The 72,089-nt window shown below is 36.2% G+C and overlaps 1 protein-coding gene and 1 long non-coding RNA gene across 2 annotated transcripts; one reads left to right on the forward strand and one right to left on the reverse strand.

Annotated features, from left to right (window-relative positions):
• Positions 1–12,452: 12,452 nt before the first annotated feature.
• On the forward strand, positions 12,453–32,340 carry LOC118764298. Its single transcript, XR_005000106.1, has 3 exons — positions 12,453–12,464; positions 23,062–23,066; positions 32,216–32,340. It is a non-coding gene; the product is annotated as an uncharacterized LOC118764298 (long non-coding RNA).
• LOC115214037 (histone acetyltransferase KAT8) lies at positions 14,850–56,060 on the reverse strand. The gene is made up of 10 exons (XM_029783060.2): positions 55,849–56,060; positions 53,731–53,805; positions 51,022–51,203; positions 44,295–44,348; positions 43,503–43,667; positions 43,315–43,404; positions 43,025–43,165; positions 22,823–22,916; positions 16,599–16,749; positions 14,850–15,841 (listed from the first exon to the last, which is right to left on the reverse strand). The coding sequence occupies exons 1-10, from the start codon at positions 56,045–56,047 to the stop codon at positions 15,625–15,627; spliced, it is 1,368 nt and encodes a 455-aa protein (XP_029638920.1). The 5' UTR covers positions 56,048–56,060; the 3' UTR covers positions 14,850–15,624.
• Between the last annotated feature and the right edge of the window lie 16,029 nt (positions 56,061–72,089).

Raw genomic sequence — 72,089 nt, forward strand, 5'->3', positions numbered from 1 at the left:
GATAGTGGAACATTGTTTCATTTTCGAGCGTAAACTCATGTGGAATCCAAATTCCCTCTTTGCATGTATTCACAATTTGCTTGAGATGTTCATGGATATTGGAACATGACACATTAAATTTTTGCACCAAATTTCTGGTGCGTTGGTGTAGATCTGATGCAATAGTCTCATTCAAAAGGTCATCATTCAGAGTAGGTCATCTTCCAGCATGAGGCTTGTTGGATATGTCAAAATCACCATCTTTAAACCTTTTAAACCACAGCTGGCATATATGAGCTTTCACTGCAACCAGCTTTCACTGTAAATAAATAAATATATAAACAGATAGATACATATATCTGTCACATACCTGTGATAAATGTAAGACAGAGATAGACAAAATAAATAAAACTATATAAAGGGCATGGATACATATGAAGCGAACCCATACACACACACATGAAACTTCATGGATGGTCATAACAATGTTAACAACAAAACTAACACGGCCAGCAGCAGCAGTGCCAGTGATGGCAATAACAACAACAAATACCATGATGACAACTTTGTGGACAAACACACATACACAGAGGAATACAGGAACTCTACCATTTTTTTTATTCAGGTCTTAGAACAGCAGCAGCACAATGGGGTGAAAGGATGGGGCTGAGGGGAAGGCCACACACACACACACACACACACAAACAAGGACACAAACACATGCACACATAAGGATACACATCTAAGAAGAACAGAATGGAATAAATGGAGCAAGAACACACATGGAAACGAAAAGTGTCACTGAAGATGTCACAGATATGTGACGAAAGATTTCCGGACAATGGACATGATTGAAAATAATAAAATAAGAATAGTATTAAACGAGTGAAGAAAAAATTATATAGTGTGTGTTTCATTTGGCAAAAAAATAAAAAAATCCCGAAATGCAACAATAATATACATTATGTACATTATTTACATTTGACGGATATTTGTCCTCATCTTGTTTGTTGCTAACACAACGTTTCGGATGATATACCCTCCAGCTTTCATCAGGTGTCTTGGGGAAATTTCAAACCTGGGTTTTCATTCCTAAGGTATTTTTCGATGTTGTTATTATTATTATTATTATTATTATTATTATTCAGGTCACTGCCTGGAATTGAACTTGGAATCTTGGGGTTTATACCTGTGGGCAATTATGGAAGTGAATTTTCAGGGCTTATAAATCTAATATTTTCGAAATTTCCCCAAGACACCTGATGAAGGCTGGAGAGTATATCAGCTGAAACGTTGTGTTAACAACAAACAAGATGAAGACAGATATCCGTCAAATGTAAATAATGTACATAATTCCTCATCTCTTAAATATAGAACTGTAGGACAATAATATAGTTGGCTAGTTAGCAAAAAAACCAAAAGGCGAATATATAAATAAGGAAGAGAAAGTAGGAGACAGCAAGGTCTGGAGGGGTATTGCCAAGAAGTTGGTGGAGGTGGGGAATGCTATGATTGGTGAGAATCTAGGTATATAGAGGGTGAGGGGTGGGGGAAGCAATGACATAGTGAGAAGGGGAGTGAGGACTGGAGTGGGGAGTGTATGAAAAGGAAATGTGAGGAAGAGAAGAGAAATAGTTTGGGAAAGGGGTATGTAGTTTGGTTTGTTGGGTAGGGTGTGTGAAAATGTTATGTGTGGGTGGAACACAATGCTTCTAGAACTCAGGTTCACTCTCATGGGCAGGTCTTCTCTAGATGCAGAATAAACAACCCACCTTCTTACTTCCCATTCTTACCTATTAGATGTTCTATCTACAATAGTTTCATCTTCATCTCATCAAAATTACATCACCAAACTAACAAGATATTGGCTTGTTGGGATATGACTGAAAACTACTCAGAATTTCTTCTCCAATTTTGCTACAGATTCTGCAATAAGAGTGAGGTCTTCAGCATATAGTGGTTCCCATGGGCCCCAGTTTTGAATTCCTCTGTTATGGCCTGGAGGACTATGATGAATACGAGTAGTGATGAATAACCCTAGTGAACCCCTACCTGTATGCTAAATAATGACAAAAAGTCATATCCCAACAAGACAATATCTTGTTAGTTTGATGATGTAATTTTGAGATAAAAATGTAAGTATTATAGATAGAGCATCTAATAGGTAAGAATGGGAAGTAAGAAGGAGGGTTGTTTATTCTGCGGGGACCAAATGGTTTTTATATTTGTATAAACAGCAGACACACTTGTAATAGACATGACAGTACAGTTGTGGAATGGATACATGTGAAGGAAGAAGCAAAATAAAAGATTCCATTGAATGTGCAACATTAACTTATAATTCAATTTCATGTAAGAGAGATGGTGAACCTGTAATATAAATGAATGAGGAAGTGTTGTGTGCCAAGCAATACATGAGAAGTGGCAAAATCACATTTAAGAATTTTGATTTCAAAAAATGAGATGACACAGGATTAATACAAGTAATAATGTACTTTATTGCATTGTTGTTGTTGTTGATGATGATGAGGAGGAGGAGGAGGGAAGAGTTTGTCTTTGCAAAAAGTAAGTAAAATAGTTTGTTTCTTTATAGTTGAGTATTGGTAGATAATGAACAAAACACTGAAGAAACATGTCATTCCAAATATTGGAAGAATTCAGAGAGTGAGTGTAGGAAGATGATATTAGTTAACTTTGTACCCCTGACCCCACTTCTCCTCCTCTTTGTTAATCATCTTCCCACTTCCATCCATTCCCCCATTCACTTCAGCCATCTCTTCCTTCTGTCACCTATACTCCTCCATTTCTTACCTCCCCATTATCCACAAAGCTCATGAACTATGAATGGTTGCCCCACATACCACTCTACCTCCTCCATCCTCAACCAAGCCTATGCATGAGACTTTATTGCTCCATCCTCATCGCTCAACCTGGGCCAATCATCCCTTCTCGATCTAGCTTCCCACTCACTTCAATCATCACACTCTCATCACCTGTGATGCTTGTTCTTCCACTGCTGCTCATCACTCTCTATCTGCCTCTTTTTCTCTGTCTTCTTCCCACACCTTCTCTGCCATCTCAACACCCTCTCTGTCATCTCAATACTCTCTCTCACCTCTCCTTCTCTTTCTTCAGTGATTCTTATGGATTCACACGACCATCATCTATTTTCTTGTTTTCATGTACTCTTTCCCTCACACTTTCTGCCCATACTCACCCTTACAATATGGAGTAACTCTCGACCCTCACAACCTATTTCATCATTGTTAGCACTGTCCACTCTTTCTCACTTATCAGTGACATTAATCCTCTCTCTTTCTTTCCATACTCCTTCCCCTTTAGTGACTACAATTGCTCTTCCTACAGCCACCCTCTCACAACCACAATAAATCTATTCCTCTCCTCATATTTCACACTCTCTCATCACCTAGCCTTAAATCTTCACAAAATATTCAGTATACTCTGTGGTGGCATGCATGAGGAAGGGTATTCAACTATAGAAACCATGCCAAAGTAGACATAAGAGCACAATGCTGCTATTCAGCTCACTGGACCCTCTCAAATCATCCAACTCATACCACCATGGAGAGCAGATATTAAAATGATGAGGGAGAAGGAGAGGGAGGACAGGTGAAGGACTGACATATAATAAAAGAGTACAGTGAGAAATGGTTAGTGCGGTCACTAATTTATAGTGTGAAAGTTGGTAAAAGGAAACTTATCAGAAGGCAATTTTTATACAAAAATATTCTTTATTAATGAGAGCTGACAAGTAGTAAGAGTGTAGCCTGTATGTATGCATGAGTCAAGGAAAGCTTTATAATTTACGTTTGAAAAATAGATTTTGTTGGAAGTCATTATAAGCTAATAAGAACGGAGCTAGCATAAACAAAAATATACCACTCATAACATGACCAGAGTAGTGATCTGATGTCATCCAGAATTTTGTGGAGTGAAGTTGGCATAAATGAAATAGGCTGTTCATGATGTAACAAGTCAAGAGCTGATATAATTCAGAGTTAGCTGCACAAAATTGGTATGAAAAACAAAGAGGTTGTTCCCATACTGTGGCAAGTTGAGAGCTGGTATAATTCAGCGCTAGCAGCATGAAGTTGGTGTGAAAAACAAAGCAGCTGTTCCATGTTGAAAGGGAGTTGTTGCTTGTCTGCTGTCTATCTGCTAACTGATTAAAACTTCTGCTTCACTTTATGGGCAGAAAACTGCCTTTGGTATTCATATGCAAACAGCCCTGTGGTCAGTATATATACTGAAGTTCCTTCCTTCAAAGTTGTACCGGATCTGCTTCACAGAAAGGTAAATCGCCAGCAATTCATGACTGAACATGCTGCAATGCATTTCAGCTGAGAGAAAAGGGCAAGCAGTTGCAAGTGTTGCTGATGAAATTGCTGATAAAATTGCACTTTGTCTGGTAGAGGTCAAATGCTACCTTAGTCAATGGTGTGACCACGGTGGCAAGCAGGAAAAATAGAATCCTAATTGAGACAAGGCATGCATTCTAGGTACCATCATGCATGCACAAGGCACCCCGAGGTTAAGCAGGGAAATGAAAAGTCAACAAGAAGGGTAGCCACCTTGAAAACCAAATGCACCCACATGGTTGTAAGAGAAATTCAAAACAGGCACAAAAGAAATGTTTTCCATCTGAACTTAAATAGCAATCACAACATGATAGCTCAAAATATAATAGACAGATTTTACAAGTTAGCTTCACTCATTTTCGTAGTTTTTGTTTGCTCTGTACTGTTCAATATCATTTTTAAGTGTGTGTAGTTGTATCAGTGTGTAAAGGATGTCACAAGTTGTTCAAATTTCTCTTTTTATTATAATTTGGAAATAGTTCACAAAGAAATAGGTGTAGGTGGTTGCTAATTTATAGTATGAAAGTTAGTAAAAGGAAACTTATCAGAAGGCAGTTTTTATACAAAAATATTCTTTATTAATGAGAGCTGACAAGTAGTAAGAACATAGCCTGTGTGTATGCATAAGTCAGGGAAAGTTTTATAACTTACATTTGAAAAACAGATTTTGTTGGAAGTCATTATAAGCTAATAGGAGTGGAACTAACACAAACAAAAATATACCGCTCATAACATGACCAGAGTAGTGGGCTGATGTCATCCAGAATTTAGCAGAGTGAGGTTGGCATAAATAAATGTGATAAGTCAAGAGCTGATATAATTCAGAAATAGCTGCATGAAGTTGGTGTGAAATACAAAGAGGCTGTTCCCATGCTATGGCAGGTTGAGAGCTGGTATAATTCAGAGCTAGTGGCACAAAATTAGTGTGAAAAACAAAGAGGTTGTTCCATGTTGAAAGAGAGATGTTGCTTGTCTGCCATCTATCTGCAAACTGATTAAAACTCCTGCTTCACTTCTTGGGCAGATAACTGCTTTTGGTATTCATATGTACCCAGCTCTGATTGGCTGGAGAATGCCATAGCACAACTGTGCTATGATGCAATCACTAAAATAACTTTTCTGACATGCTATGGTGGTAATGCAACATGTATGATGAGAGAGTGATAATTTGAAGTCAATAAGTTCTAAGAATTAACATTTACTGTAGCAGCAATAATAGCAAGTCGGAGTAGCACACAACCAAATGAGAGGTTTGTATCCAATCACAGACACTTAACTCTTAAAATGCTATAGTATTATAAATAGGTAGAAGCTACTTGTTGTAGATAATGGAAACACTGTAAAATTGATAAATATTTTATCAACCTGCTTTAGTGCTGAGCCTCAGTTTAAAGTCTATTGTTTCAGTCTGCTGTATCACTGGATCCAGGATCTGGTTGTGAACATGTGCAGTGATAAGCAACTCAAACTTGCTACAAAAGACAACCATGAGCAGTTAATGGTCTTAATGAACAGTTTTACTGCTGTAAATTGGTAAACCAGTTTCGTTTCTGTTTGTAATCATTTCATTTATTAGTTGCAGTTGACCAAGTGGATAGAGGGTTGAGAAAACAATGATCCCCATCCTGTTAATGTTATCATACTTACAATCTAGCTTACCAAACTGTAAATAGATTCTACTTTAACCAATTTCAGTACTGTGTAATTGCACATAAATCCCTGAGCAAATGAACATAGTAACTTCTTATTTCTCACTTTTATATATCTAAAGTATTTTACCTTTGCAAAAAATCTGAACTACAAAGACAAAACACATGACTCTCGTACTGAGTTGATAGTAAGCTAAAGGCTAAAAATTATATTTATCTAGGTTTCAAGACTGATTTTAACTACTGATGAAGCAATTGTAAGGATCTTTTGTATCACCCACAGTTACTATGCAGGATATGTAAAGATGCAAGATAGGAAATTATATATTCACCATTTAAAATATAGTAAATTATATATTCACTGTATGAAATGTACAGAGGATGCACAAAAAGAAATTATATATTTCATCAAATGAATCATATGATATATACTAAATATGCAAACATGATTTCAAGGTTGCAGGTGAATACCATGACTTAAAAATTTATTCTCAGAGAGCATTAAGCATACAACTTAGGTTTCATTTACCAGTTGGGAAGGATTCAGAGACATTGCTAATTCTTTTAGAAAATTTATTAACTTCAAACCATCCTGAAAATCTCAAGGATCACACAAACTAGGAGTTTTTGAATTGTAATATTTACAGCTTATCTTGAGAGTGTTATTATGAGGTAGATGTAAAAATGCTTCCATAAGAAAAACTCTTCACAAAACATACACCAGTCTGTGTGCATGTACAAGTGTGAGAAGCTACTCTTGAGTGCTGCTGCTAACATGTAACTCAGTACATTGTGTTGCATGATTGGGTTGTTGGGGATGAAGCTGACATTACCAAGCCTGTATGGTAAGTAAGGTGGCTTTTGAACACCCTGTGGGATGAAAGACAAGACCTGTCAAAGGGCAGATGAACTTAGGAGAGTCAACAGTCATCCAATTAAAATCACCAGGAGTGACTTGTAACTGTTGTCACAGAATCCTTCTAGGAGAAGGAAACACAGCTGCAAAACCTAGTTTAATGCAATTACTGATCATCTTGCTTTGCTCTGTCACTGCACTGAGTCCTAATCAGAGACTCAGTCAGCAGTGCTCATTTTGTGCAAGCATTTATCACTTTAATCCAATGACGTACAGATGTCTCTTTATGGTGACCTCATTTGTCATTTGACATTCCATCTATTGGAAATCCTATGGTGATGGAAGGTGGTGATGTGTGGAACCTAACCAGTTGGAAGTGCAGGTACAAATCTGTACATAGATAACAAGTTTTATCTTAACATTGTTGCTGTGTCTTCCTGCGATGAGGACCAAGTCCTGTGGACCTTCTTGTGACTGAGCAGCCTTCTTTTTTAAGAAGGTGCTAGAAAAGATGCACTAAACACTGCCTGTCACATTGATGCTGGTTAGCTTCCTGCGATTAGAGGTAGTTCATTTAAGCAGGAACAGGAAAAATGTAAAACATACTAAAGTATTTGCAAAAGACTCAGTTAAACTCAATATTTATTCCTGGAATGTTAGATCCACCTGGACCAAATGTCATCTAATTTTCCTGAATGAAGATCAGTAATTACACATAGATATTGCAGCTTTGTCTGAAAAATGTCTCTCCAAGAAAGATTAGCTTACTGAAATATCATCATTCTTCTGGGTTGGCAAATCAAAAAGCAAACAGAGAGTGTGGTGTCAGTTCTGTGATCAGAATAACTTTTGTAGAACATTTAAAGTGTCCTTTTAGAATCACTGGTTGCATAATAAAGCTTTGCTTTTCTTTTTCCTATAGACAGTGTGTGACAATTTTGTCAGTTTATGCTCCAACTCTCCAAGCCAATGAAGAAATTATCTTGACTTAGTACAAAATCTTCATACTACTATTATATCCACACTGGTTGATGAAAAACTGATCATTCTTGGCAGTTTCAATGAATGAGCTCATAGAGTTTATAAAACATGGGATATATCTGGCCATCATGGTGTCATTAAAGTGAATGCTAATGGTTTAAAGTTACTTAGACTTTGTCGTTTGCATAAAAAAACTTCATCAAAAATTTTAGCACATGGACTTAACTGAGATCTAGGAATGGCCACATAATTCTTGTTATCATTCACGAATGTGACCATAGCAATCCGTGTAATGTGCAAATGATGCAAGACACAAAACGTGACACAGATCACAGGATAGTGTGAAGAAAGTTTAAATATGAATCTGTAAAAAGATTCATATTAGTGGGGTGCAGACTTCAAAGTACATGGATATTACAAAATTGAAACTGATAGAGATGTATGTGAAACCTTAAACAAAAAACTAGTTAGTCTTGACTTTGATAGAATATGCAAGAACTTTAAAAGTCAAGTGTACAGGATGGTATCAAAAAGTCCCTGGACTAATTATGTTTCATAAAAAATAACTTATTTACCTGAATTTTAACATCATCTCCTTCAAAACAGTCACCTTGTGCAGCAATACACTGGTCATGGCTTTCTTGCCACTTTTGGAATCCAACCTGGAAGTCGTTTTCTGTAAGTGTATCATGGACCTTCTGCAATTCACTCTTCATCTCAATAATGGTGTTAAAACAGTGACCTTTGAGCTGCATTTTTTCATCTTGAGGAAGAGAGGGAAGTCCACAGGTACTAAATCTGGCAAATAGGGCAGGTGCAGAAGCGATACCATATTGTTTTTGGCGAGAAACCCATGAGTGAAGAGAGCTCACTAACAAGGTATTTTGTTGTTGTAAAGAATCCAATTCTTCATGCTCAACAGATCTGGTTGCTTTCGCTAAATGTCTTCTGTTGAACACTTCAAAATGTTGCAGTAGAACTCTCAATTGATGGTCTGGCCCTGCACAATACCATGGATGTTGAAAAAAAAAATGATGATCGTGCTCTTGATCGAGCTGCAGCTCTGTTGTGCCTTCTTCGGTCATGGAGATGAAGGGCTCTTCCATTGTGACAATTGCTGTTTCATCTCAGGGTTGTACCTGTAGATCCAACTCTTGTCACTGTTGATAATTTTTGATATAAAGGATGGGTCGTCAGTGACACACTGACAGAGATCTAGACAGACTTTGATGTGATGTTCTTTCTACTCAATGGGCTAGAGGTGGGGGACAAACTTATTTTTTAATTAACCTTTTATTTCCAGTTTTCCCTGTTATAATATGAAACAGCACGGCCAGGGGACCATGAAGTTTTGTATAAAACAAATGGAGAACAGGACTCTTTTATTTTTGTAAGAGAACGAAACAAAAAATAAACTTATAAATAAAATTTTAAAAAAACAAATAAAGAGAAGAGAGAGAACAGGATGAATAAAAAATAAATAAATAGAAGAAAATAAAATAGACTACACACTTAATTGTCAATCACTCATAAAATCATAATACAGTTCTACAAGAAGTAACACTAGAGGACTACCATGTGTATACAAACTCAAAGTAGAGCCTTCATTTTCTATAAAATTCATCTCGCTTGTTTTCCTTAAATGATCTGTTTTTTCAATTAGATATCTGTCGTGCACAAAGTTTCTAAAATGTTTGAAGTTGAGAGTGTTTTTTGCTATTTTGCTTTTGTATATAAAAAATTTTGCTAATAATATTAGCAAGTCAAAGATGCCATCAGTATATGTGTTTTTTCTCAATCCGAATAGAATGAGCTGTGGGTCAAGTTTCATGTATGCACTTTTCATACAGCAAATCTAAGAAGCATTGCCAGAAGACTCGTACACATTCACAATACCAGAAAAGGTGTGACACCATCTCCACATCATGTTGACAAAAAGTGCACAGGTTGCTTTTGGCAAGTTTAATCTTGAATAATAGAGAATTAGTTGCTAAAATATTGTGTATAATTCTAAACTGGAACCATTGTAACTTAGTATCTGTTGTTGTCTTTATAGGTAGTAAAAATATTTTTCCCATTCCAGTTCAGCAAGTATACACTCTTCCCATTTGTGTTCGAATATTAAATAAGTCTCAACATTATTTAAAACATAGAAGTATCATTTGGCTCCTTTCCTAACAGACATGAGCTTTTGGATAGCTGTATTATCCTTTAAATGTTGGAAAGCAGTAGGTTTGCTTATTTTAAACTTTTTTTGGTAGCTTTTAATCGCTCTGATAAGCCCATTATACTGGAGAAAATTTGTATCTAGTTTAAATAAATTCTGGAATTCTTCCAGGGTATAGTAAGATCCATCTAAATTGATAAAGTCACAAATCTTGCTAACACTTCTCTCAAACCATGCAGGAAAGAAGATTGCCTCTTTACCGACCCTTAAGTTTTTATTAAAGTAAATTGGTTCTGAATTCATCAAATGAATTAGGCTCCATCTTATTTGTAAACTTGTCAAAGACAGAAAATACAATCATGCGAAAAATAATTCCCAATAGTGTTAGCTAGTTTACTCAGGAAAATGTTACCAAATACAGCTAAATTTTTTAGTTTTGTGGAGGAAGCATGGCATAAGAGTTTCCATTTGGATTCATAGTGAATGTCCATCAACTTTCTCATCCAGGATAGTTTTAAAGAGTTGACGTAAGCAAAAGCTTCTACCATACCAAGTCCACCTTTAACAAGCTTACAAGCAACAGCTCTCTTAATTTTTTTCTGGTTTCCCACTCCAGAGAAATTTAAATAATATTTTGTTTAGTTCCTGAAGAAATTTACCCAGTGGATTTGGTAGAGTAAGGAAGAGGTAGTTCAATTTTGAAATGAGTAGTGATTTTATAACTGCAATTCTACCCATTGGTGTAATTATTCGTTTCATCCATCTATTAATTATTACCTGAATTTCAAATAATTTATTTTCAAAATTCTTTTTGGCTATGTCCTTTAAATCTATTGAGAGTATTACAACTACAATCTTGAAGTGACTTGGGTTCCATTTTATATTTAAATTAGGTAAGTATCTGACTACACTACTCCTTCTTGAACCTATCCATATCCCCTGAGACTTATAGTTAATTTTAAGTCCGGATATATCAGCAAAGAAATTCAAGGTGTCTACTGTAGCCAGGACCTCAACACATAGGATAAAAATATATGGAGAGAGAGTATTACTCTGTCTACATCCCCGCTCAACAGGGAAACAAGGAGACAATGTACCATTAATTAATAGGCAAGATTTAGCTCCATTGTACAGAATATCAAACCATTTACGGATGTCATCACCAAAGCCAAAAAAAGCTAGTGTCTTGTTTATAAATGACCATGAAACAGAATCAAATGCCTTCTCAAAATCTATTAAAAACAACATTCCCGATATGTCATTTGATTCTGTGTAATTCATTAGATCGTATATCAATCTTACATTATCCCCAATGTATCTGTTAGACATGAATCCTGTTTGATCAGTACTAACCAACTTTGGGAGAATACTTTTAAACCTCCCAGCAATAACAGATGAAAGTAGTTTGTAAACAGTATTGAGAAGTGAAATAGGTCTCCAGTTCTTCAAAAAACACTTGGGCTTATCTCCTTTTGGAATACAGGTAATAATACCTTGCTTCTATGTCATTGACAGATAACCTTTAGCAAAGCTATAGTTGAATGACCTTAACAAAAACAGAAATAAATCCTTCCAAAAGAATTTATAAAAATCATAGGTGAACCCATCCGAACCTGGACTTTTATTGTTCTTTGTCTTTTTCAAACATTTCAAAAGTTCATCATGAGTTACTGGGCCTTCCAATGAGTTAGAATCTCCTTTACTAAGCCTATATATGTCCCCTTCAGAAAAAGTTCATCAAGATCACAATCTTATAACACATGCTCCTTAGAAGAATACAATCTTTCATAAAATGATGTTACTTCAAGAACAATATCCTTTGTATTTTCTATAGTAGATCCATTATCTAACTCTAATTGGGCCATGCCTTTACTTACAAAATTCTTATTTTCTAAATTGCAAAAACAACGGCTAACCTTCTACCCTTCATCTATCCACTTGGCCTTTAAGCGAATAATACCCTCCATTTTGGCTTTACGAATCTCTTCTATCTTTTTTCAAGCTTCTCAGTTTCTACCAAATTGGTTTCCAGTTGCTTAATATCATCTAGTAGATCTTGTTCTTTTACTCTAAATTTTTTAAACAATGAGGCATATGAAATAGTTTGAATAGTATTAAAGATATGAAAATGATAAACTGACCTTATTCTTAAGAAAAATATAATAAATGACAGTTCCCAAGTTCAAAACTTCCTTTCCAAAAGAGATGTGCATCAATAATGTACGTTTTATCTAGGGAGGTTTTTTCTGGGTGTTGTGCCTTGTGAGGTATTTCTATTGAAATAAGTATAGAGATGTTTCGTAAAAGTTCTCTGTAATGGTCTTATGTCATTTGGATGTTTTTCTTTTAAATCTATGTATATAAATTTTATATTTTCCAGTGTTTGGGAGTGTTGGGGCTTCGTATGGAGATATGTTTTCGTTTTTGTTTATCATTTGTACTAAGTTAGTGTTGTTTGTATTGAATGTGATTATGTTTATAACTGTATCTGTGGGTAGTGGGTTGGGCCTTTGAATTTTGTGTGTGTGGGTGTGCATGTAGGTGTTTCAATACTTTGCGTGGTAGAGTGTGAGGGGGAGTTGTTCATCCTCTTGCGTCTTCTTTTAACCTCCCTCCATTCATTCTCCACTTCTTCAGATGTTGTTGAAGTTATTTTCTCAGGGATGTCTCCTTTTGGTTGTTTTATCTCTTCTAGCACTATTATTGGTGTGTGTTGTTTTATTACAGTATTGATCGTCTTCTTCAGTTTGTGGGGGATCACTGTTTGTAAGGGATTCTGTTGGAACTGTATCTTGTGTGCATTTAGTTTTGATATGTACTTTCATGCCGCACAGGTAGCATCTTGGCCTTCGCCCATCCACTAATACTTTTAGAGCAGTTTCATCTGGCAGTTCTTCTAAATCTTGCTGAGTGGCCTGAATTATGAGTTCTAGACCCTGGCCCCACCGGTTCTGCTGGCACAGCTTGGTAGCTTGAAGGATGGTAATTTTATCCTTCAAATTTATTAATATAGCTACCATCAGTCACGTCATGTCAATTTCCAGCAGTACCTTCCCTATTTTTACTTTTGACGTTCTCTTGCCTAAATATGTTGGCAGCAGCACTAATTCAGTTGATTTTAAGGGAGATGTTGAATGCATCTTCGCTTCATCCTCAGAAGCGAATCTTACTTTGACAGTTCTAGAGTGCTTTCCTCTGTTTAAGTACGTTGTTTTATTCCATATTGGCTGTAGGCATTTTTCTATTGACTCCTTAGTAGCTTTATCAATTTTTTTTGTTTTAAGAGACCAAGTTTTGTATACAATTGTTTGTTTCTTCGTAATGTGAATTACATCACCAGGTGGGTTGAGACTTACATTTGTTCCTTCCTTTTTGATTATACACATATATTTTTCCAGAACGTCTGGGCTGACCTGCAGAATTTCACATGTAACACTGGCCACAGATGCAAAGTTAGCATCATTATTATTACTTTCCGAGTTGGCTTCTTTTTGCATTTCTTGTTCATGTATATTCTTCCTTTCCTTCACTACACAACCTGGGAGAGACAGGGAACATTTCCAGATATAGCTTGTCTGCCTGCATCTTGTTCAGTATCCATTTGTAAAAAAAAAAAACCTCCCTTTAACAGGGAAAAAACACAACCCTGCTTACTCAGGTAGTATGTCAAAAAAGACACTGAGAACAGTAAATAATGGTAACAAATCAACAATTCTTAACAGAGCAGCAGAAAAACACATCCAATAGTATAGCCATCGGGTCCATGTTCCGGTGGGGGGGGGGGGCAAACTTGGCAGACACACCGCATGTTCACTTCAAACATTAGGATTGCCTGCCTGGACCCATATATGACAAGACCAACAACATCAGCAATGTTGTTGATTGTTCTTCAATAATCTTCATGCACAAGCTGGTGAAGTTTCTCCACTTTTCGCTCATCTTCCAGGGATGTTCTTCTGCTTTTGAAGTGCCTGTGCCACTCAAAACATTGCGTACAGCCTCACTGCTGTAAGCTTGAAGCATGCTCAATGTCTCTGTAGCAGATTTCCTATGTTTAGCACAAAATTGCATGTTGATTCTTTGTTCCAACTTTCTGTCCATGATAAAAATCACAGACTACAGCATACAACAAATTTCACAACTTGTGTGAAGTAATCACAGCAATGCCACTCGGCACACTGCCTCATGAAGGTGACTGCTAGCTCTCACTGCACACACAACTGTGTGCTGCCATCTGTTGGCATGCTACAGAACTAGTCCGGGAATGTTTTGATATCACCTTGTACTTGATATTAGAATAAAGGAGCATAAGGACTGGTTTGATGATTATGATGTGACTATCTACCAGCTACACCAAACAAGCTCTTCAAGAAAAGATTATGAAACAGTGCCCTTTGGTACAGCCTATTACAGAGAGGACTTTAAGGAGAACAAACCAATGATACAATGGGAGCTAAGAAGAGCTAAAAATGAGTGGTGCTCAAAGTCCTTTTCAGAGATTCAAACAGTCTATCATGCAAAGGATTTGAAACTGTTCTATGGTGTTCTACATGAAGTGTTTGGTCCATCAATTTCTATTGTAGTACCTTTGAAGTTCAAGGACAACACTACTTTCATCAAAGAACAAGCAATAATCCTGCATGAACACTTCACTGATTTAGACAATGCATCAGTAGTCAATGATAATGTTATAGATGCAGAAATACATCAACGGATTTAGAAAGCTTCTGTAGCCTTTGGCCAAGACCAAACTAAGCATTTACAAGACTTCCATACTAATGGCCCAATTATAATAGCAGAATGAAGTGAAAAGAAAGATAAAAGAAAAACGAGAAAAGTTTGATTATTTGAACATGAAGATTTGATGTAAGATGAAACTTTATTTACCAATAAAGTAAAAATGAAAAGATGTAATCATAAAAAACAGCTGGTTTTTTTTTTCCATGATAGGTAAACTGGAAAATAATTTCTTTATCCTGTTTCCTTTCCGTTATTTTGAGTTCTTCAACACAAAGACTTTACAAACAGTAAGAATCTACATGTAGTGTTTAGGTAATCCCATAGGAAGATTCAGTGGCTTCAGTATCAAACATTAAACTGTTTCCTTCAAGGGGCTGCAAAAACAAAGAAGCCCCAGGGTTCAGCTTGTATATGCTAAATTTACAGCCAAAGTTGAAAATTTTATCACAGAATTTAAACAAATTGAAGAAATGTTGTGTAGTTGGAAATAACATTTTCTTGTTGCTAAAATATTTTTTTTTTAAATATAAATTTCTTCTTAGCATCTTTCTTTTTAGGTATCGGGCCTCTTGAAATATCAGCAACTTAATATATGCAATGGACTTTATCAAACTGAGGTGCCATAAAAGTAAATGGAAAGTACATCTCAGAATAAACAAAGAATGTTCCTTAAGCAGTAAAACTTTTTGTGGAGCTGTCAACAGATGTCATATATTTCTATGTAATATCAAGTTAGTCTGTAAATGCTGAGTTTGAGTTCTTACCACCCCCCTTCTGCTCATAAAGTTTAAAAAGCGAGTCTCGATATATTGACTAATTATGACAATAATATCTTAGTTTCCAAATTCCTGACTAATAAAAGATGTTGATAATTCATTTCTTAGTTGTTTTTGGCATTTTCCGAGGAGGCTCCCATCTCAGACAAGAAGGATCAACCATCAACACAGGTTTACGATACTGTGCACTTTTCAAATGTTCCTCAACTAATTTAGGAGTGACACAAATCACATGCTGCCCTTTCCAATATTTCACCATGTTTAATGACTGTAAAGTACTGATTATATCATTCTGTGTTATACTTGTCATTTGACTGCAATAGAAACAAAAAAAAAAACATTATACAACAAAGACAAAGAAGAGATAATATATTGAAGGTAAAGGCTTAAGTGAGAGAAATCAAGAAAACATTCTTCTAGTTCTTATCCATATTATCAGATTCATAGACAGTAATAATAACTTTCTAAGAGTTTTTCCACTGTTGTTACTGACATTTAAAATTCTATAGTGTCCATTTTCTTGCCATTTTTGTGAAAGAACAAATGAAGATGGTTTTACTGCATCAATTATTTTCTACGCCCAGATGTCTTTTCTTTTTCTTAATTATTCAATCACAGCCTTTTACAGATGGAACTTATTACTAGTTCTTGCTCTACATGATCTAAGTTTGAACATGAAAATTTACATTGAAAATATTAAAAATTCCTTGTCGAACTTACTCAACAAAGCAGCAAGACGATATTGAAAAAAAAACCCATAGAAATCAATATTCAGACTGCATCCTTCATGTTTCTGTTTTGATTGATAAATCTTTTCCTATCTTCACATTTCCTTTCATTGCTTTTAATGAAAAGTTTCTATATTTTTAAACATAGCACTTCCATTCTATGAAATTAGAAATAAATATTCTGATTTCAAACCTAGCTTAGGGAATTGTATATAAGTAGGTTGCTTGAGATTGGACTGATTAGAAGCCAAAAACAAGTAAAGGTTAACAAATTTTAGAAATATTATTAATATTTTAATTATAGAATGAGCTTTATTTTTTCAACAATCACATTAAATTTTACCTGAGATCTTTAATTGATAAAGTCCCACGAAAATCTCGTAAGTTTTCAAGAAGGACCCATGACCAGTAACTTCGATAACTCAGTTTTCCAAGGTCTGATAATGGTTTTTCAGGTGATCCAACTGTCATCTCAAGCTTGGATAATTCATAACCTAGAAAACAAAGAGTAATTTTAAAAACTTAGCAATATTCAACACAGCTTGAATTGTTAGCTACCTATGCATTCCAACTAACACTGTGATTTCACTGCAGGTTAAGTATGTGGTAGATAGGTAAGTTAAACTGAATCAGTAGATGCATGTAAAAAGGGAAGACCCTGTGTACTTGTTTGGCATGTTACCATTAGCAGTCAAATCTCTCTCAAATAATACCTAATCATTTAAAAAAACACTGACACATTGGAGAATATTCCTAGATACACTATGAGTGAAAACCACACAGGATAGTCATGGCCAGAGTGCCTTCAATCTTATATTTGCTCTATCAAGGCTGATCAGACATTAAAGAACACGTTACAGGGACCTACTCTGCAGTTGCTTGACAGGGCAGAAATATAGAGACAAAGGGTCCACTCTGTTGGCTTGTTTCATTATATTTTATATAAGCATATACTCATATAAAATACTTACCATATTATATATCATGTATAGTATTATATCATGTCATATCATCATACACTTAAATGCTGTTTATATCAGGAATAAGTACTTATCCATTACCACAACATAAATTCAACTTACAATTTGTTTTTGAACTGTTTGGAATCCTTTCCTTTAACCACATATTTTCAACAATCAGCATCCTCCTTTCCAACATAGTTTCTATTTTATTCTATCTCTAAAGTCACTATCTTACATTCTGAAATAGTTTGTCTTTGCTGATTCTTTATAAAGCAACTATTGCAGCACTTACATCCATCCACTACTTCATTCTTTTTATTTCCTTCCTTTACCTCTTCTTCCATTTACTGTCTCTTATTCTTTCTATTTCCTTTCTGCTGTCTTTTTATTATTTGCTGATTTGTCAAAAAACAAAGCCAAACTCCTGTTTTCATTGTTGCATGTCAACATAATGCTATTTATTTTCATTGCTTTATACATTAACAACGAAATGTGCTAAACTAAACTGTACTGAAGTACCATATGTTTTAAGTCATAAATCTTAATTCAACAAACCTCACAATTACATGAAACAGTTTCTACATACAGCTGCCCATTAAATACTTCATTCAATTAACTCCCTTCATGCAAAAAGTGTGCAAACAAAGAGTTTATCAGTGCAATCCCTAAAACAGAGTCTCTCATAATTTAGAAATAAGGACATCCTAAATAATGTAATTCTATATACATTATGCCAGAAAAATAATTCAGGATTATACATCTACTTAATCAGAGATCACTGAAGTCCAATATTTCCTCAAAATTTTACAAACCACTAAGTGGAACTTTAGATGCTTTGAAGAAAAATATTCCAAATTGAAACTAGTGCCCAGCATCTCAAACTTTAACACAGCTTATTAAAAACTTGTTTGTAAATTCAATTTGAGTGGCAACATTCTGATGCATGTGATACCAATACAGCAACTGTACAACTGCACAGCTTAGAGGCAAAGTTACGAAGCTCAAAGCAATAACCACTGCTCAAGTTATAACAGTTAACTGTTAGATATCAGTTATCTCATCTAAACTCATTAAAACTTCAAGACAGTTTCTGTAAACAGCCTGTCATTGACCCTGTATTCAATTTATTTTAAGTCTTTCAGTTTTTTTCTTTATGACACCATCACTGGATCACCAACAAAAACTAGAACAGATGTTTCTTTAATAAGTCATTGCAATGAAAACAATTATTGATTTTATATCACTGAATGATATAGATCAAACAACTGACAGATGTAGTTTGGCAAACAGGTGATAAATGTAGCACAGTACTATAAAGATTGACAAATTTTTCTCCTCAATGGCCAATCTAAAGAATATTTCAGTGTAATATATTAAGTATATTTTTATGCTATCTTTCAGTGATTGCAGTTTTCTTTTTGCCTGATTGAGTTATTTTTGTTGTTGTTGCTGAAAAGACTAGATTTCTAAAGTGGATACTTTTTTTTACTGTTAAATGTCCATCTATGAAGCAGAAACATTTTTGTCAGTCAGGCAAAATGAGTGAAGTTATTACTTGGTCAAAAAAGATACAACAGCTGGAGTACTATTTGACCTTAGGACCATCAGATTAATAATTCACTCAAAATACCTCATAATACATTAAATGGTTTTAAATTTGTGAACACACACACGCAGAGTGTTTAAAGTTGCAAGCAAGACAAAGTGTATGCAATAAACATGGTAGTTATTTGTATGGAGTTGATTTACTTGCAAGCTACTCAGGGTTTCTCAGATGTTTGGTCAGACCAAAGAAAAGTAGTCTTCAAATTTCAAGTAATGTTACCTTGTCACAAGCACAAAAGCTGAAATACAGCAGGTAGTCAATGTTTTACACTAGGTTTAATGGTTTTAAATTTTTGGCAGGACTTATTTAGATATATGACAGACAGGTCTGTTCAGTTAACAAGATTGCTTCAAAATCGTGTACTTTCAGATTTGATCATATTGTGTAATGTTTGTTGCAAATATCTTCCATTATAAGCTTGGGTTGATCAATCACCATCATTTTTTATTATCATTTAACATCTGTTTTCTATGATGGCATGGGCTGCCGTATGTATATTACCATTATCATCCTAATTTTAATGTTCACTTTTCCATATTTGCATGCTTTAGATGGAATTCGTTGAGACAGATTTTCTACAGCTGGCAACACTTCCTGTCACCAAACCTCAAGTTTTCTTCAGTTTCAGTCTACCAAATCTATTCACAAGGCTTTGATTGGCTTGGGGTTATAGTAGAATACATATACCCAAGGTGCCACACAGTGGGACTGAATTTGAGACCTTGTGGTTGGGAAGTAAGCTTCTTAACCACACACACACAAAAACAGCAAAAATAATAAACAAGTAAAAAATACAAAAGAGGAAAAAAGAAAAAATACTAAACACATAAAAGTATACATATGCCTACAAACATGACTGTAAACACAAAAAATACATAAAATGGACATATCGAAAAACATGTATATATGTATATATATGCTTGCACATACATATATCTACACGCACATTGTGTATACATGCACACACACACACACACATATATATATATATATATATATACATGCTTGCACATACATATATCTACAAGCACATTGTGTATACATGCATATATATATATAATATACACACACACACACACACATGTATACATACATATGCATGTGTGTCAGTGAAAACCCAAACACTGAAATAGCATAAAAAGATATCCAAATATATTACAAGGGGGGCATAGGCCCTCTAAGTCGAACAACTCAAAAAGTTCAGTGTACCCGTGGAGAAAGGCAGTCTGATGTAAATAGGTATAAAGTTCTGGGAGTGGTACAGAAATAGACAGGAGGAAAAGAAGTCAGTTGGAGTCAACCAGGATTCATATCAGCTCCTTTGTAGATGCAGTTTAGCTCATAATATAACCTTTCTGTAGATGCAATGTGACACATATCCCATATATGAAACTACATTAACAAAGAACAGTAACCCAAGAGGTAACCATTAACATAGTATAACAAGAGGGAAAGGTATAAATGTAGACATTCACAGGAAGTGAAAGAGATAGAGAAGGGGCCCCAGAGGGTATATAGGTAGTGAAATCCCCCAGTTGCGAAAAGCAAGTTCAATAGCGCACTACCACTCATCACCATGGATTGGGTTCTTTCTTGATCAGTAGCATTAGAACATCCTGGTCTTTCAGTGGATACAGTAAGATACCTATTTTGTTATGTTTATTAAGGATGCGCTCGACATTGGTCAAAATAATTTCTAATCCTTCCCTTGTGCATAAACCACACAGTTGCCTACCACCCTGGTATGGTACTGCATGCCCACATACTGACCAAAACAAGGTACAACTAACTGTACTATCTTTTAGTTCATGGACAAATATGTTCATTAATGAGGTAAAATGCCTAAGTCTTGGGTTGGAGAAGGAGTGTTTATACATCGAAGTGCATTGCTTGGCATGGTTGATAATGGCCCCTAAGTAGAACCCATTACTATTATGCATAACCACTTTACATTTGTATACTATGTCAGAGCATATTCACTGCCCTCATAGAGGGCAGGGTTAATTTGACCAGCAGTTACAACCAGGCAAAGGGGGCAGGGGTTCAGTAGTCCATTGTGGAGCAGTTGTGATGATGAGACTTGGTTCCACCTTCACTTATGTTTGGGTTTTCATGGCTGCACGCACATGTATATATATTTATGCACACACATGCATTTGTGTGTGTGTACAACCAAGTATGTGTGTATATATATATATATTTTTATGTATTCTTTGTGTGTGTAGTCCTGTTTGTGTAGGCATGTACATATGTACACCTTAATGTATTTTGTATTTTTGTCTTCTTTCCTTTTACATTGTATATTTTACTCATTTATTTATTCTTTTAACCATTTTTGTGCATATATGTGTGTGTGTGTGCATATATGTATATGCACACCCATATATATATATATATATATATATATATTAATCAAAGGACATACTGAGTATGTCTACCTGTTGGAAATAACAATCAAAACTCTTATTTAAACCTCCTATATTATTAATTCTGTTATCAATTTAATTATTTTATCTTAGATAATGATAGAGTTAATGGTAACTTTACAAATATTTTCTACTGAATTATTTGCTCCCTATTGAAAATATATATATATACATATATATATATATATGCGTGTGTATATTTGTTAGTAAATAAATATATGGCTGTGTATATATCAGTACATAGGTGTATATATGTGCATATGTGTGTATGTGTATGTATACACACACACACACAAAATGGGACAGAACGCAAAACATCCGGACAACTGGGTGATACAAAAAGGGGACAACAAAACATCCAGATAGACAATACAAAGAAAACATGGACAGGTCATTCGAAGTTTTCTATCGTCAGTCAAGAACCAGATTATCCTCGCAATTTCGGCTATATATATATATATACACACACACATACATATACACATACATACATATATATATATATATATATATATAAGTAGGCGAGTATGTGTGTGTGCATACTTGCATGTGTGTCTATATGGTTTACGTCCTTTGTATTGGACATGTATTTATGCCTAACTGGCTACCTCTGTCTAGTTCATGGCCTAATGACCTCTCCCTATCAGACCCTTGGCCATGACAATTTACTAGATCCTCTGTCTTTTTTATTCTTGTCTCTTTTTTTCCTTCTCTATTTCTCTCTTACTTCCTGGCTTTGACACAAGCATGGCATCATTCTGACTTCCTTGAAATGATACTTTATCTATTTATGTGACCTGCAAGGTTTGACCATTTGCATAACGGAGAGAAGTATATATATTCAGAGATTCAATATATTTGACAGGATACTGATGAGGTGAAATGCATGATTACATAATGCCTCTACTTGTATGTAATTATTACCACATTTGACTGAAAAGTGTGTATGTTCTATAGAGCTTTGAATATCACACAGGTTTTCTGCTTATTTCTTTCTATATATATGCATAAGTATTCTTAAAAAAAGACTCCGCCGGTTACGACGACGAGGGTCCCAGCTGATACGATCAACGGAACAGCTTGCTCGTGAAATTAACGTGCAAATGGCTGAGCATTCCACAGACACGTGTACCCTTAACGTAGTTCTCAGGGATAATCAGCGTGACACAGAGAGTGACAAGGCTGACCCTTTGAAATACAAGTACAACTCATTTTTGCCAGCTGAGTGGACTGGAGCAACGTGAAATAAAGTGTCTTGTTCAAGGACACAACGCGTCGCTGGGAATCGAACTCACAACCTTACGATCATGAGCCGAATGCCCTAACCACTAAGCCACGCGCCCTCTGCATAAGTATACATACATGTTCATATAGTGATGAGGAAATGTATTTCTATGGTGATTTAACCAAAGAAACTATAAAAAGAGAATCAGTTTGGTAGATGTAGTAGACTGAATACAACTACAAATGTGTCATCTACCAACACTGAATAGAAGTGTTGGGCAGACCCACTATAAACAACCTTAGATCAAACATGATAAAATAGTGTAAAAGCTTAAAAAGAAGAAATTACTGAATGCTATTAAGAATTTGCCATAGCCTTTCCGTTGAAATGGTGGTAATGTCAAGATGCAAGCTACATTGTTTCCATCAGGGCTCTCTTTTTCCTGTAAGAACAAAAAATAATTCAATCAATTAATAAACAAATTCTATTCAATAAAATCATCATCATTATTCAACATCCTTGTTCCATGCTGGCATGGAAAATCAAATACCAGACACCTAAACTGGGATAAAGTTCCTGTATTAAAGAGAAGGTTGCATATGGTTTTCGGTTCAGTCCCATTACATGACACTCTTCGCAAGTATCATCTATAGCCCTGGATTGTATGTGGATTTGGTAGACAGAAACAAAAAAAAATAAGCCCATCATATATATGTGTGTGTGTGTGTTGTCTTGACATTGAGTGATAGTTGTAAATGAGTGTCACTATCATACAAGCAGTGTCATTCATTTCCAAAAGTCTTCAAAAACATGTCTTGTGATGGGAAAATATTACCTTGCTTGGAAAAAGGTAAGAGCTGGCAATATAGGAAGGGGCAGCCAGCCATAGAAAATTTGCCTCAACAAACTCCAACTGACTCAGGAAAGCATGGAAAAGTGTGGAAACTGGTGATATGATGATGATTTCCTAAACTTTCAGTTGTAGTATCCTTTAGAGTAATACAGGAATGTTTGTTTACTCATGTCATGGAATGACTGCCAGCAGCAGTAGCAGATTTGACAAATTTTATAAATGTCAAATCACTTTCATTTATATCTCATTTTAGCTGGTCTATTTTTGATAGAAATTTATTGAGCTCTCACTTTATACATATTTAGTTACTTGAATTATTTGACCAATCTTTAGGGCACATGGGACTGATATTTGATTCTGTTTTTTATAGCATTAAAACACTCAACAGATGAATCAAAAACTAATTTGATTGTTTTAGATATTAAGAGTATAAAGCCCTCATATCCAAACCAATTTCATGTTAAGAGAATAACATTCTCATATCTAAAACAATCAAAAAACAGTATTTTATTATTCTATATTATATGATATAAAGTAACTGTTATGATATTGAGTAACTCTCTTAAGTGTTCTGGCAACTATTCTCAAAAAAAAAAATGTAAATTGAAGCAAATAGAATAAAGTGTCATGACCAGAAATACTTTGAAGAAAATAAGGTAAATAAGAACTCACAAAAAATAATCATGTGCCCCGCCACACACACAATATATCCAGTCAGTTATTTTGGTTTTAGATATATCAGAAAATCTATGTACAATCACTTACAACTAAATGCAGAAGGATTAATAATTTGTTTGTCTTCTGACTCTAGATTAATATATTCCATGCCACAGCTACTTGTTTTGAACCCTTATTCCTTCAGTTAATCTGGCTGAAAATAGTATTTTTAATTACACACTTAAGTTGCAACTTATATACATCTATAATTCAAATTACATTCAACCCTGAATATCTAAACCAATCAATTCTAACTCAGAAAAACAAAAAGGATGTGATTGAAGTTATCTCAAAACACATTTACGAGGGACGTTCAATACGTAATTCCCCTGACCCACTTGCAGTTGTTTGATCTAGCTGAAATTTTGCATGTGCAATTATTTATATCTCTATAGATGACGTAGCAAATAACATCTTTGAACTAATTGCGGTTTCTGATTTACAGGTGTTTGAACTGAGTCAAGTGTGAAATGGAGCCTGTTGAGTGTCGAGCAGTGATTCGGTTTTTGTATTTGAAAGGACGCACACCACGGGAGACTTTTGATGAAATGAAAGTAACTTATAGTGATGATGCCTCATCATATGACCTTGTAAAACGCTAGCATCGTGAATTCAAACATGGTCGGAACTCTGTGGAAACAGCTCCCAGATCTGGTGGCCCAGCTTCTGCCATTGATGAGGCATCTGTCTGTCAAGTTGAGGCTGCCATTTTGGAAGATCGACGCATAACTATTCGCGAAATAGCCCATGAGGTCAAGATTAGTACCGGGTCTGTGGAAACTATCATTCATAACCATTTGCATATGCAAAAGGTGTCTGCCAGATGAATTCCCAGGCTGTTCACACCCTTCCAGAAGCAAGAATGCGTCGAATGCTCGAGGGTGAATTTGGAGATGTGCCAAGAAGATGAGTCAAAATTTTTCAAAAGATTGATTACACAGGATGAAACCTGGGTCCATCACTATGATCCAGAGACCAAATCCCAGTCAATGCAGTGGAAGCACCATGACTCACCTCCTCCAAAGAAGGCAAGGGTGCAGCCCTCCGCTGGTAAGGTCATGCTCACAGTCTTCTGGGACCAGGATGGAGTAGTGATGACAGATTTCCTGGCAACGGGTACCACAATTACAGGAGCCTATTGTGCTTCACTTTTGAGGAAATTAAGAGAAGCTATCAAAATCAAGAGGTGGGGCAAGATTAGCAAAAGCAGCCTCTTCCTGTAGGACAACGCTCCGGTCCATAACTCGCTTGTCGCCAGATCAGAAGCACGGGTGTGCGGCTATGAACTCCTCCCCCATCCCCCCTACTCTCCTGACCTTGCACCCTCTGATTTTCACCTCTTCCCAGCCATGAAGTTGTTTTTGAAAGGAAGACGTTTCCCAGATGATGCAGCCCTGATTTCTGAAGTCACGTCGTGGTTGGATGACCAAGCTGGGGTCTTCTAAAAAAACGGTCTCCAAAGCTGCATCAAACGATGGGAGAATTGCGTAACATGGGTGGTTCCTATGTAGAAAAAGACTAATAACTGTGCCAAGTTTCGTTGCTCTACTGCTATGGGAAGTGGGTCAGGGGCATTACTTATTGAACGCCCCTCGTACATGCAATGTTCCTGAAAAATATTAGTACACTCTTTGTTAACTAAATGAAACTGTCACTTCTTCATTAAATGTCCACTTTCCATGCTTGCATGTGTCAGATAGAATTTGTTGAGGCAGATTTTCTGAAGCCAAATGTCCTCCATCACCAACTCTCATCTGTTTTCAAGCAAGATAATATCTCCCCAAGGCCAGGCATGTTTTCCTCAGAAGACTTCTGATATTCTGAGCAAGATAGGGGCTTCAGATTACTGATGTCAGTTTTAAGGGTGGACATACCATAGCCACATCATCATCATCATCGTTTAGCGTCCGTTTTCCATGCTAGCATGGGTTGGACGGTTCTACTGGGGTCTGTGAAGCCAGAAGGCTTCATCAGGCCCAGTCAAATCTGGCAGTGTTTCTACGGCTGGATGCCCTTCCTAACGCCAACCACTCTGTGAGTGTAGTGGGTGCTTTTTACGTGCCACCCGCACAGGTGCCAGACAGAGGTGGCAAACGGCCATGAACAGATGGTGCTTTTTATGTGCCACCGGCACGAGGGCCAGGCGAGGCTGGCAACGGACACGAACGGATGGTGCTTTTTACGTGCCATCAGCACGAGGCCAGTCGGGGCGGTGCTGGCAACGGTCGCGAAACGGAAGGTTCTCTTACATGCCACCGGCACTGGTAACACATCTGCAATTTCCATTGATCGATTTCGATTCTGATCCTCACTTGCCTCAACAGGTCTTCACAAGTAGAGTTTCGACATGCCACCGGCACTGGTAACACATTTGCAATTTCCATTGATCGATTTCGATTCTGATCCTCACTTGCCTCAACAGGTCTTCACAAGTAGAGTTTTGTGTCCCAAGAAGGGAAGGTATGCATACATAGGCTGGCTCCATCCCATGTAGAAGGCCACAGGTTATGGACTCACTTGTCCTGCCGGGTCTTCTCACGCACAGCACACTTCCAGAGGTCTCGGTCTCTAGTCATTTCCTCAGTGTGACCTAAAGTTCGAAGGTCGTGCTTCACCACCTCGCCCCAGGTTTTCCTGGGTCTGCCTCTTCCGCAGGTTCCCTCAACAGCTAGGGTGTGGCACTTTTTCACACAACTATCTTCATCCATTCTCGCCACATGACCATACCAGCGCAAATGTCTCTCTTGCACACCACAACTGATGCTTCTTAGGTCCAGCTTTCCTCTCAAGGTACTTACACTCTGCCGAGTAAGAGTACTGACATTACACATCCATCGGAGCATACTGGCTTCATTTCTTGCGAGCTTACGCATATCCTCAGCAGTCACGGCCCATGTTTCACTGCCATGTAGCATGGCTGTTCGTACACACGCATCATACAGTCTGCCTTTCACTCTGTGCGAGAGGCCTTTTGTCACCAGCAGAGGTAAGAGCTCTCTGAACTTTGCCCAAGCTATTCTTACTCTAGCAGTTACACTTTCAGCACACCCGCCCCCGCTGCTGACTTGGTCACCTAGGTAACGGAAACTATCAACTATTTCTAGTTTTTCTCCCTGGAAAGTGACGGAAGTTGGTCTCAGAGCATTTTCAGTGTTTATTGTTCCTGAGCATCTGTCACGTACAAAAACCATCTTCCTAGTTAGCCTTCCTTTGACATTGCTGCACCTCTTATGTGTCCATAGCTTACACTTGGTGCATCTTATAGAGTTTCTACCTACACCTTTTCTACAGATCGAGCAGGGCCATCTACCTGAAGGCGTTTGTGATTTGTCTACCTTCCTACTGATTACGACTTTGGTTTTAGCTAGATTGACTCTGAGGCCCTTCGATTCTAATCCTTGTTTCCACACCTGAAACTTCTCCAGTTCTGATAGCGACTCAGCAATTAGAGCAAGGTCATCAGCATAGAGGAGCTCCCAAGGGCATCTTATCTTGAATTCCTCCGTTATTGCCTGGAGGACTATGATAAATAGGAGGGGGCTGAGGACTGAGCCTTGGTGGACCCCTACCTCTACCCGGAATTCTTTCCAATCCTCACCTTACTAGCAGCGTCCCTATACATGGCCCGCTCTCACTAACCATTCATCTATCCCTAGTTTCCTCATTGACCACCAGATAAGGGATCGGGAGACCCTGTCGAAGGCTTTCTCCATGTCAACAAAAGCCAGGTACAGGGGCTTATCTTTGGCTTGGTATTTCTCCTGCAGCTGCCTTACCAGGAATATAGCATCAGTAGTACTTTTCCCTAGCACAAACCCAAACTGCATCTCATCTAAACTAACTCTCTCTCTAATTAGTTGGGCTATGACCCTCTCCGTAACCTTCATCACCTGATCCAACAGCTTGATACCTCTGTAGTTATTTGTATCTAGGGCGTCACCTTTACCTTTGTAGCAATTGACTATTATGCTGCTACACCAGTCATTGGGTATGACTCCTTTGTGTATCACTTGATTAACTATACGGGTGACTAGGCTATAGCCGACACTACCAGACATTTTGAGCATCTCTGCAGTGATTCCTAATGGGCCTGGGGCTTTCGCTGTCTTCATGCTTCTAATTGCCTTAGCTACCATGGAACTATCAACTCGGATAGCTGGTCCCTCTGTTGGGTCAACATTCGGCAGACTCTCTTTATCCCATTCATTTTCTTTATTCAGCAACCTTTCATGGTGGCATCTCCAAACCTCTCTCTTTGCATCCTCATTTAGCGCAAGTGAACCATCTTCCATGCGAACACACTTCTCTCCTACCACATCACGATTCTCTCTCACACACTGTCTTGCAACGCGAAACACCTCCAGTCTTTGGTCCTCACGGCGCAGAACATTGGCAAATTTTTTCTTATCTGCTTCCCCTCTGGCTAAATAAACCTGTCCCCTAGCTTCTCTTTTGGCAGTCTGATACAATTCCCTGCTACCCCCATTTTTCCAGACCTTCCAAGCCTGTCTCTTTTCTCTAATAGCCCTGTCTACAATATTGTTCCACCACCACGTTATTCTAGGTCTTAAGGGGACTTTGCACCAGCCACAGATCTGGTCAGTGGCTCTCAGCAGGTTGTCCCTTAGAAACGTCCAGTTGTCTTCTACCCCCTGTGATGCTCTATCCCCTTCTACTTCGTCAAAGGCTTCAAGTAATATGTCCCTAAATCTCTGTCCATTTGCAGGATCTTTACGCTTCCAGATCCTTCTTCTCCATATTGGTCGTCTTCTGGTTGTCCTCCTAGTCCTGATCCTAAAGTCACTAACTACCAGTCTATGTTGTGGGGTACATTCTTCACCTGGGAAGGTTTTGGCATTTATAAGCAGCCATCTCTCCCTTTGCCTTGCAAGGATGTAGTCAATTTGGCTGGTATGTTGGCCCGATCGGTAAGTGACTAGATGGCTGGTAGGTTTCCTGAAGTTAGTGTTGCAAATCATAAGATTATTTGCATCGCAGAACTCCAGCAGCCTGGTTCCCTCCTCGTTGCGGGAGCCATAGCCATAGCCTCCATGTACGCCATGGAAGCCCCCAGCATGTCGTCCAATGTGACCATTGAAGTCACCAGCCACAAAGATAAGGTCTCTGTCGTTCGTCAACGAGGTAGTCTGCAGTAGAGTGTCATAGAATCGGTCTTTCTGTCCATCGGGTAGCCCCGACTGAGGAGCATAGGCTGATATAATGGTTGCTAAACTATGATGAAGCACTAATCTAATCTTAAGTATTCTGTCACATACTCTGATTACCTCAATTACTTTATCTACCCATTTCTCAATGATAAGTATACCCACGCCACCAACCCCGTCAGTGTTCCCTGCCCAGAAAATCTTGTACCTGCGTTCCTTGCCTGTGAGGAACCTAGTTGATCCTCCTCTCCATCTTATTTCTTGCATGCAACATATATCCACACATCTCCATTCAAGCATCTCGACTATCTCACCAGACCTACCATTCAGTGTGCCAACGTTGAGGGTGCCAACCCTGAGGGTGTGGGAGACATGGGCTCTAGAGACCCTGGGACGGTGGACAGTAGCTTTGTGTACCTGAAAAGAAAGCTCACATTTGGCAGAATTCATGTGCAAGTAATGAAGTAGTAAAGTAGCCTTAAGTACAACCTGCATAACACTAGCCTTTCATATTTTGCACTGTATGAACATTACCTTACATAGGTCGAGACTAGGGGTAGGGAGGGGTAGGGATGGTGAAAGAGCATTTGCAGTCTTCATGGCAAGCAACCCCGGAATGGCAAAGAATAGGAACTTCCGGCATGTGTGGAGGGGGTGGGAGGGCGGGTGCACCGCAAGGAACAATACAATGAGATGGTAATTGAAGAATAGTGAAAGAATAAAGATGATAAGTGCAAAGATAGAAGGTAGTTGTAGCGAGGCTGAACGAGTCACTTAGCTTTAGCCATTCATGATCTGTGCGTATTTCTTCTTTAGATATTTTGAAGCGAGTGGGGTTAACGATAATGCGATCGCTCCTTTATATATGGCGATGATGGTTATGGAAAGGGGGGGACATAGAGAAACATAGGGAGAGAGATATGGCGATGATGGTTATGGGAAGGGGGGGGGGACATAGAGAAACATAGGGAGAAAGATAGGGTTAGTTAGAGAGAGAGGTCAAGGAACACGTGGGAATAAAGCGGTGTGAGGAAATTTGACTGGAGACGGCATTGTCGATAATAAACATTATTGATAAATAGGTTTGAAAATCAAAGACGTTCTGTTAATCGTGTGAGCTAGAAAATAGGTTTGAAAAATCAGAGGGAATAATCATTATTGATAACTAATATTAACACCGCAGCTTAGTAAGAGGTTCTGTTAATCATATGAGCTAGCAAATGGGTTTGAGAAATCAGAGGGAATAATCATTATTGATAACTAATATTAACACCGTAGATTAGTAAGAGGTTCTGTTAATCGTATGAGCTAGCAAATGGGTTTGAGAAATCAGAGGGAATAATCATTATTGATAACTAATATTAACACCGTAGCTTAGTAAGAGGTTCTGTTAATCGTATGAGCTAGCAAATGGGTTTGAAAAATCAGAGTGGCTATGAACCGGGAGACAAGACTAAACAAAAAAAATGTTTGTGCTAGACAGGGTAATGAGGGAATATTGAAAGAATGAGGAACAATACAATGAGATGGTAATTGAAGAATAGTGAAAGAATAAAGATGATAAGTGCAAAGATAGAAGGTAGTTGTAGCGAGGCTGAACGAGTCACTTAGCTTTAGCCATTCATGATCTGTGCGTATTTCTTCTTTAGATATTTTGAAGCAAGTGGGGTTAACGATAATGCGATCGCTCTTTTATATATGGTGATGATGGTTATGGAAAGGGGGGGGGACATAGAGAAACATAGGGAGAGAGTTATGGCGATGATGGTTATGGGAAGGGTGGTGCATAGAGAAACATAGGGAGAAAGATAGGGTTAGTTAGAGAGGGAGGTCAAGGAACACGTGGGAATAAAGCGGTGTGAGGAAATTTGACTGGGGACGGCATTGTCAATAATAAACATTATTGATAAATAGGTTTGAAAATCAAAGACGTTCTGTTAATCGTGTGAGCTAGAAAATAGGTTTGAAAAATCAGAGGGAATAATCATTATTGATAACTAATATTAACACCGTAGCTTAGTAAGAGGTTCTGTTAATCGTGTGAGCTAGCAAATGGGTTTGAAAAATCAGAGGGAATAATCATTATTGATAACTAATATTAACACCGTAGATTAGTAAGAGGTTCTGTTAATCGTATGAGCTAGCAAATGGGTTTGAAAAATCAGAGAGAATAATCATTATTGATAACTAATATTAACACCGTAGCTTAGTAAGAGGTTCTGTTAATCGTATGAGCTAGCAAATGGGTTTGAAAAATCAGAGGGAATAATCATTATTGATAACTAATATTAACACCGTAGCTAGTAAGAGGTTCTGTTAATCGTATGAGCTAGCAAATGGGTTTGAAAAATCAGAGTGGCTATGAACCGGGAGACAAGACTAAACGAAAAAAATGTTTGTGCTAGACAGGGTAATGAGGGAATACTGAAAGAATGAGGAACAATACAATGAGATGGTAATTGAAGAATAGTGAAAGAATAAAGATGATAAGTGCAAAGATAGAAGGTAGTTGTAGCGAGGCTGAACGAGTCACTTAGCTTTAGCCATTCATGATCTGTGCGTATTTCTTCTTTAGATATTTTGAAGCGAGTGGGGTTAACGATAATGCGATCGCTCTTGTACTTATTCTTAGTGCATGCTTTGAAAAGTGCAGTTTGATTTTAACAGTTATTTTTCCAAAGCTATAATAGAAGTGACAAACGAGCTATTCAGCATATTTTTCTTTATGAGTTCAATAACAGTAACAACGCAATGGAAAGTGTGAGGAATATTAATGCAGTAGATGGGGATTGGACAATAAGCATAAGCCAGTATCAATGGTGGTTCCAGAAATTCCGAACCGGAAACTACAGCCTAGAAGATGAGCCTTGTTTTGGAAGATCTGTAGAGCTCTACAAGGATGTCCTGCAAACCCTGGTGGAACAAAATCCCATCATAACTGCTGAGGAAATAACAGAGAAGCTTGGATTTGGTCATTCAGCGATTCATCGACACCTGCACTTGAAGAAAAATGACCATCGTTGGCTTCAAGATAATGCTCAGCCACATACAGTGAGGATGACATTCCAAAGGGCTAGAGGAGTTCGATGGGAAACAATGCCCCACCCACCATATGCGCTGGACATTGCCCCGTCTGATAATCATTTTTGATAGCAGTCTTAAAAATCATTTGGACGAAAAAAATATGAATTCTGTAGACACGGTCAGACCAGTGCTGGAGGAATATTTTTCGTCACGGACAAGTGAACTTTGGAAGAGGGACCTTGCAAGTCTACCAGAGAGATGGCATTGTAGAAAATCAAGGAGCATTATTTTAGATTAAAAAAGAACTTTGTTTATCTTAATTTTGAAAAATAAAAGAAGTATAAAAAAACTGCATTATTTATGGGATAACCCAATAGAGCATAACTTTAGGGTCCTTCTTACACATCTTACCAATGTAAAATAACATCTTATCTTATAAGACATCCAATAATATGTAATTAGTAAACAATTGATGCTAAATGAAGGCTCCTAGAATATTTAAATATTTATCAGGTAAAATGTAAACGAAAAAGACTATGATAAAACAGTAAACGAAAAAGACTATTTCACACCATAAATAGCTTTACTCTTAGCCTTAGCTAATGATGGTAGTTTGTGTTAAGTTGTTTATGGTGTGAAATAATTTTTTTGTTAACTGTTTTATGGTGGTCGCCATTTTACTTGACAAATATTTAAATTCGTTTAGTGTTAATTGTTTCACTAGTATTAGGGCAGTTATAAGAGAAGTTGTCATTTTACATAGGTAAGACACATAAGAAGGACCCTAAAGTTAAATTCTTGTACTCTTTTCTTTATATGTAATTTCAGTAGCTATACTCTTACTCTCAGCTTTAGCTAATGATGGTAGTTTGTGTTAAGTTATTTATGGTGTGAAGTAGTTTTTTGTTTACTGTTTGATGGTGGTCACCATTGTACTTGATAAATATTTAAATATTCTAGGAATCTTCATTTAGTGTCAACTGTTTATTAATCACATATTTTTAGGACAGTTATAAGATAAGTTGTTATTTTATTTCCATTTCCACCCCCATTCACCACCTCCTCAATGATGGCTTTGCCTCTTTTTATATAAAGATTTTGTGTACATGTCTATATATGTTGTACATATGTGTGAGATGGATATATACACATCTATATACATACCTATATAGGAAATGCATGTATAAATGTGTATTTGTGTATGTCTGCATGTTTATATATAGATAGCAATGGTGGTATCGGTGTGTACAAATTATTTGTTGGTCATAGGTCATATATGGGGATGCATGCATATATGCCCGCATATGTCATACACCCACCATTGACGCTCTTAGCAGGATTGAAGGAAATGTGTATGTTATTGAGGTTTTCATAAAATATGTTAAAACTTATTAACTGATCAAAGGCACTTATAAACATCTTACCAGAAGTTTAAACCATTATTCCAAATAACCCCTCACTCTTCCAAAGTCTGCTTCCTCAGGGCTGCTAAATTCAATGGTAACACAATGAAAGGCTGGTCAAGTGAGATTGTTGAAATATTAGATTGCAGGCATGTAGATGTGTGCTATATACAAAAGATGAAAGAACCTCTACAAGACACCTCATGGTCAAGAAACAGAGGTAAACTTTTCTGGGTAGGTAGTAGTAAAGGTAGGGATGGTGGGAGATTTAGCAGAGAAATAGTTAGATAAAGTGATTGGAGTAGTCAAAGTGTGTGATAGGATTAAGATAAGATTAGTATTAGATTATACAACAGTAACATTTATCTCAGCATATGCCTCACAAATTGGACTGATGGATGAACTGAAGAATCATTTCCATGATTCCATTCTGAAGATTACCTCAACAGACAACAAAGACTTTATTATTGTGGCTGGTGATTTCAACAAACATATTGGGCAGTACTCCAATGGATTTCTCAATGTAGATGGAGGTTATAGCTTTTATTCTAGAAATGAGGTGGGAACAAGGCTGCTGGGATTCCATGATACTAATGACCTGTTAATCTACAACATCAACTTCAGAAAACCTATCAGCCACTTGATCACCTATGAATCTGGTCAACACAAAAGTCAGAGTGACTACATTCTCACTAGAAAACAGAATAGACAGATGCTTCTGAATGCAAATTCCTTCCCTGGTAAAGAATCTACTCCCCAACATAGGGTCATAAGTGACTTAAGCTAGAAGGTTTCAGAAATGCAAACCAATCTGGAAAAGGAAGACCTGGAACCTTAGAGATCCTTCAAACATAGATTTAGAGATGTATTAATTAGAGCATTTGATGAAAAGGAGAAGAGGATATATAACAGAGAGGACAAATGGAAATTCTTACTAGATAATCTACTGAAAGCAAATCTGTGGTTTCAGCAAAATTCCAGCCAGATCAAAAGTGATGTGATGGTGGAACAGAAAAGTAGACTGAGCAATAAAAGAGAAGAAGCAGACTTGGACAGTTTGGAAGAGTGAGAGCAACAGAGAAATTTAACAGGTAGCTAGGAGGTAGGTCTATTTAGCAAGGGGAAGGACAGAAAAGAAGAGGTTTGTGAATGTTCTCCACCATGAGGACCAAAAACATGCAGTGTTCTGGATTAAAGGCAGTGCACCAGACCAAATCAATATGTTGTGAGAGAGAAATGTATGCTTGGAAGTGATATTATGAAAGGTTATAACAGGAATGGATGGCTGAAAATTTTCATGATCACATAACCCCTAACATTTGGCCTCTTAATTCCCAAGATCTCAATCCATTGGGCTATTACATGTGGAGCATTGAGAGAGAGGTCGATGAACACACCCATAAGACCAAAGATTCTTTGAAAGCTACTATAGTCAGAGTAATGTCCAAAATGAACCAGGACCACTTGATTCGAGCATGTAGAGGATTTAGATCTCATATAGAAGCAGTTGTTAAAGATGAAGGTGGCTTTATTGAATAACATTATAGAAAAGAAGGTTTATTTTTATACTCATAACATTTTTCTGATAAACATAAATCTGTCCTCAAATATCTTATGCACCCTGTGTATGTGTGTGTGTGTGTGTTTGTGTGTATACACTTACATATATACATATTAATTTGAAAAACCCTGTTGGATAGAAAATGATGAAGGCTGTTTGTGGGACTTGAACCCACGTTTCCTGTAGATATGATAGGCATTCTACTACTGTACCAATGAAATCCTTTGAATTTTCTATTCATTTATAAACTTTAATTCTCACAAGTGAGAATTGTATGTTGCTGACATAAGAATTTTATAAACTTTTGTGAGAACATAAACTAATTCAATTTTGGAATTCCATGCCTTCCATAAAGCTATAATAGCATGTAAATATTGGGATTCAAAAACTCTTTGGGATAGAAAATAAGGTGAAGGCTGCCCATCGACAACAGACGATTTGTTGCTGGTCAGAATAAAGTTTCTAAAATTGATAGAAAAATTGAAGAATTGCTTGGTATAATGGTAGAACACGTGTCATATCTACAAGAAATGTAAATTGAAGTCCTATGGGGAGCCCTCAACTTCTTCTATCCAAAGTGGTTTTACAGTGCAATATATACATGCTATTATTTAAAGCTTTATATGGGCTTTGAGATTTCAATTTAAAAAATCATTTCACATTCTCTGGAAAGTTTATAAGTATGAATTCTAATGTTGGAGATGATTCTAACTTCAAATTCCAAAAGACTGGATCAAGTTCAGATGGTTAAACAGCAAAAGTTCCCATACAGAGTACAAGCCTTGTCATTAGGTAGGGACAGGGTTTCTGTTGAATTGTTAGCAATAAACAATTTGATACTACAATGGTAACACAACCCAAGAGAGATAAATAAGCAATGATATATATATTTTCTGAAGTATTTCAGTTGACCTAACCTCAACTGCAAGAACTCGGAGACTATTTGTTAGAATCTACTTAAGTTGTTTGAGGATGTTACATGAATACAGACACATCCAAATACAGCCATGTGATGATGTCACTTCACAACCAAGTGATTACAGGTTTCATCCCACTAGATGGCACCTTGGATACATGTCTTCTACTGTAACCTAAGGTTGACTAATTCTTTGTGAGTGAAATTTGGTAGGTGGAAACAGTGCAGAAGGCCGTTGAGTGCATGTGTATACTGGTGTAAATAGATATGTCAAATTACATCTCTTTCCAATTAAAAGGTAAAACTTGGTTATATGATAAATAAAGGTTGCTAAAATAAATGCCAGAATTAACTAAAAACAGGGGTGGGTAATATAATTAACAAAAACTACAGCAAACATTCTTTGTTTCAGATTGTTGTGAAATGATTCCAACCATGTCTGAAATACTTCAGAAATCTGAAAATATTTCAAGTTTGTACTCGCCAGACAGCATAGCAAACTCAATTAGAGAATTCAAATACAACCCAGAAGAAGGTATTACCTTGTCTGGATATTTTTGTAGACACGAAGAAATCTTTAAAGAAGTGTGTAAAAGTTGGTCCGATTAGAAAAAAATATCAATTACTTATAAGAACACGAAAAATATAGTAATTATATTCTGCCCAAGAAACCAAGTGGGATTTGTTTCGATGAAACAATATTTTATCGATAATTTTCAGTGAAAGAAGTTCTTTGTTCAATAATTGCTGGCAATGGTTTAATTTGGTCAAAAATTCTCCCCATCTTGCCTAGTTTTGGGTGTCCTCCCTTCTCAAGCCAACCCTCCCAATCTCTTCCACATTTTCCTTGGTCTACCTTGCTTTTGCTGTCCATTTACCTCAAACTCTAGTACCCTCTTCAGAACATGCTTCTCATCCCTCCTCAACACATGCCCATACCACCGCACTCCATTTGCCCTTGCCAGCTGTTCTACTGATTCCTCCAACTCCAACATCCCCATCAAGTTTTCAGTCCTCTTATCAAACAGCTTCACACCACACATTTCTCTCACCATTGCTCTCTCAGTCCTTCTCAAAATTACCATCTCTCTCTCTCTCTCTCAAACACCATGTCTCACCCCCATACAGCATTGCAGCTCTCACACAACTCCTATAGACCTTTTATTTTGTCTTCAATGAGAACCTTTTCCCATATAACAAAGCTTCACATTCCCTGAACTTTACCCAGTCAAGTCTCGCTCTTGCTGTCACAGCTGCTTCACATCCACCCTGTTTCCCAAATAACAAAACCCTCTCACCGTCTCCAGCTCGTCACATAGTGTTTCCATTGACTTCGCCAGCCCTCCAGCTCCTTTCTCACATCTTCCACAAACTCTCTTGCCAGTCTTGGGGTCACCTTCTTCATTTTTGTACATCTACCATGAATCCATTTCCCACATCTTGTACACAATACTGCATTTGCCATTACCCCCCTCCCACATACACTATATGGATTCACTTTACTCACTAACACTTCTTCCACCGCACTCACCATCACCATTGTCTTCCTGAGGTTTACCTTCAAACCTTTGCTTTCAAACACCTCCTTCCCTTCTCAAAACTTCTCCCTCAATCCCTTCATTGTTTCACTCATCAGAACAAGGTCATCTGCATACAGTATCCTCATTAACAGTCCCTCTCTTCCACTCTCCGTCACCACATCAACCACTATTGCAAATAACAATGGTGACAACACAGATCCCTGATACACACCAACTTTCACCGCAAACTCCTCCGACAGCTCTGATCCAACTCTCACTTTTGTCTTTACCCCTTTGTACAAACTCATCGCTGCTCTCACTATTACCTCCAGTACACCACTCTTCCTCAATGCTCACTCAATCACCTTCCTTGGAACCCTGTCAAATGCCTCCTCCAGATCAACGAAGCACATGTACAATTCCTTCTCCTTATCTCGGTATTTCTCTTGCAATCTCCTTACAATGAACACTGCATCTATTGTCCTCCTTCCTGGCATAAAACCAAATTGCATCTCATCCACATCCACTCCTTTCCAAATTCTCCTCTCCAACACTCTTTCCACTATCTTCATTGCATGCTCCAATAGATTCACTCCTCTCGCATCCCCTTTCTCCTTGAATATCCATACCACCATACTTAGTGCCCAGTCCTCTGGCATTCCTCTTCCATCCAGCATACCCTGGCAGAGCTCCATCATCACAACAATCCCTATCTCTCCACTTGCAGTTATCATTTCCACACTTACTTCTGATGGACCAGCTGCCTTTCCTGTTTTCCTTTCCTTCATTGCTTCCACTACTTCTTCCCGACTAACCCTCTTCACTGGCCCCTTCATCACAGCACTCTGATCCCATTCATTCTCCTCATTCATAATTCCCTCCATATGCTCCTTCCAAACTCTTCCCCTGTCCTTCTCACTAAAATTCAACCTTCCATCACTCCGCCTTATACATCTTCCTCCCTCAACATCTCTTCCATCACTTTTCATTGATTTAATAAACCAAAACACTCTACCTGGGTTCTCATCCAGGCTGCTCAACCTCTCCTCAGCCTCATTCCTCATAGATCTCACAACCACCCTCTTTGCATGATTCTTCATGCTATTATACCTGGCTTTCATTTGCTCAGTCCTAAAGCTTTGTGCGCCTCCTTCTTCCTCACTACCACGTACCTCACCTCCTTGTTCCACCACCACATATTTCCTCGAGCTCTCCTACCCTTCGTCCTTCCACACACTTTGTCACATGCCTTTAGTACTCCTTCTTCAAAAGAATTCCACAAATCCGGTGCATGAATGCTTACCAACTCCCTAACTCTCTCCTCAAACCTTGCTCTTGTTTCTTCTTCCTTCAGTTTCCACACCTTCCTCCTCTCAACTGTTCTCTTTCTCACACACTTTTTAACTTTCCTCTTATCCAAGTCAGCAACCACAAACCTGTGCAACTCCCCTGGTATTGTCTTCACATTTCTCAGATATTTTCTGTTTTTCCTGCCAACCAACACAAAATCAATCTGTCTCATTCCCTCCTGCACTGAAAGTCACCTTCCATTTCTCTGTTTTCCTAAACCACGTATGTGCCACACACAACTCTTTCTCATCACAAAACTCCAACAGCATCCTTCCTTCCAAATATCTCTCCCCAATTTCATTTCCCCCATGCACACCCTCAAAGGATCCATTTCCCAACATTGTCCATTAAAATCACCCATACCCAAAACCAATTCAGCAACCTTTTGTAAGTCCCACTCATTTACCATTTCATCAAAGAACTGCTCTTTCTTAGCAATCCCTCTTCCACTTTGCAGACCATACCCACAAATCACCCTCACCACTTCTTCCTCAAATGCTAACACTACTGTCATCGCTGTCACTCTTTCTCCTGACCTCCACCGCCTTCTCACAGGTTTCTTCCTTCACCAAAACTCTCACACCTCCAGCCCCTGCTATTTTAAAAATATAAAATGCTACAAGCAGAAAAAATCATGCAAATGGATTATTAGTGACAAAAAATACAAATGAGCCTCAAAGAGAATTTGTGTATGTAAAAATTAATAACAAAGACATAAGATTACAATTGGATACAGGCAGCAACATCTCAATAATTAACACAGATACATCAAAAAAGATCAGGAGATCTAAATTAAATGAAACCTCAAAAATTGCCAGTGGTGTTTCAGGAAAAAAAATCATATTTTAAGGGTGAATTGATAAGTAACATTACTTTTTGTGAAAAAACCTTAAAGGCTAAAGTTCTTTTGTGTTAAATAATACAACAAACTTGTTCGGTACTGACTGGATGGAACTGTTTAATTTATGGGACCTCCCCATAAATCTTTTCTGTAAAAATGAAAATGGCTTTTCCTCCAGTAGATAAGATGTCAGACAAATTGAAAAAACAAATAAAAAATATTTTTCCAGAAGTTCTGTCTGATAAATTAGGTCTGTGTACCAAAACAAAAGCACAGTTTCAAATACAGTATTTAAACAAAAATGAACTGTACTGTTCACAGCGTTAGAACAGATAAACTTAGAGTTATCCAAAAAGTGGAATATTCTAAATAGGCAGCACCAACTGTGTACATTAAGAAAAAGAATAATAAAATCAGAGTGTTTGCTGATTTTTCCACTGGTTTAAACAAATGTCTTAAAACGTGCCATTATCTGCTACCTATTCCGGATGATATTTTTGTGAAATTAAATGGTGGAAAGATATTTTCTAAATTGGATCTCTCTGACATGTACCTACAAATTAGAGTAGATGATGAATGCTCTAAGTATCTAACAATTAACGCACATAAAGAACTGTATAAATACAACAGGTTACCATTTGGCTTAAAAGTCACACCAGGAATTTTTCAACAGATTATGGATGCAATGTTAGCGGACTGTGGATTCGCAATTCCATATCTGGATGATATACTCATTAAAAGTGAATGCAGGGATCAACATGTAGAGCACATAAAATATGTATCAGAAAAAAATTAGGGATTATGGCTTTACTTTGAGTGAAGAAAAGTATGAATTTTTCTTACTGAAAATAAGATATTTAGGACAAATCATTGACAGAATGCACATCGACCAGACCTGTTAAAGGTGGACGCAATTAAAAATATGCCCCCTCTGACTAATATAGTGACCTTACAAGCATATTTAGGATTGGAAAATTATTACTAAAATTATATTCAAAATGTGCTTAAGGTAAGGGTGCCACTGAATAATTTGCTGAAAAAGATATGAAATGGAATTGGTCGGAAAACTGTCAAAAGGCATTTGATCAATTAAAAAAATTCTAACATCTGATTTGTTGTTGGCACACTTTGATCATGCAGCAGAGATTGTTGTAGCTTCAGACACTTCTGAGTACAGTATAGTAGCAGTGATGCTACATAAATATAAAGATGGTAACATGAAGACAGTGGTTCATGCCGCACATTCTCTGAAAGCAGCAGAGAAAAATTAGTCAAATCAAAAGAGAAGCTCTAGCAGTTATTTTTGATGTGAAAAAATTTCACACATTTTTACATGGTATAAGTTTTCATCTACAGGCTGATCACTGTCTATTATTATCGATATTTGGGTCAAAGAAAGAAATTCCTACCCATACTGCTAATAGGTTGCAACACAGGGATATAATATTATTAAACTATGATTTCAAGATGTAGTATATACCATCCAAGAGACTAGGTCATGCAAATTGTCTATCAAGACTGATTTTGAAAAATGCAGAACCATTTGAAGATACTGTTATTGCTGCTTTGCAAGCAGAAAATGAAATTAAAATGTTTTGTGTAATGTCATTCGTGAGCTGCCAGTTACTTTACAAGACATAAAATTGAAATCGAAAAACGATAAATTTATTATCAAAATGAAAGTACTGCTGAAGACTAAAAGAGATAAAAATATGCACAACACAAATGCAAACCATTTCTCATTGTGTGACAATATGTTGATGTATGCACAAATAGTTATAGTGCATGCCACACTACAAAAGCAATTATTAACAGAATTTCATATGAATCACCCAAGAATTTCGAGAATGAAATCATTAGTGAGAAGTTACGTATATTGGCCAGCAATGGACTGTGACATTGAAGAATCAGTGAAAGCATGCAGAGGGTGTACCTTAGCTGAAAAATCACCTACCACTAAATGGCAACTGTGGCCAAAAACAGATGTTCCATGGGCCAGACTGCATATTGATTATGCAGGTCCCCTTAAGGGTTCATATTACCTTGTCATGGTGGATAGTTTTTCAAAGAAGCTGGAAGTGCATAAATGTAAAAAGCCGACATCTACAGTTACAATATGTTTTTTATATGAATTGTTCACCTGGTATGGTATTCCAGACAGCATTGTGTCGGTTAATGGAACTCAATTTATGTCAGACAAGTTCAGAAAATTTTGCAAAATGTTTGTTATCGAACATGTCACCACTATGCTTTGTCATCCTAGATCAAATGGACAAGCAGAGCGTTTTGTTGACACTTTCAAGAGGGCGTCGAAAAAGGTGAACAATGAAGTGATGGACAATTTTGCACTTCAATAATTTCTAAAAGTGTACCGAGTAATTCCTAATCCGAATACACAATCAGGCATGTCGCCCACTGAACTGATGCTTGTTAGAAAGGTCAGATCTGTTTTTGATAAGCTAATACCAAGTGAAAATTAAAAAAAGGCAAACAACAAAAATACTTCAAAATTCTTCATGTTAGGTGACAAAGTTTTTTTTAAAAACCTATAGATATGGTAAAGAAAGCTGGGAGGACGGTATAATAATTAAACAAATTGGAAAAATGATATTCCTGGTAAAAGGAAAGAAGGCTGAATACAAAAGACATTAACCAGCTTAAGAAAAGATTCACAGAAAAAACAGTCATGAGAAATGAAATCCCTATGGAAGTATTGTATGACACATTTGATGTACCAACACCCAAACAATTTGAAACTAGACGTTATAGCACTAGAAAATGGAAAAGAATGGAAACAATGGAATTTAACCCTAAATGTAAGTCATATTAAAACTCAAAGTGGAGTTCAATTCTTAAAAGGGGAGAAGGTAAGGGAAACTGATTCTAAAAAGAGGAGACGTTGTGGAAGGATTCCAACCACCCTTTAAGTGTGAGTGATTGGTAGTTCGTGTAACTAGCAGTTCACTGTGAACCTTTGACATAGAACATTGAGTCTCATGTAATAGGAATAGTAGTGTGTTATGTACATACTTTCTTCCCCACTACTTTGTTATATTATATATCCAATACAATGATAAAAAATTACAAATTGTGACATGTAAGGACTTAAACTATGATAGATTTTTTTTTAATTACCAGACTTAACAGTTACAACATAACAATGATAATCAGAAGAATTAAGAGAAAGCTGAACATCTTACTTTTGAGAAGTAACCAACTAAATGGCAACCTTGTCTGTCAACTTCAGTGAGAATATAAAAAAGAAATGGTTCCACATCAAAGTATAAGGTTTTGTGATCAAGAAACAATTTTGCTAGAAGACATAAGTTCTGACAGTAGATCTAAAAAAGAAAAAAATAGGTAAAATATCAGAACAAGCAAAGTAATCAGCTTTTATATAGAATAGCATTCACTAACAAATAGTAAAAATAAAAATACTGCATTTGAAGAAAGAACGTAATAAAATATCTACAATAAAACTTAGGTTTACTTTACTATCTTTTCCATCCACTTCAAAAACAGATATAGTTCCTTTCCGGTAAATCTCTTTTCCTGGAGGATAGCGCCATGTGCACTGACTCTGCAATAAGAAATAGAGTTTTATACAAAATCAAACAAGAGGAGAGAGAAAGATCTGGCTGATCTTACTGGATGGTGTGAACAAATTTTCCACTTTACCTGATGATATCGATAAGATTTTTCCAAACGCATGTATTTTAAACAATATTCACAAATCCATAATTTGGGTTGTTTTCCATATTCTTCAGGGTAAGGTGAAAAATACCAGGCATCTATTTCATATTTTCCAATCTGTATTTTGTCAATATACTTGACTTTTGTGATCTATAACAAAAAAAGATGGAATATGAAAGAAAGCTTCCAAAATGTTTATCAAAATTCTCAAGTTAATATAGTTTAGTTTTATATTTCAAAAATATCCTTAATCTATCAAGAACTACCAATGGATAACACTGGTTCAAACATATTCTGATAATAATTAATCCTAGGATTTTCTTTACAAGCATGTTGAATCAATCTCTCTCTCTCTCTATATATATATATATATATTTAGTGTTACATAAAATTTAGATCTACATACTTTGGTTGTAAATTTTGTTTTATTCATTCCTGCTGACAACAAAAGACACTAACAAAAGCAAATAGTTTATTTGTAATTCTAACTAGAATTTCACATTCTTAAGTAAATCTTGTCTGAATGAAAACAGGTTTCAATTTTGAAACAACAAATGAAATTACTGAACCTTATAGCATTCAGACAAAGTCTTGCTGAAATATTCTTGTAGTTACAAGGAAGCCCCCATATATCACACACTGATATCTAAATAAACAGTACTATTGGAAGGAATAAACATTATATAGAGAAATAAATTACTCATTAGTCAAGAAAATTAACTTGAGACATAAATATCAGCAATAACTAAAGAAATCAGAAATATATTTTCATCTAACCGCTTCATGTTCCTTTTCAAGAGCTGCAGTTGTTGGGTCCATCTCAGCATATGTCTAAAATTTTTTTTAAAATTCAGATTTTAGAACAATGTAAACAAAAATATGAAATGACAAAAATATCTTGGACAATGTTCCTCCTAATTTTTTTCCGTGAGTGAGGGTGTGCAGAAATTTACTTGTGTGCAAATTTTCTCTTTCTTTGTAAAGTTATGTGCACATCTAAGTGAAAAATCATCTTCAATTTAAAAAATTTAATTTCTTGAAAATGTGTGCACACTTTTTTCCTTTGTGCACTAGTTATAAAACATGTGTATTTGTACAAGCACACAATGTAGGAGAGACTTTAATCTTAGAATTCCTCCAGTCATCAACATAAACATTTAACAAATATATATACAAGCCAACAAAGGAGCCAATGTTGAACAGGAATCCACACAAACTTCAACTGAAGAACTTATCAAGGGAAATTATTCAGGTGAAAACAATCAATTAGTTGAATAATAAATTTTAGAATTATTACAAGAAAAAATTTTAAACATTCTACTGATGTTATTGAATATCTCTAGATCTTACTATGGCACATAATAGTTGACCAACTGACTAGTTTTAATTCACAGAACATTGCACCACAAATACCATGGTCCCACCCTAGTCGGAGGACCACTAAGCTCATTCCATAATTTTGTACTTAATTGTATATTGTATGGTTTAACAATCTGGATAGTTTGTTACACAGACTAACAGGGAGGAGGAGTTGGCCAGAGCATGACAGTTGCAGTTCCTTCATATTTGTTACTGAGCTACAGAGGGCACATCTCAGCAGTGTTAGCGGACAGGAAGCTTACTGATCATTATTATCATTGTTCTAACATCTACTTTTCTATGCTTGCATATTTCACTCTTTCTCTCTCTCACGTGCACACATGCACACACAGACATACATACATCTTTCACTTTCTGTTCTCTGTCCTTTTCGCTTTCTCTTCTTTCAATTTCTGCTCTCTTCAAAGCATAAAGAAATAAATTTTTTACGGAATCAGAGGGAGAAACACAAAATGAGAGAGAGACGAGAGAAAGAAACAGAGACAGAAAACGAGTTGCTATAGATGAAAGACAGGGATAGAGGGTGACAGAAAAATGCTGATGTTTCATACCTTATGCATGTTCTAAAAGTGAGAGAGAGAGACAGAGAGATAGAGAGAGTGTGTGTGTGTGTGTGTGTGTGTGTGCGTGCATGCATATGTCCCTTATGCATTCGAAAATTGGGTTGCCCATTTTTATGTATGGGGTATCAATATATTCAGTAATTTTTTTGCTACCAAATAAACTATATTTTCATTTACATATATTTTACATTATCTCAACAACCAGCCATAGTTATTTGACATACACTGCTCTACAACAACCAGGTTTCATTAGAAAGTGAAAATAGTTTCACACTTTCAATTTCCACCAAATTACAAAGTGTTGTATTACAAGAGTGATGATGTTTCAATAATGAAAGTAATGTTTTGCTGAATTAGTCACATCTCTATCTTCTTCTCTATATATAAAACTGAAATGTGTTTTTACCGCTTGGATCGCTTTCAATGCCACTACATCCCGTCCGATTTGCTCCAAAATTTACAGGGACATGTAGAATGAGGTGACAATGCTCGTGGGCTACCTTAGAAATCCCTAGCTTAAAAGGTGTGGTTGCTAGGGGCTATCTTCCTCACTCACGCTATTTCCTCCTTTCCCTCTCTTACTCTCCTTCATTAATAACTTTGAGAATGCCACTCCCGTTATTTAATGTATTCCCCTCAACTCCCTTTCACTTTCCCTTTATAAGTTCGTCAGGCGGCTTTCTTTGATCTTTCTGTTTGCATTCATAGGGAGAATTATCATCGCTACCAAACAACACACAATCATGAGAACAAATATTATGAATCACATATTCTTGCGTTCATTTATATGTGTGTGTGTGTGTTCTATATATAAATATGTATATATAATGTATGTGTGTGTGTGTGTTCTATATATAAATATGTATATATAATGTATGTGTGTGTGTGCGTTCTATATATAATGTATATATACAAAGTGTATATATCTTTATTTATGTATATTAAACTTTTTCATACTTTTTCATAGTTATATATATTTTTAAACAAATTATAAATATAATTTAATAATTTTTATTTTCAATTTAAATAATTTAAATTTTTCAATTTTATATTTTATATATTTTCTATATTATATATTTTTTTTAATATTTTTGTTTTTGGTTTTTTACTGTTTGATTTGCCTATTAGTGGTTTATCTCTAATTTAATTTATACAGATATATATCTCATTTGTATATACATTTGTATATATAATGCATGCACACACACATATATATACACATATATATATATATAATGTGTGCATTACGTAGTCGGTCGATTCAGCTGAAAATATGCACACCTATGTTAAAAGTGCTGGCAAGTTTGCATGACAACTATTTTTTTCCTCAAATGAAAGGCGTCACCTCTAGGACAAAATTCCTCATCTTATAAAATGTGGCCCCAGTAGACCCGAATAAAATCGGGTTATATTAACCAAAATGTGAAAAGGGGTCTAAATGGGGCTGGAAGGGGATTAAAATTTCAAGGAGCGGGTGTTTAGGAATTCTCTGTTACATCAAGCTAAAAAAATTTGCGCCAGCCTTTTAATCGTCAATGTGTTGCCATCCATGATAAAGAAGTTTTGAATGCTTGCCATGGTGAGTCTACTGTCGTGAGAAAGAATCACTTCAAAACTTGGTGTTTACGAATTTTCTTTTACATCAAGTTCAAAATTTTACATCAGCCGTTAAACTGACACTACGTTGCTGTCCGTCGTTAAGAAATGCCAGCCATGGTGACTCTACTATCCTCAGATTCTATCCCTTCAAACTTTGGTTTCCAATATTTTATTATTTTTATTCAGCTCGCAAGTTCGTCTGTCCCTTTTAAATGTTAGCGTTTTGCTGTCTGCCTTGAAGCAGACCTTTCCATTGCCACTGCCTCATATTTCTGATTGATCTTTCTAAATATTTTATTTCTCAACTTACTCAAGATCTTCTGTTGTTTATAAATGGGAGAGAGATAGATAAAGATAGAGAGTAAGAGAAAGATAGAGAGTAAGAGTCCGAGATAGAGAGTAAGAGTCCGAGAGAAAAGAAAAGTAAGAGAGTGGGAAAGTGAGAAAGAAAGGAGAGAGAAACAAATACGGAGAATCATCATCATTATCATCGTTTAACGTCCGTTTTCCGTGCTAGCACGGGTTGGACAGTGTGACCGGGGTCTGGGAAGCCAGGAGGCTGCACCAAGATCCAGTCTGATCTGGCAGTATTTCTACAGGTGGATGACCTTCCTAACGCCAACCACTCTGTGAGTGTAGCGGGTGCTTTTTTCGTGCCACTGGCATAGGTACCAGGGGGGCTCGCAGTGGCAACGATCGGTTGGTGCTTTTTACATGCCACCGGCACAGAAGCAAGTCAAGGCGGCGCTGCAATCGGCCACGTTCGGATGGTGCTTTTTACGTGCTGAAAGGAAGCAACAGAAAGTAACAACCACACTCTTACCCGCACGTAGAGCAGGTCACCTTCAGCTAGTCTGTACTATAATAAAGAAAGATGTTTATCATCTATAATGTGATAAGGCTATAATATAGTTTCACTTTCATTCTTTCACTTTTAATTCTAATGTGATAACATTAAGATCATCTTATTTCTATTATATTTGAAATAAATGAATAATTTACATCCTAAAGTGAACAACATTATGCATCGGCAACTTTCCGTCTTTACAGCCACCACAAGATTTCTGCCCCCCACTGACTTTAGATGATCATAATTTTCAGAAAAATAGATATTTTTTAATGAAATTTTCTACAAATATGTGTTATATCATGTAGATTCCGAATATACAATATTTTTTAGGGAAAGTGTTTTAGGAGGGGGTGGGGAATTTCGGAAAACTTACCAGAATCCAATTTGTCTTAACTTTCAAGAAAATGGATATTTTTTTAATGAAATCCTCTACAAATATAACTCAGACTATGTAGAATCTAAGGACTTAGGAATCTGGAGGGAAAACAATTGAGGGTTACTTCGAGAACCGTTCCCTCCTCAGGTGTGTTTTGGAACAAGTCATCCATATTTGTTTCATTTTCTCCGTTTTGTGTGTTTGTGCATCCATAAATTTCTACTGAAGCAACAAACAGGCAGTGAAAGCAAATGAAGCCCTTACCAGAAAACTCGTTATGCTAAAAATAACAGAAATATGCTATTAAGACAACTCATCTGTTGCATACAACATTTTTTTCACTTAAAGTAAATTCCCAGATAAACATCTCTAACAGAAAGGCAGAAGACACCAGAAGCAAAAATAAGGAATATACACGCACAGTTGAATACAGAAGTGTAAAGTATAATTTGTTACATAATCTCTATAATAAACATGATATTGAATGAAATAATTCCCCGTTTTAACTTTTTTAATTACATGTGTGTGTGTGTGTGTGTGTGTGTGTAGAAATCTATGGATGCACAAATGTGCAAAACAGAGAAAATGAAACAAATATAGACTTGTTCCAAAACACTCCCAAGTGGGGAACAGTTCACAAAAATAACTCAATTGTTTTTCCCAAAAATTCCTATGTCCTTGAAATCTACATAGTCCAAGGCATATTTGTAGAGAATTTCATTACAAAATATCCATTTTCTTGAAAGTGAAGATGAATTGAAGTGGACTCCGGTGAATTTTCCGAAATTCCCCACCCCACCCATCCCTAAAACACTTTCTCCCAACACATATTCATAAAAATTTCATTTACAAATTCCGTTTTTCTGAAAGTTATGATCATCCAAAGTTGGGAAGGAGGAGGGAAGAAATCTATAGTTATGCTAGATTGCCTGAAACTGTGACCTGTTCACTGACAAAACTTCGTGCTGCATAGATGCAGCATGAAGTTTTGTCAGTGAACAGGTCACAGTTTCAGAGTGACAAAAATATTTTGACACAAATTAAATATAAATGTTGAAGTGAATCTAATAGTTTTTTGTGTGTTCTTAAATGGCTTACAATCATCTTCCATGCTGCAACTGTTTTTGTTTCAGCACATGATCTTAGATCAAGTCACTTGCTATGCAAGTACAACTCCATAATTTAATTTACATTCATGTCAAAATTTTCATTGCTTGACCAGTATCCCAGACAAACTTTATCCAGTACAGACACCAGCTAACAGACCAGATTTAACTGGCAGAGTATTTAATATGAAATTTAGGGATCTCTTGCATGATATTTTGGAGAAAAATATTTTAGGAGAGGTTGCGGGGTTGATGCGGACTACAGAGTTTCAAAAGCATGGACTACTCCATTGTCATATGTTGTTCATATTAAAAAAAAATCCAGAACATTATGATCAATTTGTTTATGCAGAACTTCCAAATCCACAAACACAACCAATTCTGTTTCAACATGTCACGTAAAGCATGCTACATGGTCCATGTGGAAGAAATAAACCCAAAGTAACGTGTATGGTTGATGGGAAATGTAAAAAACATTTCCCTAGAGACTTTCAGGAAAATACATTCCACAGTTATAATGGCTATCCACTTTATCAACATTGAAATAATAAATTTACATTTACAAAGTCTAATGTTGAATTAGATAATCATTCAGTATTACCATATTCACCCTAGTCAAATATGGAGGATATTGTAATGTAGAGATATGTGCATCTGTAAAATCAGTTAAATATATTAGCAAATACATTCATAAAGGTCATGATTGGGTGACAGTCAATATTAGTGGACAAACCAATGCATGACATGTACACAAAGATAAAATTGAAAATTATATCAATAGCTGCTATGTAGTCTCATCAGAGATAGTCTGGAATATTTTAGGGTTCAAATTCCATGGTTCATATCCTGCAATCAGACAGCTTACAGTTCATTTACCCCAACATCAATACAGTTACTTTAATGACAATGATGATATTGAACACGTTATCTACACACAACAGGTCCACTCTCACTAAATGGATGTAAGTTAACCAGAAATCACCAGCTGACTCATTTGCATGTACATTACACTATACTGATTTCCCTGAATTTTACACATGGAATAATAGTGAGACAATGTGGCATCTCAGAAAAAACAATCACATTCAATTGGGGGTATCTACTTTGTTTCACTAAAAGAATAAGAGCAATTCTATCTGAGAGCTTTACTATATCATATTCCTGGAGCTACATCGCTTGAAGATAAGAGGACTATTAATGGTGTAGTTTGCCATAGTTATAAAGAAGCTGCAATGAAACTGGGTTTAGTACATGATGACCATAAATACTATTGGACTATGGAATTTGCAAATATTTCAGGTACTCCATATCAGATGCAAAGACTTTTCTGCTCCATTCTTAATTACTGCTTTCCATATGTATACTTATGTATACATATTACACAAATATATGATACAATGTAAAATAGTACACACACACACACATATACAGCAGGCTTCTTTTAGTTTCCTTCTACCTAGTCGATCTAAGGGGAAAGAAGACACTTTCCTGCAGTGCAGGGACTGAACTGAAACCATGCGGTTGGGAAGCAAATGTCTTGACAACACAATAATGCCTATGTCCCTGAATCAAAATAAAAAGATTGGGTCAGATATAAAATGGAACACCAAAAGATAAACTTCCAACTCACTTTCTGGACATGATTTATTTCATCATGTTTACGTTTCTGGTTCCGTGTGATTTTACGGTCAGTACCATCACTAAGATCTGTGAGAGTAATTGATAAATCTTTGCCTTTGTTCTGCTGGTCTTCGAGTTTGGTCTGGAGATCAAATCGATCAACATTAACCCATTCATCCAATCGACGATTAACTGCAAATACGAATATCATTTCTAGAGTGATACAGCAACAACCAATGGAAATATGTATTAGTTTTAACTACATCATCATCATCATCATCACGTTTCCAAAAGTAATGAAAAATAAAAGTATTCTTAATGCATTCTAGTTTCATTATTTACATAAATAAAATTTTCAGAATTTCTCTGATTGAAACAAAACTGTAACCTAAGACATTTTCTAAAAAAAATTGAAGCAGTTATGAACCTCTTGTAATATTTAGATCATTTAAATAACTAAAAATCACATGTTTAAATGTTATAAACGCTGTTAAAAAGTTTGAGGTTTTCTTTGTAATAGAATTTATCAAAATTAACAATGACTTTAATGGCTAACATTTGGAAGAACAAGTATCTAACAGATTAAGAACTAAAAATGATAGCATTATGAACAGTTAAAGAAAAGGGATAAAGAAAGGATGACCAAATATAATCCATATAAAAGGCAAGTCGTCAATAAATGTAGAGATCAAAGAAAGGGAAATATTTTGCCTTCAGATAAAAATAGACCCAACAGAGGAACCAGCTAGCTTGAATCAATAGAAGCTTGGTAGATAAAGCAATTAAGAATATGAAGACAGGGAAAGCCCATCGGGAATCACCAGAGATGCTTAAAATATCTGGTGGAGTAAGACATGGCCAAGTCGCCTGTATAGTAAGTCAGGTTGTCCATGAGGGAGCTATACCAAACAATTGGTGTAGCAACATTATAGTTAGCGGCAACAAAGGTAAAGGTTATGCCTGAAACAGAAATAATTACAGAGGCATCAAATTGCTGGAACAGGAGACATAAGTCACTAAAAGGATCATAGCTCAATTAATTAGGAAGAGAGTTAGTGTAGATGGGATGCAGTTTGGAGTTGTGTCAGGTAGAAGCAGAATTGATACTATATTCCTGGTTAGGCAACTGCAGAGAAGTATTTAGCCAAAAATAAACATCTGTACTTGGTTTCTGTTGACACGGAGAAAGCTTTTAACAGGATACCCAGCTCTCTTATCTGATGGTCAATGCAGGTGCTAGGGATAGCTGTACAAACCATGTACAGGGATACTGTCAGTAAGGTGAGGGTTGGCAATGAGTATAGCAATGAACTCAGTGTACAAGTAGGAGTTCACAAAGGATCGGTCCTCAGTCCCCTTGTTTACCTTGGTCCTCCAGGTCTTAACAGAGGAATTCAAGAACAGCTGCTACTGGGAGCTTCACTACACTGATGACCTTCTTCTTACAGCTGAATCACTACCTGACTTAGAGGGCGTTAGAGTTAATTTAGCGAAAATCAAAGTCCTAGTAAGTAGAAAAACAGACAAATCACAAATCCCTTCAGGGAAATGGCTCTGCATATGTAAGAAGAATGTTGGTAGAAACTCCATGTTGTACCCAGTGCAAGCTTTGGACGGATAAGAGGTGTAGTGGTATCAAAGGAAGGTTAACAGAGAAAATAGTCTTTGTGTGTGGTAAATGTGTAGGTATAGTAAGCACTAAAAATGCAGACAATACATTCCCTCAAATGCTTGGGGAGAGCATTAGAAGAAGATAACTTCTGTTACCTAGGAGACAAAGTTAGCAGTGGAGGAGGAAGTTCTGAAAGTGTAGTTGCTAAAATAAAAACAGGCTAGGTAAAAGTTCAAAGAGATTCTACCTCTGTTGGTAACTAAGGGCCTCTCCCTCAGAGTGAAAGGCAGATTGTATGATGCCTGTGTATGTACAGCTATGCTACATAGCAGTGAAACATGGGCTTTGACTACAAAGGCTTGAAAGAAATAAAGCTAGCATGCTCCGCTGGATGGGTAATGTCAGTGTGCTTGCATGGCAGAGTGTAAATGATTCAAGAGGAAAACTGAGTATAAGAGGCATCAGATGTTGTGCACAAGAGAGAAGACTGTGCTGGTTTTGTCATGTGATGCATATAGATGAGGATAGCTGCATAAAGAAGTGCCAAGCCCTAATTGTGGAGGAAAGCTGTGGAAGGGATAAACCAAGGAAGACATGGGATGAAGTGGTGAGAAAGGATCTTCGTACACTGGGCCTCACTGAGGAAATGACAAGAGACCAGGATTTGTGGCAATTTGCTGTACTTGAGAAGATGCATCAAGTTAAGTAAAATTGCTGTCATCCACACACAGTCTTGACCTTTCCAGGTGCCAGTGCCACATAAAATGCACTCATATTGGTGCTGCGTAAACATACCTGTGCCAGTGACACATAAAAAGCACCCAGCACACTCTGTAAAGTCATTGGCATTAGGAATGGGGATACAGCCATAAAATCCATGCCACAACAGACAATTGGAGTATGGACATCTCCCCGGCTGATCAGCTCCATGTTACTGTCCAACCCATGCCAGCATAGAAAACGGACGTTAACTGAGATGATGATGAAAAAAAGATTTGATGAAATTTACAAATAACATCTCTGTAATTACTTCCATTACTAGTGGCAGAAAAACAAATATTAAAACATCGATAACAATGATCCATGCTACTAAACTATGTAACTTACATCCTTCATAGTGAACATAATATTCATGTCTTCCTGCATTCTCATTGCTTCGAGTTTGAATAATTTCAGCTGCATCTGATATATAAAACGAAACAATAAATAATATTTATACATTTAAAATCAGTTTTATGTAGATAATCAACTGAAGTTCATGTATGATGACTAATCTAAAACTCAATATACAACACATATTATTTTAAAACAAAATGGGCATATAAAGACAAGAAACTGAGTACTAAGTTTTTTTCACTTTCAAGTGTCATTTGGGTCTTCAATCACACTTAGTTTTAAAATGTTTTAGTATGTATATGTGGTTGAAAAGCTTGCTTCCCAACCATGTGATCTTGGGTTCAGTCCCATTGCATGGCACCTTGGGCTTTGTCTTCTACTATAGCCCCAGGCTGATCAAATATATTTGATAGTTAGAAACTGAAAGAAAATAACACACACACACACATATATAGACATATATATGTATGTTTTTGTGTGTATCCTTGTCTAGACATCATGTGATGGTTGTAATTGAGCATCACCATCAAACAGATGAGGTTGTTCATTTCCAGTCTTCAATGAAAAACATGTCTGGCCATGGGGAAATATCACCTTTCTTGGAAACAGGTGAAGGTTGGTAATAGGAAGTGCATCAACTCGTAGAAAATCTGCCTCAGAAAATTCCACCTGACCCATCCAAGCTTGAAAAAGTGGATATAAAATGATGTTATACACACACAGAATGTGCACACAGGATAGAGACAGACAAAAGAATGATAAAAAGAGGATTAAAATGAAAGCAGAATAAGGTATTTCAGCTGCTCTGTCTTAACACTGAAATGCACTCTAAATTTTCTCTGCAAGATATCCATGAAATTCATTTTCATTACAACCCGTCACTTCAAGGGGAAAAAAAATATAGGTGGAGGGAAGATAATTTCATTAACTCCAAATCAACTTTTAAAATCTTGTGAACTATTTTCTATGGGGGAACTGATACCATGAAATCCCTTTGAAATTTTTGTAGTGACTCAATATCAAATTTCATAATGCTTCTAGAATCAATACTGAAATACTGAACATAGTGTAGCCTTACTTCATTCAACACTATTAGCTTCGACTATTACTGTCAATCATATCTAAACATGTTAGAGGCGGTTATGTCCCCTTCTTATTACTATCAATGGTTAATATGCTTGAAATGATTCTGAGCAGGGATCAGTAAAGCAAATGAAACATGTAAATATATTAAACAAATAGGTAAAATATATACTAATATTGAAGAATTACTCAACAATATTGAAAAGTATTTCTAAAAATTACCAAATGTTAACGAGGTTACAATAACAATACTAACAAACTGATTGTAATATTTTTTCCATATACTCTTGGATTAGGTTGAATTTTTAGCATTAATATTTATATTGTAAATACGATTTCAAGGGAGCTTATAAATATCACATATCTATACTGTCAACAAACAAAAGGTTAATTTACTTTTTATCTTCCCTCCTTTATTTTTTTTACAATAATACCATTAAAACTATATCATTTGAATTGGTTTAAAAAGGGGGAAACGCAACACAGTTACATATAATCAGTCTTATGTATAAAACTGACAAAAAATATAGTGATTTAGTCATGCTAAATATATGAAAACAAGCTGGAAAGCCTTTCGTCAGAGGACTACACGATCTGAATTAAATTCGGGTTAAACATCAAGAAATTGCTAGATTTAAAAGTTATAACGAATCTCGTTCCTGAAGCACATGTTTTCATAACAAATGTATATGGGATATAGTATGACATTTCTAACTCAGAAGATATCATTAATGAAGCAATGTTATCAATTAAAGAAAAATGTGTAAAAAGATTTGCAAAGCTATATACAAATAAGTATAAAATAAGGGTAACATTTCAGAGAAAAACGAATTAAAAATAAACGCGGTAAACTACATACAACTCGATTTATAAACTACATTACGAAAATTAAAAGATTTATATTTGTAAATATTGGAAGAATTGATATCTTGTATTGAGAAGATTTAGACTTTAAATAATGAATTATATCTATTAATCTAATAAAGTATTTTAATATGGAAAATGTTGCGTTATGAAAGACCGTACGCCATGTATTGTCTGGACGCATAACAAGATAATAATCTCCAATTCCAGGATAGACTTCAGATTCATTGTTTTCTTCTTTTTTATCCTCTTCTTTGGGTGGATGCTCCTGCATAATAACCGTATTTTCAGAGCCACTCAGGACTGTACTCTGTGAACTTGAATCTGACATGGAAAGAGTTTTCTTGTCGCAGTCCGCCATTTCTAAGTTACAATTTATTATTAAATTATAAGCCAACGTTTCGTAATCTGTTTCCTAAATTTCGAATCTAAAATAAAGATTTTCTTGAAAATTTTATGCTCTAAAATTTTTTTATTGAAACAATTAAACTGAATGATTAGACTAATTATTTTATTTTAATTAATTCTTTAAAAAATAATTCTTTAAGCGTAGATGTATGGTTTTGCTGAGAGTTTTAGTTGTTAACATATTTAATGCAGGTCATATTAAAAATACAACTAGAAATAAATATGCGTCAAGGAAAGCACAGTAACAGTCAATCTATTGATAATTGTTCAGTTTAGGGATATTAAAAAGTAAATAAAAATTGAGGGGGAGATAACTAGTAAATAGCAAGTCAACTTTTTTGTTTTTCTTTCTTTTTCTCAACTTACTGTTAAACAACAAATACTGCAGTAAGGTAACATGGCGAATTAGAATTTTCGCACGTGTATAAATTCATAATTAGTCGACGCTGTGCCAACCACTGAAAAATGTTGTCTCGTGATTCGGCTAATTGGGTGATATTCCAATATTAATTCACAGTTGACGATTTGAATTTCAGGAACAGTGAATTGCAGTCCCGCTGGTCCTCCACGTGCCATTCTGATCAATTCCAAAGTAAATAATATCCAGTTGTTTAACAGTGAGGTGACGTATTTATGTCGCTTTACTAGTTATCTCCCCCTTAATTTTTATTTTTATTTACTTTAAACTGAACAATTACCTAACTATTAAAATTTTTATTTGGGGGCAACAAGTACAGGCAACAACTCTGGATGAGTGTCTATTACAACTTCATCAACAAAGTATAGCCTGAACTATACGTATCAAAGAAGTGAAAAAAGAATCATATAAGTAAATGTATTGGGTTGTCTGGAAAGTTCGTGCCGATTTTTAAAAGAAAGAAAAAGGTCAATAAATACTTGCCATTATATTTTTAATCAACCAAATATGAACTATTTTGTTGCACAATGCATCTCCATCTTTCCTTTAACTTGAAAATGCCCTCTTCCCAGAATTGAGGTGGTTTCATGGCAAAGAATTCATTAAGGTAACTTTTTACGTCATCCAAGGAATTGAAATTTTTACCATTAAGACTATTCAGCAGAGACCTGAATAAATGGAAATCCGAAGGAGCAATATCTGGTGAATATGGAGGGTGAGGTAACACATCCCAGCCGAGCTGCAGCAATTTTTGTCTGGTTCCCAAAGGAACGTGCAGTCTTGCATTATTATATTGGAAAACAACACCCTTCCTGTTGGCCAATTCTGGACGTTTCTCCTGAATTGGTGCTTTTAACCCATTCAGTTGTGTGCAGTATTTCTCAGAATTGATTGTCTGGTTACTTGGGAGAAGCTCATAGTACAGAATTCCTTTCCAATCCCACCAGACACAAAGCAAGACTTTTTTAGAGTGAAGACCCGCTTTTGGGGTGGCCAAGGGTGGCTCATGTCACTTACTTCAGGATTGCTTTCTCTGAACATTTTGGTAGATAATCCATTTCTCATCACCTGTCACAATTTGCTTTAAAAAAGGCGTGTTTTCATTCCATATATAAAGCAAATCATGGATGGAAATGCGATCCAAAAGGTTCTTCTCACTCAACACATGTGGTACCCAAAATTCAAAGTGATGGTGTTCATGAACGACGGATTTTGTTAGGTTGAGGCTTTCTGCCAATTTTCGGGTTGTGCAATGTGGGTTATTCTCAATGACTTGATTTGGTCATTATCTGTAGTAGGTGGTCTGCCTGATCACTCTTTATCAATAAGGCTACAATCTCCAGCTCGGAACCTTGCGAACCTATTCCATACACTTCTTTCAGATAAAGTAACATAACCGTAAACTGCGTATATTTCTTTGGTTTCTTGTGACGCATTTTTCTCTTTATGGAAAAAGAAAAGCATCAAGTGCCGAAAATGAACTTTCTCATCTTCCATTTTAAAGGGTCACAGAATTAACACAGGTTATAGGAACATAAATCTTCTTCGAAGAAATGATAGCTTAAACTGTGCTCTAAATGGAGGAGTAGTCAAATCCTATTTTATGGACTCAACTATGCTCTAAAATAAGTCGAAATGTAAGCTACTATAAATCGGCACGAACTTTCTGGACAACCCAATACAAATTACATGAGATGACTGGGTGCATCTGTTTGGATGCAGATGGTTTGGCACGGCTGACTGAACTGAACATGTTTTGGTGACAACACTTTTTGGCTCTGACAATCACACGTATGCACAGATGGAGAGAGTGAGACAGACAGACAAAGATAGACATTACAATTTATTGATTGAACCTGATTGACATAAACACTTTCTCTCTCCTCATGTTTATAAAAAGAAATATTCTCACTGACAAAAAGAAAAAGAAAGGGGGCAAGAGAGAGAGAGAACAAGAGAAACATTATAATGTATTATATGATCCCAGTTGCTACAAACACCTCCCTCTGCACATATGTGTAGCAGAAATATTCAGCAATTGCTCAACATCACAATTCGCTAGAATATTGCCACATGACCAACAAAATCTGACCAATCACAACTTTGCATTGAATAGCCTCCAGCGATGATTTTCTTCTTTTGACACACTTCCTTCTGAGCCTATCAACCAGTATAAATTCAGCACCTCATGAACACTAGATAGAGAGCTTTGGGATGCAACAGGGAAAGCATTGACAGGCACTGTAGGAGTTGACCAACAGAGATGGTGACAACACAAAGGCAATAAACAGTCAGAGAACAAATGACTCTAGAAGTCAGTAACTGACAAGCAACTAACCACACTTTATTTGCTGCTACAACTACACCAAGAACAAAAACTCTCAATGTTTTGTCATTTGTTGTGTAAGAATAAATTGTTGTTTATCAAAATCTCAACAGACTCCAGTATTCCTTTCTGTACAACTGGTGACCACCAACGCAAGAAATAGCAGTCAACACTGAACATTCAAAGAACATTTCACAGCTTCATCTTCTGGCATCATTAACTAGGATCCGCAATGCCAAGATGTCTTTTGAACTGTCTCCGACATTATCAACACACACCAAATCTGCCATATCACTGCGTGTTCCTACATTTTGGACAACATCCCTAAAGATAATTGACTTGATCAGGCAAATGAGATGGAAGGCCTTTTACTTCAACTAGCCTAAACCACCTGCAGAGACTGAACACTTTGGGTTGAAATCCAGAAAGTTTCCACCTAAGATCAAGGAACTGGATCCTTTGAGAATGACCTTTTAAGCATAATACCCTACCTCAAATTCTGTAAATCCTCTAATGCTTTCCAATATGAACTTAAAGCAAGACATCTTCTTAGATCTTCTGATAGGACCCTTCTATTCTCTGATAAGACTAAAAATCTATATAGAGTAAGTAACAAGACATATGACTAGCTACATAACAACAGCATTACACAAACTTACAAGAGAGCAGCCCCTCAAGCTTATGATAACATTAACTATGAGGCAATTAAACTAGGTGTAAAGGATAGGGTAGAGACACATGTGAAGAAAGAAGCTTGCATTATGATCAAGGATCATAAACCAAACTTTGCCTCTAACCCCAAGTGTAGGCTAATAAACTCTGCAAAGTCTAAGATCAGACAGGTGAGCAAACAGCTCATTAGGAAGATTAATAACAGTGTTAGAAATGCTTCTAGTCTTGCCCTATGGTGTAACACCAGCAAGGTCATAACATGGTTTAAAACTAATAGTGGAAGTGGGGAGAGCTACATTTACCTAATTCAATATAGTGGACTTTTACCCATCTATATCAAGGGAGCTCCTTCTTAAGGCACAGGACTTTGCTATGTATATAGAGCGTAGGCTCAAAATGTAAAAGAATTTTCATTTTTCCTGCCAAACTAATACATTTGCTTGTTGTTCATACATCTGTTTTCAACTTTTGTATTTATCGCACTCATTATCGCTTTCTGTCTCTCTGTGTTTATCTCTCGTGCATGCGACTCCCCCTCCTCTCTCTTGATATGTCATGTAATTACTTTCGTTTTATTTAAAACTTCGTCCTTGTATTTTTACTTTCATTTTGTGACAGACGCTGTCATTCAGAAAATGCTAGTTTCCAAATCCTATTTTCTGACTGGGTTAAAAATGATCAAACTTTAAACATTTTTCTGCAATTTTTCTGAATTAAATGAATACCAAAATTGAATTCAGCATGATAAAGTATATCAATATACTAAATTTGCAAATTTTCACTTAATTTTAAAATTTCAAAATCTGTGACAGCAACAGAAAATATTTCTCTCACCCTATGAAATCTATCTGTCATTTATGCTTTTCAGATTTTAAATTTCCCCCTTTAAATATATATTTACCATACTTTCTCGCTCTTTCTCTATACATATATCACCCATGCTAAGTGTATGTATGTTTGTGTGTGTGTGCATGCATGTGTGCATGCATGTGTGCACACGTGTGTGTTATGCATGTGTGTAAGGAATTTCAGTAGGGTAACAGAGTTGAAAGATCTTCATGGCAGCAAGCTAAAAAAAATTTTTTTACATCTATGTACCAAATGGAAAAACAAAAATTTAGTTTATCAATACCTTATAAATTGCCCCAAATAATACAGAAATCTGTCCTGATTGAGAGACCTATCCATGGTTTGATATGGAATTAAAAAATTGAAATAAAGACATTCTATTGTGAAAATTGCCCAGCAACAATGAGCCAAAAGTCTGCAAGATATCTACTTAACCTGGAAAGGATGGTGTCCACCAGTTCAACAAAAGGAACTTGTCCCTGTGCTTTGTTAAAAATATTGGATCTGGAATTAAAGTAGTGTGGTGAAATGCTTGGAACTAAAAAGAATGTATGATATTTCAGCTACACATGACTTACATCTCTTTGATCCATTTATATGTGACATAAATGTCTCCACGATTCTTCACCTGATTATATGTGGTGTGCAGTTGGTCTTCAGATCCCATACATGTGAAACCAACTTAGTAGCTTTATTTTTATCTATGTGTTGGAAAGAAGATTGGTAGTTTGTATAATAGTTTTATGTTACAACAGTGCTCTACAACAATATAATCAGGAAGAAAAATTACATGCAAAAAATTCAAACTAAATATATTAACCCCAGACATGTTCAAATGTCTAATTTTTGTTCAAGGTTTAACTGCAAGTAAAGATGCAGAGAGATGTGTCTGGATATTGGCAAAATTAGAACAGGATCAGAATTTGACTCTGCAGAGGGATGTCAGAGAATTATTAATCTACGACATGACACAAATAAAATCGAAGAAAGGGATTACTTTCACATACATGTGTGTCGACTTGTAACAGATAAGGAAAAAGAAAAACAAAGATCAAGACACAATCCATGTTATAGGTGTGGAGGTCTACATTTTAAAAATAACTGTCTGTTTAAAAATTTTAAATGTTTTTACTGCCAAAAAATCGAACATAAAAGCTCACATTGCAGAATAAAGAAAAGGTTGAAAGGGATAAATTCTGGAAAGGTTTTCTCAACAGAAAATCTAGGTGAGACTCACAAAAGAAAGTTTGTGTACATAAAAATTAATAATGTGAATGTGAAACTACAGCTACATACAGGCAGTGACATTACAATTATTAACACTGACACAAGGAAAAAATAGGAAAGCCTACATTAATGGAAATTTAAAAAATTGCAAAGGTGTCTCAGGAAAACAATTACATTTTGGGGATAAAATGATAACTGTGGTTACATTTTGGGGTAAAACATTTAAAGCAAAAGATTTTGTGTTAAATAATGCAGCAAACTTGTTCAGAACTGACTGGATGGAATTGTTTAATTTATGGGACCTCCGTATAAATCTGTTCATTAAAAATATAAATGGTTTTTTCGTCTAGTAAAAATAAGTTGTTAGAGTAAAAAGTAAAAAAATATTTTTTTTAAAGTTCTGTCCTATAAATTAGGTCTGTGTACCAAGACAAAGGTATGTTTTCATATAAAGAAAAACACTATACTAGTATTTAAGCCAAAACAAATGGTACCCTTTGCAGCAATGAAGCAAGTCAATAAAGAACTAGAGAGACTAGAAGAAATTGGAATTATCCAAAAAGTGGATTATTCTAAATGAGCAGCACCAAGAAAAAGAATAATAAAATCAGAGAGTGTGCTAATTTATCCACTGGTTTAATCAAATGTCTTAAAACATGCTACTATCCACTACCTACTCTGGAAGATATTTTTGCAAAATTAAATGGTCAAAAGATATTTTCTAAATTGGATCTCTCTGATGCATATCTACAAATTAGAGTAGATGATGAATGCTCAAAATACCTAACAGTTAACATGCATAAAGGACTGTATAAGTACAACAGATTACCATTTGGTTTAAAAGTTGCACCAGCAATTTTTCGAACAGATTATGGATGCAATGTGAGCAGATGGTGAATTTGCAATTCCATATCTGGATGATATACTCATTAAAAGTGAATCTAAGGATCGACATGTAGAGCATGTAAAAAATGTATTTGAAAAAATTAAGGATTATAGCTTTACCTTGAGTGAAAAAAAGTGTGAAGTTTTCTTACCAGAAATAAGATACTTAGTGCAAATTATTGACAGAAATGGATGATAACCTGACCTACTGAGGACAGATGCAATATGCCACTTCTGACTAATATAGTGAACTTACAAGCATTTTCAGAACTGGTAAATTATTACCAAAATTATTTCCCAAATATGCATAAGATTAGGGCTCCACTGAATAATTTACTGAAAAAGATATGAAATAGAATTGGTTAGAAAATTGCCAAAAGGCATTTAACAAAATTAAAAAAAGTATTAATATCTGATTTATCATTTAGCTCACTTTGATCCTGTAGCAGAGATTGTTGTAGCTTCAGACACTTCAGATTATAGTATAGGAGCAGTAATGCTACATAAATACAAAGATGGTAACATGAAGGTGGTAGTTCACACCTCAAGTCCTCTGATAGCAGCAGAGAAAAATTATAGTCAAATTGAACAAGAAGCAGTAGCGATCATTTTTGCCATGAAAAATTTCACAGATTTTTGCAAAGTAGAAGTTTATGGCTATAGACTGATCACTGACTGTTATTATCGATATTTGGGTTGAAAAGAAAAGAATTCTTACCTATACTGCTAATAGGTTACAATGCTGGGCTACGATATTACTAAAACTACAATTTCAAGATAGAGTATAGACCATCCAAGGAATTAGGCCATGCAGATTGTCTATCAAGACTGATTCTGAAAAATGCAGAACCATTTGAAGATACTGTAATTGCCACTTTGCGAGTGGAAAATAAAATTAAAAATGTTTTGTGTAACGTCATTCATGAACTGCCAGTTACATTATCAGACATAAAATAAAAATCAGAGAATGATAAATTCATTATAAAAATGAAAGAAATACTGAAGGCTAAAGAAAATATGTGCATCACAAATATGAACCATTTCTCACTGTGACAATGTACTGATGTCATAGTGCCAGCTGCACTACAAAAGTAGTTATTAAAGAAATTTCATATTGGTCACCCAGAGATTTCAAGAATGAAATCACTAATGAGAAGTTACGCATATTGGCCTACAATGGACTGTGACATTGAAGAGTCAGTGAAATCCTGCAACAGTTGTGCCCTTGCAGCCAAGTCACCACCAGTAAAATTCTAACTGTGGCCTAAAACTGACAGTCCATGGACCAGGCTTCCTATAGATTTTGCTGGACCAGTAAATGGTTGTAGTAGATAGTTTTATACTAAGTGCCTAGAAATATGTAGATGTAAGAAACCAACCTTTATAGTAACAATAGAATTTCTTCTTGAACTCTTTGCAAGATATGGTGTCCCGGACACCATAATATCTGATAACAGTATGCAGTTTATGGCATATGAGTTTTAAAATTTTTGCTAAACATACACAACTGAACACATCTGTAATCCACCATACCACCCAAGATCAAACAGGCAGGTGGAATGGTTCATAGATACATTTAAAAGAGCATTAAAGAAATCAAGAAAAGAACTAGTCGATGATGCAGCATTGACACAATTCTTGAGAGTTCAGGCAAGTTGACCACAGAACTAATGTTTGCTTGAAAAATATAGTTAATTTTTTATAAGTTGTTACCTGTAAGAAAACAAATAGGGAAAACTCAAAAAATACAACAAAATATTTTAATATCGATGATAAAGTGTTTTCCAAAATATATAAACTGGAAGAGAAGGTTGGGAAGAAAGAGTAGTAAAAAAAATAATTAGGCAAAATGGTTTATGTGAAAAGAGGTGAAAAATGGGGACACAAAAGACATTTAAACCAGTTAAAAAATAAATATATGGGGAAAAGAAAAGAGATACCCATGGAAGTGTTCTTAGACACCTTTGATGTTCCAACACCTCATGAAGCCGAACCTAAGCATAGCAGCTCAAGAAACAGAAAACAAACAGAACAGTTGGAAGTAGTGCCTAAACAGAAGAAATATTAAACTTCCCTAGGAAGTAAACCTCAAAGGGGGAGATATTGTGGCAAAAGTCATTGACACCCCTGTGGGATTGGAAGAATAGCATATTGGTTGAGATATCAGAAGTTGAAGGAGTCACTGAGACAGCAGAAGTCAAAGAAGTTGTCGAAAGTTTGTGGAAGTTGTTGAGATTTGTATTTATTGAAACATCGAGTTTAGTGAAGTAATTAGAAGTATGTCATGTAAAGACAGTTGTGTCTATTCTTGCTTTGTGAAATCTGTATATCTACTATATAGAAGGATATAAAAAAGGGTGAAGAACTTATCCAAGGTTGTTTGTTATTTATGATGTATCTTCCTTTGTACAACTCAATATAGGAACTGAACTCATTGTAAATTTCTCTTCTAATTTTTACATTAAGTTCATAATAAGGATCATTATCAGCAAAATCCTGCAGACCTTCCTCTATAAGCACCGACCCTTTAGCAATAATTTTTGTAGTCAATTCAAGTGGTGTATGTAGAACTTCCATTGTCTCATCTGTATTTTCAGTTCTTTTTCTAACAGCATCAGCTCTTCATTAGATAAACTTTCTCTCTGGAACACTAGCAACTCATATGATATGCCTTGAGTTTAACTACCACACCTTAATCCATTAGCTGAAGCAAAGAAGTTGTTCTTGACAATATTCTAAACTCACAGAAAGGTCATCTTAGTTTACTGGGTGGCTCAGTGCATGGTCTAAAAGAAGTAATGCTTTGTTGGACATATCTCTGGCACTGTACTTTTTTCTACTGCAGGACAAAAAATGTTTGTTAACCACTCTTTGAAAAGGCTCTTAGTCATCCATGTCTTCTTATTTGAATGCCAAATCTGAGGTGGATTAAACTTTGTGCAACCCTTAGATTTTCAGAGTGATACACATGTAGGGATTTTTATTTCATATCACCAGCAGCATTTCCTCCCAAAAGAAATGTCAGATAAGTTTTAGAAGCTTTAAAGCCTGTTATTGATTTAGGCATGTGCTTCCAGAAAAGTTCAGTCTCATCAATATTGTATACTTTCTCTGGTGTGTATCACACTTCAGGAATCATTTTCTTCAACTGCTTAAGATAATTAATAGCAACCTCTGTATCAGCATTCACAGTTTCAGAAGTTATTTTTTATGTTGTACAACTTCATATGTTTCTTAAATCTTTCAAACTAGTCAAAGAGGGCTTTTCATTAGAAGTTTCACTGTTTTTTTCTTGGGGGGGAGGGAGGTTGTATTATAAACATTTTATACTCTTTTTTGAATTACCATTGTCTTTATCTGCACGTTATGCTGATTGTATTCCTCAGCCTATATAGTCAAGCATTGTTCCATTTTAAGCATTACATTAGATCTATGGAAAAATAGTTCCACACAGTTAATGGGTTGGCTTTGTTTTTTTTGCTTGAAAGGTAAACAATTCTGATAGAAGCAGTTATTTTGCCCTCAATTCTTTGGATTAATCCCAACAAAATACTACAAGTTTAGTCATTGTTCAGCACCTATGTTTGTGTTCTTCATTCCAAAATAATAAAAACTTTAATATACTTCCAAAATAGGACTTAATCCATGTGTATCTGTGTGTATATATGTGTGTGTGTGTGGGGAGGGGAGGGGGTGACAGCAAAATAATTGCTTCTATCAGAATCGTTTACCTTTAAAGCAAAAAACAATACCGACGTATATGACAGGTATATCAAATATATTTTGTGTACTTCTTTCTCTGTTCATTTGGATAAGTTGTGGAAACTGTTGCACACTGTTGCACCCACAAGCACAAAAATTCTATGGACATTTAGCTGTTATTTATAGCATATTGAGTTTCGTGGGGAGGGCTTCACATGCCATGGTCCTTTTGCTCTTTCACTATAAATCTACACATGCGGAAACTGACAAAACAACCGTTCATTTTCACTTTGACAGCAGGATGGGGTGTGGATCAATTTTGGAGTTTTTCATTAAAAATTTGAAATCAAAATTTGTTTTTTTCCCCTCCATATTCTTAATCTCAGTATTTTTCCATGTAGAATGAAAAAAAAATTTAGAAAAAAGTAAATAATTAAAAATTGGTGGGGGTAATTAAAAATTTTGAAAATGTGGTTTCTTGCATATTTGGAATCTCCGTCATCAAAAACATAGGAATCTGATGAAAAAAAGGGGAAAAGAAAAATTCGTAAGGTCAGATTGGTGGGTGGGGTATCCAACGTACAAAAGACACAAACTGGGAGACAGTGGATTCTATTTCATTCTTCAGCCACAGCAAAGTCCAGAGTTTTTAAGACACACATTAATATGGAATTTTGCAGTTCTGTTCATTCCATCAAGTATGTATGCAAATATATAAACAAAGGGTCTGGCATAGCTGTCTTTAGCCTTGACATAATTTTCTCTCTGTTGTTATACATTGTTCCTACTGTAGAAGCTACAAGATTTAATGATTTGGCAATATAACTTACTTTTACTTCTGCATCAAGTCTTTTTAAAAGATCAGGTTTAATGTCCAGTGTAATTCCATTACTGTTCCTTTTTACACTACTGCCTTCAAGTCCACTTGATAGTGTCTTACCAGATATCTATAACTATAAAAGAGAGTTTGTGTGTGTGTTCCTTATGCATTCCAAAACTGAGGTGCCAATTTTGGCGTATGGAGTATCAGATTCAGTACTATTTCGGCTACCAATTAAACTTTATTTTTTACATTGACATATTTGCATTACAAAACTTTAACATTATGTTTTCCATAAGTCAACTAATGTAAACATTTTATACAACGATGACATCACATTTTCTATATAAGTGTGTACTTTAAATGACATCCATCATCATGACATACACCTTCACTCGCTCACTCTATCTCTCTGTCTCTTACTCTCTCTCACACACATGCGGAATAAGAAAAAGACAGAGATAAGAGAAAGAAACAGAGACAGAAAACAAGTTTCTATAGGAGAAGTTGAAAGATGGAGAGCGAGTGAGAGACAGACGCTGCTGTTTCATACCCTATGTATGTTCTATAGTTGAAGGTGAAAAAAGCTGACACAAATAGAGGGGGAAAGCAGAAGAGAAGGGGACGTTGGGAATCCCAGAAATGAGTTCGTGTTGTACAAATTTTCACATCATTTTCAGGTCATTTTCACTTTCATTCCATGTTTCATGCATGCACAGAATTAGGCATTATCTCTCTCTTTTAATTTCTGATTATAATGTATGGAGACCTTATGCTATCAAGTCACAACTTCCACTGATTAATTGGAATTAAGAAAGGTATGCAAAAATAACTTCCTTCAGTGCACTCGCACACACAGTTACAGTCCCCACTTCTTATTTCTTACCTCAGTTTACTTACATTCCTATGTTTTTCATACAGGACATTTGCATTTCGCTCCAAAGCGGGTAGCTGGTGGGTGGCCAAGGTGGGGGGAATGACATTCAGTATTTCTTTCAGAAAAATTAAACTTTCAAAATCAAATTATATTTCCCACATTCGTAATCTCTATTTTTCCATGTGGATAACAAACAAAATTCGAAAAACAGTTAAAAATTAGGAAATTTTGGTGGGGAGGGGGGAAATTATAATTTTGCAAACGTGATTTCTGGGCAAAATCATATTAACCACTTTTTTCAAATTTTTTTTTTCTAGGTGGAAAAATATGGAGATTAAGAATATGGGGGGGAAAAAATTTTAGTTTCAAATTTTTAATGAAAAACTCCAAAATTGATCCACACCCCATCCTGCTGTCTAAAATGAACGGCTGTTTTGTCAGTTTCCGCATGCATAGATCTATAGTAAATGAGCAAAAGGACCACGGCATGTGAAGCCCTCACCACAAAACTTGATATGATAAAAATAACAGCTAAATGTCCAGAGAACTTTTGTGCTTGTGGGTGCACGCACGCAACAATTTCTACAGTTTATCCAAATGAACAGAGGAAGAAGTACACAAAATATATTTTACATACCTGTCGTATACATTGGTTTTGTTTTTTTTGCTTGAAAGGTAAACAATTCTGATAGAAGCAGTTATTTTGCCCTCAATTCTTTGGATTAATCCCAACAAAATACTACAAGTTTAGTCATTGTTCAGCACCTATGTTTGTGTTCTTCATTCCAAAATAATAAAAACTTTAATATACTTCCAAAATAGGACTTAATCCATGTGTATCTGTGTGTATATATGTGTGTGTGTGTGTGGGGAGGGGAGGGGGTGACAGCAAAATAATTGCTTCTATCAGAATCGTTTACCTTTAAAGCAAAAAACAATACCGACGTATATGACAGGTATATCAAATATATTTTGTGTACTTCTTTCTCTGTTCATTTGGATAAGTTGTGGAAACTGTTGCACACTGTTGCACCCACAAGCACAAAAATTCTATGGACATTTAGCTGTTATTTATAGCATATTGAGTTTCGTGGGGAGGGCTTCACATGCCATGGTCCTTTTGCTCTTTCACTATAAATCTACACATGCGGAAACTGACAAAACAACCGTTCATTTTCACTTTGACAGCAGGATGGGGTGTGGATCAATTTTGGAGTTTTTCATTAAAAATTTGAAATCAAAATTTGTTTTTTTCCCCTCCATATTCTTAATCTCAGTATTTTTCCATGTAGAATGAAAAAAAAATTTAGAAAAAAGTAAATAATTAAAAATTGGTGGGGGTAATTAAAAATTTTGAAAATGTGGTTTCTTGCATATTTGGAATCTCCGTCATCAAAAACATAGGAATCTGATGAAAAAAAGGGGAAAAGAAAAATTCGTAAGGTCAGATTGGTGGGTGGGGTATCCAACGTACAAAAGACACAAACTGGGAGACAGTGGATTCTATTTCATTCTTCAGCCACAGCAAAGTCCAGAGTTTTTAAGACACACATTAATATGGAATTTTGCAGTTCTGTTCATTCCATCAAGTATGTATGCAAATATATAAACAAAGGGTCTGGCATAGCTGTCTTTAGCCTTTCAGATGCTGATAGGGCCAATGAAGTACACCAATATCTAATGGGCCATTATGTAAGCAGTAATAAAGCCACTTGGAGACTTCTTCATTTCCCCATCCATGACAGATATCCCACAGTTGTCCACCCCTCTGTTCATTTACAAAATGGCCAAGGAGTTTATTTTGATCCATTGAATCCCGAAATAGTTAGAGGACAAATATATGCACCACAGGTGATGACTCTTACAGCATTCTTTGACCTGTGTAGATGTGATGTATTTGCCACAACCATCTTTTACCCAGATGTACTGAAGAATTACACCTGGAATAACCATGTTAAGAATTAGAAGAGGAGAAAACTTGGTGTAACTGTCGAAGGGTATCCACAGGTCAAGTTTATACAGTCCATCCCCAAAACTTCGAATGCTCCTCCACAAAATTCCTGGACTGATGTCATTCAAAGACATTAAAATAGTAAACTCCTTCATTTGCAAAACATTTCGACAAGCCTGATAACTATGAGGTCTTCTTGAAGATAGCAGTCATTGGAGTTTAGCTCTTTCTGATGCAGCACAGCTTACCAACTAAGAAGATTCTTCACCATCATGTACCATTGTGATTTACTGAATCCACTACAACTTTGGGAAAACCATAAAGACAGCCTATCTGATGACATCCTTCATGAAACTTGATGGATGCATGGGCCAAGTGTCTCCTACTCGGATGTTATATACACTGAAGCGTTACGGCATTTAGGAGACATGCTTAGTTCCACTGGGGGCAAAAACTTATCCGACTATGGCATTCCAACAACTTCAGCTGAACATCATGGCCTTTCAAGAGAAGTAATTCAAGAAAGAGCATATGACTTGGATGCCCTAAAAAGGCAACTTGATGAAAGTGAACCATTATTGCAAGCTGAGAAACAGTCTGTTTACAATGAAATAGTAGTGTCTACCTTGCAGGGAGAAGGACGTCTTTTCTTCACTGATGCACCAGGAGGAATGGGGAAAACATTTCTACTTAACCTGCTTCTGGCAAAAATAAGGCAGATGGGAAACATAGTGATTGCAGTTGCATCATTAGGGATAGTGGCAACTTTGTTAACAGGTGGATGAACAGCTCACTCAACATTCAAATTACCTTTCAATTTGACTTCAACGGATGCCCACATGTGCAGTATTTCAAAACAATCACTGACTGCGGAAGTTTTGCTCCAAACTACACTTATTGTCTGGGATGAATGCATGATGGCATACTGTGGTGCACTAGAAACCCTAGATAGGTCACTAAGGGATATTAGAAACAATACTGCCATTATGGGGGGCGGACTTAACTGTTGTCCATGCAGGGGATTTCTGATATTACCAGTCATACCATGGGGTATGCAAGCTGATGAGATCTAAGCATGTCTGAAGTCCTCACCTCTGTGGAAGTTTGTCAGTTTTTATTAAGCAAGAATATGCGAGCTCATCACTCCAACGACCTCTTAGCTGAGAAATTCTCTCATCAACTTCTAAAAATTGGAAATGGCACCTTACTGTTGAATAACACCCTGCAGCAGCAGGTACTGCAATGTGGGCACATGGTGTCTACATTGGCTGAGCTTAAAGGAAAGGTATTTCCCACATTGCAAGACAACTTCAAAAACATAGCATGGTTTGCAGAGAGAGCTATTTTAGCACCTCAGAATGAAAGCATTGATAAAGTAAACCATGAACTAACTCTTCCACATTCTACCTGGAAATGCTTGTGTCTGGACATTTCTATTTGTTCTCTATGTTCACTCTTATAACACACACGAACACACATACACAAACACTTGTTGCATGCACACATACACAACACTGGCAAGCACTCACAACCCTCTAACTTTAACACCTTGTAAATAAAATCTTATTTTCTCTCAAACAGTGGAATGGCTTGTCGTTATTCATTTATATTTTGTTGGCACTTGTATAAGTTGTATTATGGCTTATCTTATTTTGTTAGGGATGCGACTGTGTGGCTTACAAAGGAGACCTGTCACCAACCTCCTCACGTACGGTCGTATTCCTACAAGTTTATGTATAAATATTCTTTTTATGTGTTTGTTTCCTTTTACACAATATTAAAACAACAGCTAAAAATTTTCTGAAGCAGCACCCCCACTAATTTTATCTATGAACCGCCACTGCTGGGGACTGTAACAAATGGAGTTCCAATTCCCTCTGCCTTCTCACTCCAAAAGCTTTTGTTGAAAGAAAATTCTAGTGCTTATGTAACTATAAGTTCTGATTGGCAGAAATGAGGTCTTTGGTTCTAGTCCTTAGGACTAACCTCTAACCTCTGACCACAGAGCGCCTCAGCCAGTTCCAGCGCTTCAGCCTCAACATCATGGTTACAGAACCTTTGCTATTGTGAACTGGTAATTATCTCCATTTGTGTCTGCACATACATCTGGTGTCCTGATTATAGACTTTTCTATACTCTGTATTATCTCACACTTATAACGCACACATGTACACAGAACACACACACTTGTCATACTCACGCACACAGACACACAAGTTAACCTATAAATAAAAAACCTTTTCTCTTTAACATAACGGTTGTGTCGTC

Source organism: Octopus sinensis, linkage group LG7 (assembly GCF_006345805.1).
Source record: "Octopus sinensis linkage group LG7, ASM634580v1, whole genome shotgun sequence".
NCBI lineage: Eukaryota > Metazoa > Mollusca > Cephalopoda > Octopoda > Octopodidae > Octopus > Octopus sinensis.

What these genes read in the sequence shown, in the direction of transcription:
- LOC115214037 (XM_029783060.2), bottom strand. Translation starts at nt 56,047, where the DNA reads ATGGCGGACTGCGACAAGAAAACTCTTTCCATGTCAGATTCAAGTTCA. An exon ending in TTATGTTCACTATGAAGGAT is followed by an intron (nt 51,204 to 53,730) that starts GTAAGTTACATA and finishes TCGTATTTGCAG; the next exon opens with TTAATCGTCGATTGGATGAA. An exon ending in TGGATGGAAAAGATAGTAAA is followed by an intron (nt 43,166 to 43,314) that starts GTAAACCTAAGT and finishes TTTCTTTTTTAG; the next exon opens with ATCTACTGTCAGAACTTATG.